Here is a 72089-nt window from a genome sequence, read left to right as displayed (position 1 = left end):
AGTGATGTAATTTAAGTATTTTTCTGGAGCAGTTGCTCATAAGAATTTTCTTCTTTCCTATAAGAAGAGTTTAGAATCAATCTGGCTTTCACCCTTACTCATCCATTGAGCCTGTGCCAAGTTTATCAGTCATCAGCCAAGGCATATTTTTTATGCCTGTCACATTCTAAGATGCTTTGTAGCCATGCTCTGTGTTCATTCCATCTGGATTTAGCAGGTTACTCTCCTTCTTTCTGTCAGTATATGTGTATATATAAAGGTCTGCAAGGACACATGACAGACTTTTCATAGGTAGTTTGAAATATGTATGTATGTGTATATGTGTGTACACATGTGTGTGTAGTCTGTGTACTCCTGCAGGTTAGAGAAAGGAAGTAAAGAGTGGTGGTGAACACTTCACTTTAGAACCAGGCTTCCAGGGGTTCAAATCCATGCTCTGTCCTCTTCCATCTGTGTGACCTTAGCAGTTATCTTTTCTGCTTTTCTCATCTAGGTAAATAAAAAGGAGGGATGGGGCAATAACAGTTTAACTTACATTTTAGATGTATGATTCAAGAGAAAGACCCAGGCATCTCAGATCAACTTCTGCTTTTTTTCCTAAGACTGTACACTTCCCCTTTTCATTCCTAAGACTGTAAACTGAAGCTCTTTTTATATGTCATTTCTGAGACTGTAAACTGAGACCCTTTTCATATGAAATTCCTAAGACTATAAACCGAAACCCTTTCATATGTACTTCTTGAGACTGTAAACCGGGACCCTTTTCATATGTTAAGCTATAAACCTAAGCTTTTACGTGTAACATCTAAAGTATAAGCCTATATAAAGAAGGAACCTTCCTTTGTTAGGCGAACTTGGCTGTTAGGCAACTATGCCACCTTGCTCCCAGCGGAATAAACTCCTTCCTCCTGTATTCAGTGTCCAAGAGATCCATTTCCCATGATTGATCGCTCCGGCTACATTTTTGGTGCGTTGGCCAGGAAGCAAGTCCCGGATAGCAGACAGTGGGAAAAAGTCTCTTAGGTGGTTTGCCTAGCCCTATGGAGCATCCCTGCAGGGGGACTCATGCTCGCTGGGGTGACACATCCTAAGAGCACTCCCAGGCAGGTATTTTCCTGGTTGAAAAGCCTCACCAAAGCGAAGCAGGGAGGCCTTGCAGTGTGCATCCACCCAGTGGCTGAACACCGAAAAGGAACGAGCATTTGGGGAAGTCTGGACAATTGAATTTGGTAAGATTGATCCCGGGAAAGTAGCCCACCCTGTTTAGGGTGGAAGCGTGGCCTGATCACCCGTGGGTGCCAGATTGGCACATAGTAAGGTAGCTCTCTGTAACCTTGGAAGATTTTGCTTATGGTTTTGAATTGGAAGGAGAGCAATCAGATGTGTGTCTGTGTGTGTTGATGTCTTTCTGTGTCATCGAGCAATTTGGTAAGATTGAACCCGGAAAAGTAGCCACCCCGTTTTGGGTGGAAGCATGGCCTGATCACCCATGGGTGCCAGATTGGCACGTTGGAAGGTAGCTAGTTCTCTGTAACCTTGGAAGCTTATGCTTATGGTTCTGAATTGGAAGGTGAGCAATTGGATGTGTGTCTGTGTGTGTGGATGTCTGTCTGTGTCATCGAGCAATTTGGTAAGATTAAACCCAGGAAAGTATCTCACCCCATTTTGGGTGGAAGTGTGGCCTGATCACCCACGGGTGCCAGATCGACACATTGAAAGGTTAGGTCTCTGTAACCTTGGAAGCTTATGCTTATGGTTTTGAATTGGAAGGAGAGCAATTGGATGTGTGTCTGTGTGTGTGGATGTGTTTCTGTGTCATGGAGCAATTTTTAAAAATTAGAGACAGCCACATAAGGCTAAGTGAAGAAGCCTCTGGGCGTTGTAAAAGGATTGAAGTGAATGTAAATTGGAAAGTGCTCTGTGCTGCATCTTGCGTGGCAGGAACTGCTGTGAGTGAGCTAACCCTCTCCTAAGTGTGGAAATTTTTTCTTTGAATTGTTAATATGGCTCACTCCCATAGCCATTCCACCCCTTTAGAAACCATGCTGAGAAATTTTAAGAAGGGATTTAGTGGGAATTATAAAGTAACTATGACACCAGAGAAATGAAGGGTTTTTATATAGGGAAGATTGGCCAGCATTTAGGGTAGGTTGGCCCCCAGAGGGGACCCTAGACAGGCCCCTTGTCTCCAAAGTAAGGCATGGGGTTATATACGGGGAGCAAGAACACCTTGATCAATTTCCATACATAGACTAGTGTTAGACCCTTCAAAGTGGCTAAGAGAGCTGGCAGTGACTGTTTCAGTAGCCAAGGGATAGACTGCTAGAAACCACCATTCCCCTTGCCGCTGAGAAATGTGGACTCCCAAGTCCAGGCAAATTCAGTGGCAGAAACAGGCAGGATTTGCATGCATTAATACTTCAGTTATTGGAAGTAGCTAACCAGGCATTTGTAAACCAAGAGGCGGCAAGCCAGAGGGAAAATCATAGGGAAAGAAAACATCAGGCTCAATGGAAGGCTGACTTAATAGCTGCTGCTATAAGAGGAATGCCCCCAAGAGCGTGGAAAAAGGGGGTTCCTGGAAAGCCCCACAGTCTGCCCACCTGTGCCTGCAATGCGATCAGTGTGCATTTTGTCAAGAAATAGGATATTGGGAAAAAATGCCCACAGTTAATGGGAGAACAGGGTGATTCTAAGCACGAGGATCCAGATAAAAAGTGAAGGGGCTCTGTTCAATCTAATGGAAGGGCCACTGGACTAAAAGAGAGGGGGGACAGACTCATATGCCCCCAAAGATCCCACAGTCTGGATGACAGCCCTGTAAACCCCCATGGGAAAAAGAACAGAACCAATATTGTTAGAGCTATTAAGGTGTTAAGAGGACAGACTTTCTTGTATTTAAAGGACTGCCCCTACACCCCTTCTTCTCTGAAAAAACTTGTGCAAATGGAGGGCCACTATCCCATTCAAAATGGAGATTTTCTGCAGCTAAAAATGCCTCGGGTAGGGGTCATCCAGGCTCTCATTGTCCCTTGGGAAGGAGGGTGGAGCCTTCCTAGACAGAAGCAGAAGACTGATATTATCACCCAGGCCCGTGCAGGGCTTGTGTGGCTTTGCACACAACTCATACACGCAGTTGGGATTATTGCCAGCAGAGGATAGTTCGTTCATTTAATTGGACTTAAAGAATACCTCCTTAGCATTGCTGCCCCCATATGCTGATAACCTTCTATTAGATCACCCCACGGCAGTCAGTTGTGAAAGCAAATGCCTTACTTCAGCACCTGGGGGACTGTGGGTATAAAGTGTCTAAAAGAAAAGCCCAGATTTGCCAAAAAGCAAATGCAATATCTAAGGCTCACCTGGATATTGGAAGGGGGAAAGCAGCCTAGAAGCAGAGAGGAAGCAAGCCGCTTGCAAAGTGGCAGAACCTGAGATTAAACAGCAAGCGAGAGAGCTCCTGGGAGTGGTGGGTTTTGTAAATTGTGGATTTCCAAACTTTGCAGTAGTAGCCAAACCCCTCTATGATGTGACAAAGCGGGGAGACAAGGAGCCCCTTGAATGGGGAATCCAGCAGTGTTAGGCTTATCAGGAACTGAAAACAAAACTAATGTCAGCTCCAGCTATGGGGCTGCCTGATTTAACAAAGCCCATCACATTATATGTGGCAGAAGGAGAAAAAGTGGCAGTTGGGGTCCTAGTCCAAACAGTAGGACCTTGGCCCAGGACTGTAGCTTACCTCTCCAAGCAGCTAGATGGAGTTTCCAAAGGATGGCCCCCATGCTTAAGGGCCCTGGAAGCAACTGCTCTGCTAGCACAAGAAGCAAATAAGCTAACTCTGGGACATAATATAAATATCAAGGCACCTCACACAGTAGTGACTCTAATGAATACCCGAGGGCACCACTGGTTATCAGATGTTAGGCTGACCAAATACCAGGGCCGGCTATGTGAAAATCCCCACATTGCCATTGAAGTCTGCAACACCTTAAATCCTGCCACTTTGCTCCCAATGTCAGTGGGTCCTGTTGAACACAACTGTTTTAAAGTCCTGGACACAGTCTCTTCCAGCAGTCCTGATCTTCGAGATCAGCCATGGACAGTAGTAGACTGGGAGTTGTATGTGGATGGGAGCAGCTTTGTCAATCCATGAGGGGACAGATGTGCAGGCTACACCATGGAAACTCTTCAAGGCTGAATCCCTGCCTCAGGGTACCTCAGCTCAGAAGGCTGAACTCATCCCTTTAACTCAAGTCCTAGAGCTGAGTAAAGATGAGGTTGTAAACATTTACTCTGACTCTCGATATGCCTTCCTGACTCTCCAAGTACATGAAGCACTGTACAAAGAGAGGACTGTTGACTTCAGGTGGAAAAGAAATGAAGTATCAGCATGAAGCTTTGCAGCTGCTAGAAGCAGTCTGGAGGCCCCTGAGGGTGGCATTGCTGAGGACATCAGTGGGCCCACACTTACGTCACCCTGGGCAATTCCTGAGTGGATTCAGCAGCTCGTAAGGCAGCATCTACCTCCTACTGAACGGCAGTTACAGCCCTGCTGATTCCCCAGATCCCTGATCTAACACCCACTTACTCTAAAAAGGAAAGAGACTTTCTCCAGACAGAAGGGGGGCAACTGATTAAGGAAGGATGGATCCAACACCCAGATGGAAGAATAGCAGTACCACAGCTGCTGGGGGCAGTAGGTGTACAAGCCGTACATGAGACCACGCATTTAGGTCAAGAGTCGCTTGAAAAGATGTTGGGATGATACTTTTACATCTCACACTTAGCAGCCTTGACCAAAACTGTGGCACAGTAATGCATTACATGTCAGCAACACAACACAAGGCAGGGTCCAACTATCCCCCTGGAATTCAAGCTATGGAGCAGCTCCGTTTGAAGATCTCCAGGTAGACTTTATTGAAATGTCCAACTGTGGAGGACATGAGTATTTGTTGGTCCTGGTGTGCACATACTCTGGATGGGACTGAAAGAGCCCATGAAGTCACTTGTGTGCTGCTTTGAGATCTTATCCCCAGGTTTGGACTAGCACTGCACATCGGAGCAGACGGTGGACCAGCATTTGTGGTAGATTTAGTCCAGAAAACAGCAACGGGCTTGGGTATCACCTGGAAACTGCACACAGCCTACCAATCTCAGAGTTCCAGAAAAGTGGGGGAAAAAAAAATAAACTGAACCAGCAAAAACAGCTTAGGGAAAGTGTGTCAGGGAACAGGCATTTCCCTTGGGGTTATTCAAAATTAAAGGCACCCCTTTTAGGAAAAACAGGATATTCCCCTATGAAATCTTATACCATAGGCCCCCTCTCCTACTTTGGGCACTCCTAGAAACTCCTCGGGAGTGGGGAGAGATTGAGTTAGGATGCTAGTTACCAGCTCTAAGGAGAATCACTTAGGATACCTCAACCTACTGTAAGCCTTTTTCTCCCCAGTTCACCCTTTCTCACTAGGTAATCATGTGTGGATAAAGGACGGGAGTACAGCCCCTCTAAAGCCACAATGGAAAGGACCTCAGACCTAATCTTGACCAATCCCACAGCGGTGAAGGTAAAGGGAATCCCAGCCTGAATCCACCACAGCTGTGTAAAAACCAGCAACAGCTGAGACTTAGACCAAGGCAAGGACTGCAGAATCACCTTAAAAGGACAACAAGCCTTGCTCCAGCCATGTCCCGGAAACTGGCTGGTCCATGCATGGCCGAAGCATGAGGAGATTTATCGTGGGACTTGTTCTTCTTAATATTTGGACTTGCAAAGTAGGAACATTAACTAATTTTGAAGAATACCCTCAGTATGTACACCAGGTAGGACATAAAAGTTACTGCCATTCTTTTGTCCTGCAGTTCTTATAAATATGCGGGGATGCAGAAGGGAACCTGTGTATAATGGTACTCAATATAAGGTGTGTGATCCATGAGATGGACAGGTGGCTGTGTCATAGGCATCATTAAGCCCTCTTTCTTCCTATTATCTGTTAAGATATGTGAGCTGTTAAAGCATCCAGTTTACTCTGCTAGGGAGAAGAGACACCTAAAACTAGGGAATTAGACAGGTGATGAGTGGCCACTGGAGATAATTATTGAGTACTATGGGCTGGCCACATGGGCTGAAGATGGCTCATGGGGATACTGGACCCGTATTTACATGCTCAACCTGATCATCTGGTTGCAAGCTATTTTGGAAATATTCACTAATGAAACAGGCAAAGCTCTGTCCCTCTTGGTCCGACAAGAAACTCAAATGAGAAATGCAATTTATCCAAACCGGCTTGCCCTAGATTAATTGCTAGCAGCTGAAGGGGGAGTCTGTGGAAAATTCAATCTAACCAACTGCCTTCTGCACATAGATGACAAGGGGCAAGCAGCAGAGGATATTGTGTGAGACATAACCAAACTGGCACACGTGCCTGTACAGGTGTGTCATGGATTTAACCCTGAGTCCTTATTTGGAGGTTGGTTCTCATCCTTGGGAGGATTCAAAACCCTCATCATAAGTAATCTAATAATAGTAGGTGTTTGTTTGCTGCTCCCTTGTCTACTCCCTCTGTTCCTTCAGATGATTAGGGGATTCATCACGACTGTAGTTAGCCAAAAAATGACATCATAAGTGTATTATATAAAATGTTTTTTTCAGAAAATCTGGAAAGTGAGAATGAAAGTGAGACCCCTCACTAATATTATAAAATGGTGAGGGTCTCAAAGTTGGGGATGAACAGGGAGACCCAGGCATCTCAGATCAACTTCCCCTTTTTTTCCTAAGACTGTAAACTTCCCCTTTTCATTCCTAAGACTGTAAACTGAAGCCCTTTTCATATGTAATTCCCAAGACTATAAACCAAGATCCTTTTCATATGTAATTCCTAAGACTGTAAACTGAAACCCTTTTCATATGTTAAGTTATAAACCTAAGATTCTTCCACGGGTAACATCTAAAGTATAAGCCTATATAAAGAAGAAACCTTACTTGGTTAGGCGAGCTTGGCTGTTAGGCAACCTTGCTTCCGGCCAAATAAACTCCTTCCTCCTGTATTCAGTGTCCCAGAGATCCATTTCCCATGGCCACTCCTGCTACATGATGACTAAATGATTTTTCATGAGTTAAAGCCCTTTGAAAAGGGTCACACGTGGTAAATGTAGTGTAATAAACTTATAAAACGTATATTTTGCTAATATAAATACCTGCCAATTATCTATACATTTGTTTTACAAAGGTTTTTTTGCAAAAGGTGGGGTTGCAAGAAAAAAAAAAGAAAAAAAATTTTTTCTGTTTATCTCTGAAGAGAGAAGTAAGATTATACAGCGAAGTGGTCAGGTGAGGTGGTTTATGCATATAATCCCAGCAGTTTGAGAGGCCAAGGCAGACAAGTCACCTGAGGTCAGGAGTTTGAGACCAGCCTGGCCAACATGGCAAAACCCCATATCTTCTAAAAATGCAAACATTATTCAGGTTTGGTGGCAGGTGCCTGTAATCACAGGTACTTGGGAGGCTGAGGCTGGAGAATCACTTTAGCCCAGGAGGTGGAGGTTACATTGAACCAAGATTAGGCCACTACACTCTAGCCTAGGCAACAAGAACAAAATTCTGTCTTAAAAAAATTATTATTAATAATGTTTTCAACTGTTATTTGTATATTTATCTCTTCTATTTTGTCAGTGTTCATCAATTTTGATATTTTTTGTTTGTTTGTTTGAAACAGTTTTATTCTTGTTGCCCAGGCTGGAGTGCAATGGTATGATCTTGTCTCACTGCAACCTCTACCTCCCCGGTTCACGAGATTCTCCTGCCTTGCCTTAGCCTTTCAAGTAGCTAGAATTACAGGTACCCACCACCACATCCAGTCAATTTTTGTTTTTTTAGTAGACATGGGATTTCTCCATGTTGGCCAAGCTGGTCTCCAGCTCCTTAGCTTGTGATCCACCCACCTCATCCTCCCAAAGGGCTGGGATTAGAGGTGTGAGCCACTGCACCCAGCCAGATCATTTGTTACCTGGTATGTAAATCCGTTTTTGACGTAATGTCTGTTTTGTCTGATGACCACCACTCTCTTTTGCCTTCTGTTTCCATGGAATACCTTTTTTTTTTTTTTTTTTGAGATGGAGTTTCGCGCTTGTTACCCAGGCTGGAGTGCAATAGCGCGATCTTGGCTCACCGCAACCTCTACCTCCTGGGTTCAGGCAATTCTCCTGTCTCAGCCTCCTGAGTAGCTGGGATTACAGATACATGCTACCATGCCCAGCTAATTTTTTGTAGTTTTAGTAGAGATAGGGTTTCACCATGTTGACCAGGATGGTCTCGATCTCTTGACCTCGTGATGCAACCGCCTCGGCCTCCCAAAGTGCTGGGATTACAGACTTGAGCTATCGTGCCCAGCCAGAATAACTTTTTCACTGATTCACTTTCAACCTGTTTCATTGTGTCTATGGATTCAAGGTGAATTTCCTTTAGACCCTACACATGAGAATCATTTTAGACTTAATTCTGCCAATCTGCCTTTGAAAAGAAAATTTAAGCCATTTACACTTAAAATAATAAATGATAACAGGGGATTTACTTTTGTCATTTAACTATTTGTTTTCTGAAGGATGCATAGCATTTTTGTTTCTCATTATTTCCATGCATAGCTGATGCTAAATAAAAGCTAAAATTGACTGACATTAATGGCAATTTATCCTCCAAGACTTTCCCTGGAATTTGCAAGCCTTAAAAAGACTGCAGAGGCCAGGCACGGAGGCTCATGCCTGTAATCCCAGCTCTTTGGGAGGCCAAAGCTGGAGGATCACAAGGTCAGGTGTTCAAGACCAGTCAGGTCAATATGGAGAAATTATGTTTCTACTGAAAATACAAACAAAAAGTAGCCGGGTATGGTGGTGCATGCCTATAATACCAGATACTCGGCACTCTGAGGCAGGAGAATTGCTTGAATCTGGTAAGTGGAGGTAGGAATGAGCCGAGATAGCGCCACTGCACTCAATTTGGGTGACAGAAAGAGACCGTGTCTCAGAAAAAAAATAAAAATACTCCGGAGTTCCAAAATGGTTTTATCAGTGACATTTTGTTAGTGCAACTGATGTCTAAGTAGGAAAAAAAGGTTCCTGGTTTTTCTACTTCTGTATCTTCCAAGAATTCTCCCCTGTTTCTTATTTCAATGTGTTCTTTCCTTCTTTTAAGCTGTATTCATGAGTTTTTATGGTGAAACCTCATCTCTACTAAAAATACAAAAATTAGCCAGGCATGATGACAGGTACCCAATATGTGTGTCACCCCAAAATTAATATCTTTTTGAAAATTTATATGTTTAAGCCCTAATTCTTAGGGCTTACATTCTTACATTCAAAAAAATGTTTTAATTTAATATTTTCTTAAATTCAAATTTTCATTACATTTTTGAGACAAAATTTCACTCTCGTTACCCAGGCTGGAGTGCAATGGCACCATCTTGGCTCACTGCAACCTCTGCCTTTTGGGTTCAGGCAATTCTCCTGCCTCAGCCTCCTGAGTAGCTGGGACTACAGGCACACACCACCATGCCCAGCTAATTTTTGTATTTTTAGTAGAGACGGGGTTTCACCTTGTTGACCAGGATGGTCTCAATCTCTTGACTTCGTGATCCGCCCGCCTCGGCCTCCCAAAGTGCTGGGATTACTGGCTTGAGCCACCGTGCCCAGCTCTTTACATTCTTAAATACAAAATTCATGTGTTTAAGCCCTAATCTGAGTTGAATGACTTCCCAAAGGTGCCACCATTATATTTTGCACAGTGAAAAATTATGAAGGTGCTGCCTTTGTGGAGGTCATTAGGTTTAGATGAGTTCATGAGGGTGGGGTCCCCATGATGGGATTAGTGGCCTTATCAGAAGAGGAAGAGAGACCTGAGCTCTTTCTGTGCACACAAGTAAGAGAGAAAAAGCATCAGAATAAAACCTACCTTGCTGGCACTTTGATCTTGAACTTCCCAGTGTCTGTAATATGGAGAAATAAATTTCTATTTTTTAGGCCACCCAATGATGGTGTCTTGATATGGTAGCCAAAACAATTTAAATCCTGATAAATCAGGTTTGCTGAATTTTGTAAGCTTTTACCCTGAATTATTGAAACTGAAGGTGGTCTTGAGGACCTTCTGAACTTGTAGTGGTGATTAGCAAGATTTTGTTTCAGCTGGGTGTTGTGGCTCAGGCCTATAATCCCAGCACTTTGGGAAGTTAAGGCAGGTGGATCACCTGAGGGCAGGAGTTCAGCATGACCAACATGGTGAGACCCTGTCTGTAATAAAAATACAAAAATTAGCCAGTCATGTTGGCAAGTGCCTGTAATTCCAGCTACTCAGAAGACTGAGGCAGGAGAATTGCTTGAACCGGAGAGGCAGAGGTTGCAATGAGCCAAGATCACACAACTTCCATCCAGCTAGGGCAACAGAGGGAGATTCTGTCTCAAAAAAAAAAAAAAGAGAGAGATTTTGATCTCTCTACAACACTAGTCTGAGACTGTGCAGAAGAGATTATACAGTTTGTATAATATTCTATGTGTAAATGTACAGTGAATTACTTCAATTGTTGGATTGTTAAAAGAATTTACAAGTTTTTTACTACTGCATGTAATACTATGGTGAAATGTGACACATATGCATTTTTAAATTACATTTGTCTTTTTTTTTTATTTAAATGAAGTTTTGCTCATGTTACCCAGGCTGGAGTGCAATGGTGCCATCTCGGCTCACTGCAACCTCCGCCTTCTGGGTTGAGGCAATTCTGCTGCATCAACCTCCTGAGTAGCTGAAATTACAGGCACGCACCACCATGCCCAGCTGATTTTTTGTATTTTTGTAGAGACGGGGTTTCATTATGTTTACCAGGATGGTCTCAATCTCTTGACCTCATGATCCACCTGCCTTGGCCTCCCAAAGTGCTGGGATTACAGGCATGAGACACCGCACGTGGCATAAATTACATTTTTCATAACAACACTTATCATGAGACCTACCCACTCAACTAGACTTCGAGTGTATAATATCCTATACTTGATCATAGGTACAATATCTTACAGCAGGTCTGTCGAGATTACTTATCTTGTCTATCTAAAATGGAATGCTCGTTGATTAGTAACTTTCCATTTCTACTACTCCCAACCCTTGGCAAACACCATTCCCCCCAGATGTTATGAATTTTACTCTTTTAGATACCCCATACAAGTGGAAACATACAGTATTTCTTTTTTCTGTGACTGGCTTTATTGCTTTTATTGTAATGACCTTAAGGTTCCTCATGTTCTCACATTACACAGTTTTCTTTTATTTTAAGGCTGAATCTGTCACATTTTCTTTATCCATTCATTTTCAATGGAAAATTAGATTGGTCATACATCTTAGGTACTGTGCCGTGTTGCAATAAACACGAGAGTCCTAATATCTCTTCAAGACAATAAATTTAATTCCTTTGAATAAATATTCAGAAGTGAGATTGCTGAATTATATGGTAATTGATAGCAGCTGCACCATTTTTCTTTCCCATTGAAAGTGTGCAAGGGTTAAAATGTTTCCATATTATCACCAACACTTGTTGTTTTATGTTTTTTATTTGATAGTAGCCATCCTGACAGGTGTGAGGTATTATCTCCCATTGTTTTGATTTGAAATTTCCTGATGATTAGTGATTTGTAGCTTCTTTCATATGCCTATCGGCAGTGTGTATATTTTCCTTTGGGCAAAATGTCTATTAAAGTATTTTGCCCATTTGTAAATGAGATTTTAGGTTGTTTTTTTTAAAACTACTGAGTTCTAGAAGTTTGTTAATATATTTTTGGATATTACACACTTTTTAAGACATATGGTTTGCAAGTATTTTCTTTGAATTCATAGATGGGATTTTCGCTTCACTTTTTTTCTTTGTTGGGTAGAAATAATTTAGTTTGAGGTAATCCCACTTGTTTATTTTTGTTTTCATTGCCTGTGTGTTTTTTGTTTTTGTTTTTGTTTTGAGACAGAGTTTTGCTGTTGTTACCCAGACTGGAGTGCAATGGCAGGATCTCGGCTCACCGCAACCTCTGCCTCCTGAGTTCAAGCAATTCTCCTGCCTCAGCCTCCCGAGTAGCTGGGACTACAGTTGCACACCACCATGCCCAGCTAATTTTTGTATTTTTAGTAGAGATGGGGTTTCACCTTGTTGACCAAGATGGTCTCGATTTTTTTACCTCGTGATTCACCCGCCTCGGCCTCCCAAAGTGCTGGGATTATAGATGTGAGCCACAGCGCCCGGCCCATTGCCTGTGTTTTTATCCTTAAAAATTATTGTTAAAACCAATATCATAAAGCCTTTTACCTATGTTTTCTCTGGGAGGAATTTTACAGTCTTGGGTTGTATATTTAAAGTGTTTAATCCATTTTGAGGAAATGTGTATGTGGTATAAGACAAGGGCTCAATTTCAAGCTTTGCCTGTGGATATCCTGTTTTCTCAACACCATTTATTGAAGACACAAACCTTTCCCAATTATGTAGTCTTCACACCGTTGTCAAAGACCAGTTGAATATATGTGCATGAACTTATTTCCTCTAGTCATACTAGCCTGTTGTATTGATCAACATGTCTGCCTGTATTCCAGTCCCATAATGTTTTGATTACTGTGGTTTTGTCATAAATGGTCATATCTGGAATTGTGATACCTCCAGCTTTGTTTTTCTGTTTCAAGACTGGCTTGGTTATTTATTGTTTTTGTGGTTAGTTCCATGTAAATTTTGAAGGTTTTTTTCTATTTTTGTAAAACTGTTATTAGGATTTTAATAGAAATTGCACTGAATCTGTAGATTACTTTGGGCAGTATGGACATTTTAACAAGAGTATTTCTTCCAATCCATCAAGATGGAATATCTTCCCACTTTTCTGTGTTCCTTGTGTAAATTTTTTAATCAATATTTGGTAGTTTCCATTTTACAAATGTTTCACCTCCTTAAGTTTATTTCTAAGTATTTTATTTGTTTTGATACTTATATAAATGGAATTGTTTTCCTAATTTTCTTTTCAGATAGTTGGTAGTATATAGAAATGCTACTCATTTTTGTATGTTGATATTTTGTCCTCAACATGATTGAATTTATTAGTTCTTATAGACTTCTTACAATATCATCAGAGTTCTTTAATATATAATATAATCTCCAAACAAGGACAATTTTTCTGCTTTCTTTCTGATCTGCCTGCCTTTTGCTACTTTTGTCTTGCTTAATTGCACTGATTAGATCTTCCAGTACTATACTGAACGGCAGTGGTGAGTGAGCATTCTTGTCTTCTTTGGAGTCTTAGATAAAAGTTTTCAATTTCCCATGAAAAGTGTGTTGAATTTTGTCAGATGATTCTTCATTAATTGAGATGATCTTTTTTTTTTTTATTATTTCTTACTCTATGAAAACAATGTATCACACGAGTTGTCCTATGTCGAATTACCTTGGGAGTAAATCCCACTTAATCATAGCAGATGGCCCTTTTAATACAGTGTTAGATTTGGTTCCATAGTAATCTGTTGAGGATTTTTGCATCTGTATGTTTCAGGAATATTGACCTGTAGTTTTTTTTGTTGTTTTGTTGTTTTGTTGTTGTTGTTTGTTTTTGTTTTTGTTTTTGATGCCTTTGTCTTGATTTGTTATAAGGGCAGCACTGGTTTCATGAAACCAGTTTGAATGTGTTGCCCTCTCTTCAATTTTTTTTTTTTTTGTGTGTGTGTGTGTGATGGAGTCTAGCTCTGTCTCACTGGCTGGAGTGCAAAGGCGCAATCTTTGCTCACTGCGACCTCCGCCTCCCGGGTTCAAGCAATTCTCGTGCCTCAGCCTCCAGAGTAGCTGAGACTACAGGCACCTGCCACCGCACCCAGCTAATTTTTTTATTTTTAGTAGAGAAGCATGTTACCATCCCGGCCAGACTGATCTGGAATTTCTGACCTCATGAACCACCCATCTCGGCCTCCCAAAGTGCGGGGAGTACAGGTGTGAGCCACTGTGCCTGACTTCTCTTCACTTTTTTTAAAGATTGAGAAGGTTTCTGCTGACAAGCAGTGATTAAAAAAAAAAGTTATGGGACTCCATAACAATGAAAAAATGCTAAAAAAAGAAAAAAAATAATAAAATTAAAAAAAGATTGAGAAAGTCTTCAATTAATGGACACAGAAAGGGGAGTACTAAACACTGGGGTCTATTGGGGGGAAAAGGGGAGGGCCAGTGGGAGGGGGAGGTGGGGAGGGATAGCCTGGGGAGAAATGCCAAATGTGGGTGAAGGGGAGAAGAAAAGCAAAGCACACTGCCATGTGTGTACCTACGCAACTGTCTTGCATGCTCTGCTCATGTACCCCAAAACCTATAATCCAATAAAAAATTAAAAAAAAAAAAATGTTAGGCAAAATTCATCAATCAAAACTTGCTTCTGCGTTTTTCTTTGCTGGGAGGTAATTTTGAGTACTGATTTCATTTCCATCCTAGTTTTAGATCTGTTCAGACCTTCTCTTTCTTTATGATTTTGTCTCAATAAGGTGTCTGTTTGTAGGACCTTACCTATATTCTCTTGCTTGTCCAGTTTGTTTGGAGTATAATTTTATTCGAGTTTTTTATAATCCATTTTATTTATAGTTTATAAGAAACTCGTATAAAACTATACGAGTAATCGAGGACATCAGCTGTAATACTGTCTACTATTTCTTATTATATTTATTTGCATGCTTTCTTTTTTTCTTTAGTCAAGCTGTTTTCATCAATTTTATCTTTTCAAAAAACCAAATTTTAGTTTTTTTCTCTATTCCTTTTCTATTTCCTATTTTATTTGTTTCTCCTGTAATCTGTTATTTTCTCCCTTCTGTTAACCTTGAACTTAGTTGCTCTTTTTTTCTAGTTCCTTACCATATGACGTTGCTTACTGAAAACCTTTGTGTTTTTTAGTCGTTTTTTTTTTTTTTTTTTAAGACCAGGTTTCACCATGTTGGCCAGGATGGTCTCAATCTCTTGACCTCTTGATCCACCCGCCTCTGCTTCCCAAAGTGTTGGGATTACAGTCGTGAGCCAGCGTGCCAGGCCTGTCGTTATTGTTTTTAATGTAGATGTTATCGCTGTCAACATCCCTGTTATAATGCAGGTCATCTGTGCGGAGCAATCCCAGGTCCCCGCGGAGAACTCAAAGGCAGCTTCTTGGCCACGGCGACTCTGACTGCGTTCCCATTTTCCTGGGTACTCGGAGGACTCCGTCCCGAGACCGTGGGGAGGTGTCCTCACCAGGTTCCCCCAATCCCAGCCGCGGTTGGCGCGGTCGCCTTTTGGAGTCTACCTGTGCTCCCTTCTCCCGGTCCCTCACTAGCCTCGCTGCGCTCCAGAAAGCTCTGCTCCCGATGGGGAGCGGAGCTCCTGTCTGCGTGGTGGGGAGGCAGCGCTGGGACAGGCGGCTCCTGGGGCGGACGGCCCCTCCCTTCCCCGGGAACAGATGCGTTTTCTCAGCCATCTGAGAAGACCGGACACACCCAACTTCCCAGTTCGCTCTTTGGGTCCCTACCTGGCCAGGGTCACCTTGAAACCCTGTAGGGAGTTTCCCTTTCAGCTGTCACCTAGGTGGTAACAGCTGCTGGATTTTGACCTTCAGCCCTAATCTTCTGGGATCTTCTAAATAATAAATCCAATCACTTGCTGGGCGCGGTAGCTCCCGCCTGTAATCACAGCATTTTGGGAGGCCGAGGCGGGGCGGGAAAAAAGGGGGGAAGATCACTTGAGATCAGGAGTGTGAGACCACCTTAACCAACACGGAGAAACCTCATCTCTGCTAAAAATATAAAAACGAACTGGGCGTGGTGACCAACGCCTGTAGTCCCAGGTACTCCCGAGGCTGAGGCAGGAGAATCCCTTGAACCCGGGAGACAGACATTGCGGTAAGCCGAGATCGAGCCATTGCAGTCAAGCCTGGGCGACAGAAACAGTCTATCTAAAAATTAATTAATTTAATTAATTCAATCGCCTTTTAAAAACTCGTTCCTCTGGTTATCCACTCAAACAATTTAAGTGCTCACTTAATCATTAGAATCCTACAGCACAGAGAAAATAGCCACAATATCTAAAACTGGGCATCTGGCCGGCCAGGGCAAAGAGACAGAAATGAAAAATGCTTCAGTGTGGAAGCGGTCTGTTCACGTGAGATTAGGCTTTTCTGTTAATCAAGAGCGCAAATGCCTCCCTCCAGAACTGAGCCCCTGAATAGTGCCTAGCACCATCTGCTGGAACATTTGGAAAAATCAAAATGGCAGAGTTAGGAAACCTCATGTTCATCAAAAATAATCTACTGACATCCAGTCTAGTGACCTCCAGTCCCCACGTGTCAAAGGTCAAAAACTGTGATGCTCCCAGCTGGTGGTATGGCGAGGAAGTGGTCCCTGTCCATTCCCTCTTTAAGCTGCAAATGAGAACACAGTTGTTCTACAGCTCTCCCTCCTCCTCAATCATGACGTTTTTAAAACCTTCCTTTATCAGCAGAAGTAGTTCACATTTTGTGGTCAACATTCAGACTAAATAGAAAATGTCATATTTGTGATAAAAACAATAATATTTTTGAAGGACCAGGAGCATATCCTTGCTTCTGGTGAACTTAATTTCCAGTATTTTTTAATCCTGTCAGTTTGCATTAAAAACTACCACATCCTGAGTACTTTATTAAAAACCCTGTATTTTGCGACTTACTCAAACATTTGGTTAAATCTAAAGAATTCTGTTTTGTAAAAAGACTTGTCTTCCATACACAAAAGTGAAGAGGAAGGCTTAGCAGGGCAGCTCAGCCAGGCCCACAGGGTTGCAATGTCCCTCCTCTGTGTTGCTACAACATCCTGTCTCTTTCAATTACTTCACAGAAAAATCACAGTGTAACCCTCTCTCATCAGGAAGCTTTTAAGAACAATCTTATACAATATATCATTCTGCTTTCTAAGAATTTTTACAGCCAGGCACAGTGGCTCATGCCTGTAATTCCAGCACTTTAAGAGGCTGAGGCAGAAGGACCCCTTGAGCCCAGCGATGGCTGTTCATTTCCTGTGCTGTTGAAGGACATACAATCAAAAGGGAATATCCAGAAATTTTTTTGGACAGAATTGGTTTTTTTTTTCCTTTCTTTCTTTTTTTTGAGACACAGATTCACTCTTGTCATCCATGCTAGACCTCCACCTCCCGGGTTCAAGCAATTCTCCTACATCAGCCTCCCGAATAGCTGTGACTGCAGATTCATGCCACCACACCCAGTTAAGTTTTTCGTATTTTTAGTAGAGACTTGTTTTCACCATGCTAGCCAAGAAGGTCTTGATCTCTTGAACTTGTGATCCACTGGCCGTGGCCTCCCAAAGTGCTTGGATTACAGGTGTGAGCTACTGCACTTCACCAGATTCAAATTCTTTCGACAGTTCCCCTCCTCCTTCTACAGCTCTTCCTCAGTCTGTTATTCAAATTGCTCTTTCTCTGACTGCCTCTTAAACGTGAGTGTTTTCCAGGGTTCTGTCCTTGACTATTTCAGTTTCTGCCAATGGTTCTCACTGTGTTTTCTGATACCACAAGGCTGCTATGCAACTGAACAGACTCTTAGAAATAAACTGTCTCATGGTTCTGTTGTAATTCTAAACTGTGTTTTCAGATAGAGTGTTGTTGAACCAGTGCGAATTACATCACTGTAAAAAAAATTAAATCACTGTAAAAAAATGAAAAAGAAAAAACACAGTGTTGGAGAGGATGAAGAAGCAGAATTCTATGGGAGAAGGGAGTTGTTTTTATTTTTTTTTTGAGACAGAGTTTTTTTTGTTTTTGTTTTTGTTTTAATTTTTTATTGGATTTTAGGTTTTGGGGTACATGAGTAGAGCATGTAAGACAGTTGCGTAGGAACACACATGGCAGTGTGCTTTTCTTTCCTTCTCCCCTTCACCCACATTTGGCATTTCTCCCCAGGCTATCCCTCCCCACCTCCCCCTCCCACTGGCCCTCCCCTTTTCCCCCCAATAGACCCCAGTGTTTAGTACTCCCCTCTCTGTGTCCATGTGTTCTCATTTTTCATCACCCACCTATGAGTGAGAATATGCGGTGTTTCATTTTCTGTTCTTGTGTCAGTTTGCTGAGGATGACGTTCTCCAGATTCATCCATGTCCCTACAAACAACACAAACTCATCATTTCTGATTGCTGCATAATATTCCATGGTGTATATGTGCCACATTTTTCCAATCCAGTCTATTATCAATGGGCATTTGGGTTGATTCCAGGTCTTTGCTATTGTAAACAGTGCTGCAATGAACATTCGTGTACATGTGTCCTTATAGTAGAACGATTTATAGTCTTTTGGATATATACCCAGTAATGGGATTGCTGGGTCAAATGGAATTTCTATTTCTAAGGCCTTGAGGAATCGCCACACTGTCTTCCACAATGGTTGAACTAATTTACACTCCCACTAACAGTGTAAAAGTGTTCCTTTTTCTCCACATCCTCTCCAGCATCTGTTGTCTCCAGATTTTTTAATGATCGCCATTCTAACTGGCGTGAGATGGTATCTCAATGTGGTTTTGATTTGCATCTCTCTGATGACCAGTGACGATGAGCATTTTTTCATATGATTGTTGGCCTCATATATGTCTTGTTTCGTAAAGTGTCTGTTCATATCATTGCCCACTTTTGAATGGGCTTGTTTGTTATTTTCCTGTAAATCTGTTTGAGTTCTTTGTAAATTCTGGATATCAGCCCTTTGTCAGATGGGTAAACTGCAAAAATTTTTTCCCGTTCTGTTGGTTGCCGATCCACTCTAGTGACTGTGGAGTTTGATTAGGTCCCATTTGTCTATTTTGGCTTTTGTTGCCAATGCTTTTGGTGTTTTGTTCATGAAGTCCTTGCCTACTCCTATGTCCTGGATAGTTTTGCCTAGATTTCCTTCTAGGGTTTTTATCGTGCCAGGTCTTATGTTTAAGTCTTTAATCCATCTGGAGTTAATTTTAGTGTAAGGTGTCAGGAAGGGGTCCAGTTTCTGCTTTCTGCACATGGCTAGCCAGTTTTCCCAACACCATTTGTTAAACAGGGAATCCTTTCCCCCTTGCTTGTTTTTGTCAGGTTTATCAAAGATTGTATAGTTGTAGATATGTTGTGATGCCTCCGGTGCCTCTGTTTTGTTCCATTGGTCTATATCTCTGTTTTGGTACCAGTACCATGCTGTTTTGATTACTGTAGCCTTGTAGTATAGTTTGAAATCCGGTAGTGTGATGCCCTTCGCTGTGTTCTTTTTGCTTAGAATTGACTTGGCTATGCGGGCTCTCTTTTGGTTCCATATGAAGTTCATGGTGGTTTTTTCCAGTTCTGTGAAGAAAGTCAATGGTAGCTTGATGGGGATAGCGTTGATTCTGTAAATTACTTTGGGCAGTATAGCCATTTTCACGATATTAATTCTTCCTAACCATGAACATGGAATGTTTCTCCATCTGTTTGTGTCCTCTCTGATTTCGTTGAGCAGTGGTTTGTAGTTCTCCCTTGAAGAGGTCCCTTACGTTCCTTGTGAGTTGTATTCCTAGGTATTTTATTCTTTTTGTAGCAATTGCGAATGGCAGTTCGTTCTTGATTTGGCTTTCTTTAAGTCTGTTATTGGTGTAGACGAATGCTTGTGATTTTTGCACATTGATTTTATATCCTGAGACTTTGCTGAAGTTGCTTATCAGTTTCAGGAGTTTTTGGGCTGAGGCGATGGGGTCTTCTAGGTATACTATCATGTCGTCTGCAAATAGAGACAATTTGGCTTCCACCTTTCCTATTTTAATACCCTTTATTTCTTTTTCTTGCCTGACTGCTCTGGCTAGAACTTCCAGAACTATATTGAATAGGAGTGGTGAAAGAGGGCATCCTTGTCTAGTGCCAGATTTCAAAGGGAATGCTTCCAGTTTTTGCCCATTCAGTATGATATTGGCTGTTGGTTTGTCATAAATAGCTTTTATTACTTTGAGATACGTTCCATCGATACCGAGTTTATTGAGGGTTTTTAGCATAAAGGGCTGTTGAATTTTGTCAAATGCCTTCTCTGCATCAATTGAGATAATCATGTGGTTTTTGTTTTTGGTTCTGTTTATGTGGTGAATTACGTTTATAGACTTGCGTATGTTGAACCAGCCTTGCATCCCCGGGATGAATCCTACTTGATCATGGTGAATAAGTTTTTTGATTTGCTGTTGCATTCAGCTTGCCAATATTTTATTGAAGATTTTTGCATCTATGTTCATCATGGATATTGGCCGGAAGTTTTCTTTTCTTGTTGGGTCTCTGCCGGGTTTTGGTATCAGGATGATGTTGGTCTCATAAAATGATTTGGGAAGGATTCCCTCTTTTTGGATTGTTTGAAATAGTTTTAGAAGGAATGGTACCAGCTCCTCTTTGTGTGTCTGGTAGAATTCGGCTGTGAACCCGTCTGGACCTGGGCTTTTTTTGTGTGGTAGGCTCTTAATTGCTGCCTCGACTTCTGCCTTTGTTATTGGTCTATTCATAGTTTCAGCTTCCTCCTGGTTTAGGCTTGGGAGGACACAGGAGTCCAGGAATTTATCCATTTCTTCCAGGTTTACTAGTTTATGTGCATAGAGTTGTTTGTAATATTCTCTGATGATGGTTTGAATTTCTGTGGAATCTGTGGTGATTTCCCCTTTATCATTTTTTATTGCATGTATTTGGTTGTTCTCTCTTTTCTTTTTAATCAATCTGGCTAGTGGTCTGTCTATTTTGTTGATCTTTTCAAAAAATCAGCTCTTGGATTTATTGATTTTTTGAAGGGTTTTTCGTATCTCAATCTCCTTCAGTTCAGCTCTGATCTTAGTTATTTCTTGTCTTCTGCTGGGTTTTGAGTTTTTTTGATCTTGCTCCTCTAGCTCTTTCAATTTTGACGATAGGGTGTCAATTTTGGATCTCTCCATTCTCCTCATATGGGCACTTATTGCTATATACTTTCCTCTAGAGACTGCTTTAAATGTGTCCCAGAGGTTCTGGCATGTTGTGTCTTCGTTCTCATTGGTTTGCTGTTGTTACCCAGACTGGAGTGCAATGGCACAATCTCGGCTCATTGTAACCTCTGCCTCCTGGGTTCAAGCAATTTTCCTGAATCAGCCTCCTGAATAGTTGGGACTACAGGTGCACACCACCATGCCCAGCTAATTTTTGTATTTTTAGTAGAGACAAAGTTTCACCTTGTTGACCAGGATGGTCTTGATCTCTTGACCTCGTGATCCACCCACCTCAGCCTCCCAAAGTGCTGGAGTTATAGGCGTAAGCCACCACACCCAGCTAGGAGAAGGGAGTTTCAAGAAAATGTGGGATTTGTGGAACCTGGACATGAGGATTTTTAACAGCCCTTCTGGAGATTTGACTATGTTGAGAATCCCTCAGAAGCTTCTTTCGTGGCCCATGGGTTTTCCTAACCATATGTGCTGATGAGTGATCCCAAGTCTCTTGCCATTTTGGTTTATCCTATGAGCTCATTCAATTGTACATTCAGTCAGTGTTTATTGAATACTCACTGTTTGTGAGCTATTGTACTAGCAGGTGAGGATACAAAGATAATGTGACATTCTCTACCACAAGGCAGCTGACAGTCTAAAGGGAAGAGGATTTAGTACAATTTTCTCTGTGTATCTGCAGGTTCCATATCCTTTGACTCAACGAACTGCAAATCAAAAATTATCAGGAAAAGAAACAAAAAAAAATACAATGATGAAATATAGAAACAAAAATACAGCTGGGCACAATGGCTCAGGTCTGTAATCCCAGCACTTTGGGAGGCTGAGTTGGGAGGATCACAAGGTCAAGAGTTCGAGATCAGCCTGGCCAACATGGTGAAACCCCATCTCTACTAACAATACACAAATTTGCTGGGCATGGTGACCGGCACCTGTAGTCTCAGCTACATGGGAGGCTGAGGCAGGAGAATTCCTTGAATCCAGGAGGTGGAGGTTGTAGTCAGCCGAGATCCCGCCATTGCACTCCAGCCTGGGTGACAGAGTAAGACTCCACCACAAAAATAAAAAATAAAAATAAAAACACAACACAACAACCATTTACACAGCATTTATCTTGTATTAGGTATTCTAAGTAATCTAGAGATGATACAAACTATACAGAAAGGGCAGGCATGGTGGCTCATGCCTGCCATCTCAGCACGTTGGGAGGCTGAGGCTGGCGGATCATCTAAGGTCAAGAGTCCAAGATCATCCTGGCCAACATGCTGAAACCTTGTCTCTACTAAAAATACCAAAATTCCTGTAATCCCAGCTACTCAAAAGTCTGAGGCAGAATTGCTTGAACCTGGGAGGCAGAGGTTACAGTGAGCTGGTATTGTGCCACTGCGCTCCAGCCTGGGCAACAGGGTGAGACTCCATAAAAAAAAAAAAAAATTATACAATCCGGGCGAGGTGGCTCAAGCCTATAATCCCAGCACTTTGGGAGGCCGAGGTGGGTGGATCACGAGGTCAAGAGATCGAGACCATCCTGGTCAACATGGTGAAACCCCGTCTCTACTAAAAATACAAAAAAAAGTAGCTGGGCGTGGTGGTGCATGCCTGTAACCCCAGCTACTCAGGAGGCTGAGGCAGGAGAATTGCCTGGACCTGGAGGTGGAGGTTGTGGTGAGCCGAGATTGTGCCATTGAATTGTAACAAGAGTGAAACTTCATCTCAAAAAACAAAACAAAACAAAAACTATACAGAAAGATGTGTATAGTTTATTTGCAAATATAGCATTTTTCTTACGTATAAAGGACTTGAGCACCACCCACCTGGTATCTTGAGAGTCCTGGGACCGATTCTTCTCGGATACCAAGGGTATCTGAGGCAGAATTCTATGGAGGAAGGGAGTTTCAAGAGAATGTAGAGTTTGTGGAACCTGGGGATGTAGATTTTCACAGCCTTTCTGGAGATTTGACTGTGTTGAGAATCCCTCAGAAGCCTCATCCATAATCAGTGGATTTACCTGTAGGCCTGTGAATCTATAATTTTGGCTTTCCTCTATATAAATCATAGTTCATTAAGGGGAGAGTAAAAATGATCTTTAATCAGCAACACACAACTGTATTTTATGTATTTGCAATGAACAGCAATCTCCCTTTCACTCCGGACCCTATTTATTCATCAAATCTTTTGTATAGAATTAGTATTTACAGTTGTTTGTATATAATTCCAGAAATATTTAAGGCACAAGTAAGAAAATGTGTGTGTGTGTGTGTGTTTAGAGAAATGGCAGCATACTGTGTGTACCACAGTGGTTTTTTAACCTAATGCTTTATTTTTGGGATTGTTGTATGTCAGTATACATGTATCTCATTCATTGTTTTTAAGAAGGAATTACCAAATTTAACTGAAAGCTTTAAAATCATCTCAATGATGTTTGTTTTACAATTAGTGGAGTTTCCATTCCTATAGATTCATTATTTTCGAGATTATCAGAGGCAACACACACTATAGACAACAAATATCTATTTTCTTAGGCCCTATTTCTATTTTGAAATGAAATTTATCAAAATAAAACTTATGTGCATACATATTAAAACATTAGTATTATACCTTAAAAAAAACTTAAATGGCAATAACCAAAATAGTGTATAAGAAAATAAGTCTCATTATAACATGCCAAGAGAGACTATAGATTTTCAAAATACCAAAAATGAGGAAGTATGATAGTCTGGGAAATGTACTCATTCTTTGTATTTACTCTCAAAAGAATTTTCAGAGTTATAACATGAATAGAATGTTATGAAGTATCAGGAAAGATATTGCTTCTATCTTGAACCTCACCATCTATGAAAGCACAATTTTAGTCTCTACAACCTGAAAAGGACATGCAGACCAATGCCTTTCTTAGGAAATAGAGACTAGAGAATAAATTAGTATAAAAAAAAAAAAAGAGGCATTAGCAATGTTGGATGTAGATTTCCAGAGACAGAATCAGGGTAAGATTGAAAAACAATAGATTACACCAAAGTGAATTATCAGTTACAATATATAGTCACAGTAGTTATGCTGTTATTGTATATTGTATATTGCTGTTAGAGTATGGGAAAATACTTTAAATATGTAGGATTGAAAGCATATTAAATATTTTCTGAACAACCTTTACTCATTTCATTAAATAAATATATTATTCCTTACCACAAAATGTGTGTGTGTGTGTGTGTGTTTCCTTGATAATTTAATATTTGCTTCTAGGTCTCATAATGCTTCAAATCCCCTCTCTTAAATATTTCCAATCAATATTATTGTTTTCACAGCAACTTCACTATGGAAACCAAAATTTTTTCAATTTATTATGCAGTTGTAAATGTCATAAGAGCTAATTTTACTTATTTCAAAAACAGGATATGGCCAGGTGTGGTGACTCATATTGTAATTTCAGCACTTTAGGAGGTCAAGAAGGGAGAATCACTTGTGCACAAGAGTTCCAGATATGCCTCGGCAATATAGTGAGACTCTGTCTCTATTATAAATAAATAAAATAAGATACATAGTGTATATGTAAAAGTGTTACCTTGTTCCAAAACTTTTCCTAATTTGAGTAATTTAATCAGTCATTGGCTTCTATGTAGATTTTTTTTATTCTATTTATTTTATTTAATTTATTTAAAGACAAAATTTCACTCTGTCACTTAGGCTGGAGTACAGTGGTGTTATCACAGCTCATTGCGACCTTGACTTTTCAAGTCAGGTGATTCTCATACATCAGCCTCTCAAGTAGCTAAAACTCAGGTACTTGCCATCACTCCCAGCTAATTTTTGTAATTTCTATAGAGATGGGGTTTTCCCCTGTTACCCAAGCTGGTCTCGAACCCCAGAACTCAAGAGATCCATCCACCTTGGCCTCCCAAAACTTTCTCTGTACATGTCTACTCCCATTTTGCACACCAATTTCAAATAGATGAATCAAGAGCGACTATTTTTGCATTTAGTGTCCTTAAAGTATTAGTGTATTTCTAAATCTTTGTTTTCATACTTGTCTTTATATAATTGATTCTTTTTTTTTTAAGATGGGGTTTCTCCATTATGGCCAGGCTGTTCTTGAACTCCTGACATCAGGTGATCCACCCACCTTGGTCTCCCAAAGTGCTAGAATTACAGGCATGAACCACTGTGCCTGGCTCTATAATTGATCCTATGACTAAAGTTATAAAAACTTTAAGCAAGCCAGTTTATTTTTTATTTTTCTTATTGTATCTTTTTTTAGATAGAGTGTCACGCTATTGCCAAGCACCAGGCTGTAATGCAGTGGTGTGATCTCGGCTAACTGCAACCTCCACAACCCGGATTCAAGCAATTCTCCTGCCTCAGCCTCCTGAATAGCTGGGACTGCAGGTGCATGCCACCATGCCTAGCTATTTTCTGTATTTTAGTGGAGATGGGGGTTTCACTATGTTGGCCAGGATGATCTCGATCTGTTGATTTGTGATCAGCCGGCCTCAGCCTTGCAAAATGCATGGATTACAGGTGTGAGCCACCATGCACAGCAAGCCAGTTTATTTTTAAATAATGTCACTTCATGATAATTTCTGCAATAGTTTTTTACTTTCATATGAGTTATCTAATTTTCTGGACACTATTAAGTGACATTATTTAACTTTTGGAATGTATTTAAAGTCGCAGTCACATAATTTTAAAATATTTAAATTTTGAGTTTGAATTTTTATTGATTTAAGAAAAATGTAGGTAGATATTTATTAATAGCTTTTGTCATTTGCAGCTTCCCAGAGGCGTTAACAAATAGCTTTGATGGGAACATCCATTTATCTATGTTCATTTCAAGGAAGATCCTTGACCACTAAGCATTCTTGATGAATAACACAATGAATTCCTAAATGCTGCTATTTTTTAAAAGTTGCTTAAAAGTCAGGTAGCCAAAAAATCATAAGTAATTTTTACCTGATGCACAAGAAATGACACTGGCAAAAATAAAGTATTTTCTATAAAATAACTGTTTAAAACACTGATGATGCCTTTTTTTGTTGTTGTTGTTGTTGAGACAGAGTTTCGCTCTTGTTACCCAGGCTGGAGTGCAGTGGTGCGATCTCGGCTCACCGCAACCTCCGCTTCCTGGATTCAGGCAATTCTCCTGCCTCAGACTCCTGAGTTGCTGGGATTACAGGCATGCGCCACCATGCCCAGCTAATTTTTTGTATTTTCAGTAGAGACGGGGTTTCACCGCGTTGACCAGATGGTCTCGATCTCTTGACCTCATGATCCACCCACCTCGGCCTCCCAAAGTGCTGGGATTACAGGCTTGAGCCACCGCGCCCAGCTTGATGATGCCCTTTCATTGATGATCTTTTACCATCTCCAGTGATTTCTTTCAACACAAATATCATTGCTTAATGGCATAGAATAAATTATTTTATTTGGATTTCTTTTCCTCACTATGTCAAAATCTCTTTATTATTTTGTAGGACTGCTTATCACCCCCCACTCGCCACTCACTGAGTACATATTTATCATTTGGTAAGAAACTTCAATATCTAAAGTATTCTCATTAGATGTTGGGTTTTTTTTGGTTTTTAATTTTAGTTTAAATTTTAGAAGCGTAAAATATTTTAACAGACTGTATCAAAATGTTCCATAAAATGTTTTCTCAATTTTCACAATTACATGTTTATTTTTAGGATATTTGGAAGAAAAGTTATATTGATAACTTTGTATGTGTGAGAGGCAGTGTCTAGCTCTGTTGCCTGGGCTGGGGTGCAGTGGCACAATCTCAGTTCACTGAAACCTCCACCTCCTGACTTCAGCCATCCTCCCACCTCAGACTTCTGAGTAGCTGGAGCTACAGGTGCGCACCACCAAACCCAGCTAAGTTTTGTATTTTTTGTAAAGATGGAGTTTTGCCATATTGCCCAGACTGGTCTTGAACTCCTGAGCTTGAGCAGTCTGCCAGCCTTGGTCTTAAACTGCTGGGATTATAAGTGTGAGCCACCATGACCAGCCTATATAGGTTATTTTACATTGTGAAAAAAATTTTAGGACACAATTTCAAATATTCAACTCTGTATTATCTATCTGGTTTTGGAGTCTGAAAACTGTGATCACCTTATTTTCTTAAATAATAGTGATGACAAATAATTGAGTACAAAGAAGATCATTAGAGATATTCTTGAAAGCATGACCGAGTTTGAATCCCAACTGTTCCATGTGCTATGTATGTGATACTGGGTTTATTATCTACAAAGTGAGTAGAAGAGTTCTCATTCTGCAATATGTAATGTGGATTAATTGGTCAGGTGCCTTCAGTGTGGCTGGCCTAATTCTAGTAGTTGCTCTTATTTTTCCACATTATGGGCAATAAGATCAAGCACTCATTGAATTAACATAACAACCCTGTGAAATAGCTGCTATTATCTCAAATATGCAAACAGGCAGCCATGCTGTGCTTTGTTCTTTTAAAAATAAATTTATTTTATTTTACTTGTTACAGATTCACAGGTCTCACTATGTTTTCCAGGCTGGTCTTGAACTCCCGGGCTCAAGCAATCCTCTAGTCTTCACCTCTCTAAGTGCTGGGGTTACAAGTGTCAGTCCCTGGGCCCCTTCTGGACTGGGAATTGTTTGATGGGTGGGGGTGGTTGCTGTTGTTTGCTTTCTTTTGTTTTGTTTGAGATGGAGTCTCTCTCTGTCACCAGGCTAAAGTGCAGTGGCAGATCTTGGCTCACTGCAACCTTCACCTCCCGGACTCTAGTGATTCTCCCTCCTCAGCCTCCCCAACAGCTGGGACTACAGGTGCACACCACCAACCCTGCTAATTGTTTATGTTTTGTAGAGACAGGGTTTTGCTCTTTTGTCGAGGCTGGTCTCAAACACCGGACGTCAAGCAATTCACCCACCTTGGCTTCCCAAACTGCTGGGATTAGAGGTGAAGGCCACCATGCCCTGCCTGGACTGAAAATTGTTAAGCAGCATATCCAAGACCCAGAGCCACGCTGCTCCTTCTTCATGTTCCCAGAGTGCCCTGTGTCCATCTATGTCTCTATCAAAGCACTTCTGGAGCTGAATTCCTCATGCATTTCACCTTTTAAATCCACATTGACAACACACCCATGTAAATAACCTAAAAGGGACAGAATGGCAATTTATCTAAAGAAATTCATATCAGTCTTATAATCAAGGTGAAAGAGACACAGTTTGAGACAGGAACGCTGCCATCAGTGTAAGTTTTGGTGTCAATAAACCTGTGGCTCAACTCAACCACTTTCTCAGTTGTCTATGAAAAACTTAGTTTGTTTTTCTAGGTTTCGATTGCCTTTTCTGTAAAATAAAGATAGTAATATGAAACTCACAGAGTTGTTGTATTAGGTGAGATAAAGGTCTATCAAACACTGGTCATAGTGGCTCATCCCTTAATCCAAATAATTTTGGAGGCTGAGGCAGGAAGATTTCTTAAGGCCAGTAAAAGACCAGCCTGGTAGTGTAACAAGACCATGGCTCTAAAAAAAAAAAAAAAAAAAAAAGCTAGATTTGGGGTCATGCTCCTGTAGTCCCAGCTACTTGAGATGCTGGGGTGAGAAGATCACTTGAGCCCAGGAGGTCGATGCTGCAAAGTGTGGATCACCACACTTGACTCCAGCCTGAGTAGCAGAGTAAAACCTTGTCTCTAAAATCAGAAACAAAAAAATGAAACAAAACAAGTCTATTGGGGTCCAAAGTGGCTCCCGCCGGAGGTTATGGCGCTCGCGAAGGCGAGGTCATCAGTTCAAGGCTAACCTGAGCAACCTCATAAAGTTCAAACTGATTGGCAAAAAAAAAAAAAAACAAGTCTATTGAACATGTATCTTGGTATAGTGATTGCTACATAACAGTTACTCTATAAATTCATAGATAATGTCCTACAATAAGCAAATAAAATTAATGGATGAGACTAAAATCTTCAGAGTAACAAGTGAGTGCAGGAATTATGTACTTTAGAAACCTGCCCACTAACTAAAAACTACTAATTTTTTGCTATGTCATCTATACTAAAACGAAGGCAGAGATTAGAAAATATGTTTCGTTGGCTCAATCTTGGCACTTTATTTTTGAAAAAATAAAAAAGAACAACAAAAAGAAAAGGTAAAATAAAAATAAAAAAAAAAAGAAAATCAGTTTTGTATTACCCGGATTATAGTCATGCTGTGGTGTAACCTTTCAACACACAGATTTTAGATAAGTCCTGTTCTTCATAATTTAAAAATCTTTTCCCAATGTGTGCCATAGAAGTAATGAAAAAAACAGTAAAAATTTCATGTAATATGGCATTGTGTAATGCAAAAAAGCAACAGTAACAAATTAACAGCCGAGTGTAGTGGTGTCCACATCTGTAGACCCAACTACTCAGGAGGCTTAGGTGGAAAGATCTCTTGAGAACCAGAGGTTGAAGCTTTAGTAAGCTGTGTTTCCATCATTGTACTCTAGCCTGAGTGACAAACCCTGTCTCAAAAAAAGAAAAAAAATAGAAGAAAAAGAAGAAGAAACAGAAGCAACAGCATTCGGCATTCATATACCTTGCCACTCACTTTTCACTTACCCCATCAGCTACCTCCCCAAAGTAAACTGTTGGACATGTGCTTTGTATTCATCTGGATTTCTTGTCCATAGTACCCTGCCATCTAGATTAAATTACTCCATCAAAAAATACATGAATTTACTTTTTGCTGTAATGTATCATGTTAAAGATTTTTTTTTTTTTTTCTGAGACGGGGTCTTGTTCTGTTACCCAGACTAGAATACAGTGGCAGGATTATAGCTCACAGCAACCTCAGACTGCTGGGTTCAAGTGAATCTGTGGCCTCAACCTTTCTAGCAGCTAGGAATACAAGCTTCTGTGACCACAGCTGGCTAAAATAAGAAAAATGAATTTGTAGGTCAGGCACAGTGGCTCACACCTGTAATTCCAGCACTTTGGGAGGCCAAAGGGGATGGATCATGAGGTCAGGAATTTGAGACCATCCTGGTCAACAACCTGTCTCTACTAAAAATAATACAAAATGTTAGCTGGGCATGGTGGTGGGCGCCTGGAATCACAACTACTGGAAAAGTTGAGGCAGGAATATTGGTTGAACCTGAGAGGCAGAGGTTGCAGTAAGCGGAGATCACGCCACTGCACCCCAGCCCAGACGACCATACAAGACTCCATCTCAAAAAATAAAAATAAAAAAAACAATATGTAGAGGTGAGGTTCTCTTTTTTTTGCCCAGGTTGATCATGGACACCTGGCCTTAACGAATCCTTTTGCCTCAGTATTTCAGAGTCCTGTAATTACATGTATGTAACATGACACCTAATCTGTTTCTTTGTTATTTTGCAGACTTATAGAGAAAATGTGTAAATTTTTTCACAAAAAAATGAAATGGAAAAATGCAAAAAAATGAAAGTCAACCTTAGGAAAACTTGTGGTGCCGCTCAGTAGAGGCTGACTCCTCATCTCACTGCACCGTATGGAACAGCCAACATGGAGAAGCTAGGATTTCTCAACTGCTGGTCTGTGAAATCCAGACTTTATGGAAAGTTTGTAATGACATTCGAAAGTTTTTCTCTTTTTAAAAGGTGGAAGACAATCATAGGTTTCTAGTTGTATTAAAAGCCAATTGGTGGATGAAATGAATATGTGGTCTCTTTCTCCTTCTCTAAAAACTAGAATGGGATTTTAGAACGATGCTCTGTGATGAGGGACCACCCAGTCAGTCTACTCAAGACATGGGCTGTCACCTAAACAACCACCTGAACTCCATTAACGGTGGAGTAATGGTTGTGGTTTCAATCACTAGTAATGACATAGGGGTTGGGTCCAGAAAAGGCCCCATATGGGAACAGGGCCTCAGAGAGAACCTTAGCTCCTTACTGGGATTCCCTAAAGTCTACCTACAGTTTTGCAAATAGTCCCTTTATTAAACTTTTCTTAGAAACATATTTTACTGTGCTTTTCTTTTTTTGTTTTTGTTTGTTTGTTTGTTTTTCTTTATTCTTTTTACTGTGCTTTTCTGTTTGGACCCTGGCTCAACTCAATGCAATGAATCACAGAAAGTTTTGTTGTTTCACCAATGTAGGGTTAAAGTGAGCATCTGCTTTAATATTTTGTAAATAATCAAGTGACCTCAGCAAGAGTCTAGCAGATGACGGTGCTGAGACAATATTGCTCCTGCAGTAGCATGTTAGCCTTATAAACTCTGATGACTACTTTTGAAAAAATGTTATTTATAATCTATTTTTTTTGTTAAAATCTGAGATTTATTCTTGTAGCCACAAGTTTCTTCTATTATGTTGATACTTGGCTTTGTCCTCAACTTCAACCAAATATTAACCATAAAATTCAACCAATTGGCATTTGACTGAAATGCAAATGACATATACACCCCATTTCATTTATATATAGAGATATACATGTAAATATATTTAGTATGTGTTATGTTCACTATGCTACGGTGAAAAAGCATAGATCAAGTTATTAACGGTGGTTGTTCTAGAGAGTAGAAATGAGATTCCCATCAGTATTGACCTCAACACAGTTCTCAATTTAAAAATATAACTTTATTTATTTATTTAGATGGGGTTTCACCATGTTGGTCAAGCTGGTCTTGAACTCTTGACTGATCTGCCCGCCATGGCCTCCAAAGTGCTTGGATTACAGGTGTGAGCCACTACGCCCAGCCCTTAAAAATATAACTTTAAACCAGTGTGCACTATTATAAGAGACATGAGCATTTGACAGAAATTATCATCTTTTTAAAGAGTGCATAAATGGGTATTTTACATCTTATTCCAGATTTGTTGTGAATTTTGAGATTTCAAACTGTGAGTCTTCCCATTTTGTTTTTCTTTTTCAACAGTATTTGTTTATTAAGGATTTAATGTCAATCCATGTATTCTTTAAGATAAGCTTCTCTATTTATGAAGAAAAAAATAAGCCAGTAGAGTGTTAGTAAGGATTGCACTGAACCTGTAGGTTTTGTGTACTGCTGTCACCTTGGCAATAGCTTCTAATGTATGAAGGCAGAATATATTTTTATGTAGTTAAGTCTGATACTTATTTTATCAGTGTTCTGTGGGTTTTCGACATGCCTCCTCTGTTAAATTTGTTTCTAAATATTTTATTACTGTTAGTGTTGTTGTAACTGAAATCGTTTTCTGAATTCCTTCTTAGGATTCTTTGTTGCTAGTATATAAAAAATACAAATGGCAGGGTGCAGTGGTGCGTGCCTGTAGTCCCAGCTACTCGGGAGGCTGAGGTGGGAGGATCGCTTGATCCCAGGAGTTCTGGGCTGTAGATCGGCGCTATGCCGATCGGGTGTCCACACTAAGTTCAACAGCAATATGGTGACCTTCTGGGAGCTCGGGACCAGTAGCTTGCCTAAGGACGGGTGAATTGAACCTGGTCGGAAACGGAGAACGTCAAAACTCCAGTGCTGATCAGTAGTGGGACTGCGCCTGTGAATAGCCACTGCACTCCAGCCTGGGCAACAGAGAGACCCCGTCTCTAAAAACAAATAAATTAATTAATTTAATAAATACAAATAATTCTTGAATGGATTCTTGCCTTCTAAAACTTTGCTGAATTTACTTATTAACTTGAAAGAGAGAGAGAGTGGTGTGTGTGATGTGTGTGTGTGGTTTTTTAGGATCACGGGAACACTCATCTGTCGACAGAGATGGTTTTATATATCCTTCCAATTTGGAATTTCTTTTATTTGTTTTTCTTGCCCAGTTTCTCTGTCAAAAAAATACCACTACATTGTTGAATAGTAGGGACAAAAACAGGCATTTTTGTTTTGTTGTTCTTCACCTTAGGAGAAAATCTTTAATTCTTTTTTTTAAATTTTATATTTTTATTTATTTATTATTTTTATTTTTATTTTTTGAGACAGAGTCTCGCTCTATCTCCAGGCTAGAGTGCAGCGGCTTGATCCCGGCTCACTGCAACTTCCGTTTTCTGCTTTCAAGCAATTCTCCTGCCTCAGCCTCAGGAGTAGCTGGGACCACAGGCACGCACCACCACGCCCAGTTAATTTTTGTGCTTTTAGTAGGGACGAGGTTTCACCATGTTGGCCATGATGGTGTCGATCTCCTGACCTCCCGATCAGTCCGTTTTGGCCTCCCAAAATGCTGGGATTCCAGGCGTGAGCCACTGTGCCCAGCAACGTTTATTTATTTTTTAAAGATGGGATGTCATTATTTTAGCTAGGCTGCTCTTGAACTCCTGACCTAAAGTGATCCACCCACCTTTGCCTCCCAAAGTGCTAGGATTACAGGCGCTAGGCACTGCGCCCGGCAAAAAATCTTTAATTCTTTGACCATTGAATATTATGTTAGCTGTGTTTCATGAATGGCCTTGTATTCCAGCTTCATTGAGTATCTTTTAATTTTTTGTTGATTTTATTTTTATTATTTAAGGAAAGTCAGGTGAACCAGTTGGATTAGAGAAGGTAGAAGAAATTGTATAACCGGTGGTGATCATTTAGTTGTAAACAATACTGCACTTGGCAAGCCTGTTGAGTGTTTTCACCATAAAATGATATTGGATTTTGTCAACTACTTTTTGTGTCCATTAGATGATCATGCTTTTTTCCTTCAATTTGCTAATGTGGTATTTTACAAAGAATTGTTTTTGTATGATGAACTATTCTTGCATTCCTGGAATAGATAACATTTTGTCCTTGTGTATAAGTTCCTTATGCTGTTGGGTTCATTTACTAGAATCTTACTGAGAATTTTCCCATTTATATCCATAAGGAATGTTAGTCTCCAGGTGTCTTTTTCTGCAGTTTATTGGTCTGGCTTTTGTATCAGGGTGATTTAGCCTCATAGAATGAGTGAAAAAGTGTTTTCTCCTCTTCTGTTTTGTAAGAATTTGAGATGAATTGGTTTCAATTCATTCAATGTCAGTTGTAATCCACTAGGAAATCAACCTGTTTCTGTTCTTTTTTCAATGGGATTTTTAAAAATTAGTGAGTAAAACTCTGTGCTTGTATATTAGTCATGGTTTTCCAGAGAAACAGAACCAAATATAGCATATGCATTTTACATATTATATATATATATTCATATATATGTGACATGGTAAAAAGCCCCATAAAACTGCATACCTCAACCATACCTCAGCTTTCTGCTGAAACTGCTCTCTCTAACCCAAATGTGAATAAGTAATTAAGGACTGTGATCCCCACCCTACCCAGACAATGTGTAGACGATGCTAATCTTAGCTTGTGTGAACCACTTAAGTAGCAATCAGAATGTCAAATAGTCCCTTGGCCCTGGGAATGTCCGGAAACCCTTCAACCCCATCCCCGCCCCTCACCCTCATCTCTGCCCAGAAGGTGATTTGCAGAATTCACTATCCCTCGGAATGTCTGAAGCCTTTCATCCCCATCCCCACTCCTCACCCCCACTCCCAAGGTGGTTTTACGGATATAAAAATGTCTTGTCACCCTTCTTTTTCTGCCACGGGTTGGAGAGATGTGAGTCCTTTGTGGTCACCGGTAATAAACTCTGCAGTTTGGCATACTTTCGTCTTGATGTTGACTTTCTATGCTCGGTGCAGTTAAACATATATATATACACACACACACACACACACACACACACACACACACACACATACGCACACAGAGAGAGAGAGAGAGAAAGAAATTAAGATAGAGTGAGTAAGATAGAGCAAGCGAGAGAGAGAGAGAGAGATTTTGTTTTTCTTGAGACAAGGTCTCGCTTTGTCACCTATGCTGGAGTGCAGTAGCACGATCTCAGCTCACCTCAACCTCTGCCTTGTGGGTTTAAGCAATTCCCCTCCATCAGCCTCCCTAGTATTTGAGATTACAGGTGCATGCCAACACACTCAGCTGATTTTTGTATGATGGTGACAGGTGGGGTATCACCATTTTGGCCAGGTTGGTCTCTAACTCCTGACCTCAAGTGATCCACCCACCTCAGCCACCCAAAGTGCTGGGAATACAGCCATGAGCAAGCTTTTCTGGCCAAGAGAGTGATTTTTTTCTTTTCTTTTTTTCTTTTTGTACCACTCCAGGGCTGAGAGAGTGGTTTCTTATAAGGAATTGGCTCACATGATTATGAAGGTTGATAAGTCCCTAGATCGTCCTCGTGAGTCAACAAGTTGAAAACCCAGGAGAACTGAGGGTGTGTTGCTCCTTTCAGTCTGAAGGCCTGAGAAGCCTGAGAGCTGTTTAGTTCTAGTTCAAAGACTAGCAGGCTTGAGATTCAGGAAGAGCCAAACTTTCAGAGTGCAAACTCAGGAAACAGTCAGTCATCCCGGTTGAAGGCAGTCAGGCAGGAATAGTTCTTTCTTATGCAAAGACAGGTTAATGTTTTGTTCCATTCAGGCTTTTGACTGATTGGATTAGGCCCACCCACAATAGGCAGTGCAATTTGCTTTATGTGGTCTGCCTATTTACATATTAATTTTATCCAAAATCACTCCAGCAGAAACACCCACAATACTTCTTGTCCAAATATCTGGGAATCCTGTGGCCCAGTCAAGGTGACACATAAAATTCACCTTCACATTTCTTATGTATCTATTAATGTTGTCTACTCTTCTTGAATCGGTTTTGTTAGTTTGCATAATTTTAGAATGGAATTTGTTGGCATACGATTGTTAGGAATTGTGTCCTATAACTCTTTTTATTTCTGTAAGATCAGTAGTAACATGCAACTTTTCTTTCTGATTTTACCAATTTGGGTCTTATCTATGTATTGTTATTGGGGGGATTGATTTTTATCTTTTTCCTTAGTTGACTTCAAGGTTTTCTGAATTTTGTTGATCTCAAAAACCATCTTCTGGTACCATTGATTCTCTTATTGCATTTCTATTCTGTATTTTATTTATCTCTGTTCTAATCTTCATCATTTCATTATTCTGCTTACTTTGATTAAATTTGCTCTTCTTTCTATAATTCCTCAAGGTTTAAAGTTAGGCTATTAATTTGAATTTTTTTAAAGGTACTGCCATAAACTTCTCTTAAAAGTTTTCACTGTATTCCATAAATTTAGGTGTGTTGTAGTTTTATTTTAATTTATAAGAATTTTTTTTTTGTTCTTTCTTTCTTTCTTTTTCTTTTATTTTTAAGATGGGTTTTCTCCATTATGGCCAGGCTGGTCTTGAACTCCTGACCTCAGGTGATCCACCCTCCTCGGCCTCCCAAAGTGCTAGGATTACAGGCATGAGCCACCGAGCCCAACCTTAAGAATGTATTTTTCTTTCTTTTTTTTTCTATTTTTGAGACGGAGTTTTGCTCTCGTTGCCCAAGCTGGAGTGCAATGGTGCAATAACGCAATCTTGGCTCACCGCAACCTCCACCTCCTGGGTTCAAGCAATTCTCCCTCATCAGCTTCCTGAGCATCGGGATTATAGGGCACGCACCACCATGCCCAGCTAATTTTTTGTATTTTTAGTAGAGGTGGGGTTTCATTATGTTGACGAGGATGGTCTATCTCTTGACCTTGTGATCAACCCGCCTCGGCCTCCCAAAGTGCTGGGATTAGAGGCTTGAGCCACTGTGCCCAGCCTAAGAATGTATTTTCTAATGCCCCTTGTGATTTCAACTTTGATCAACTTGTTGAATAAGAGTTCATTGTTTAAGCTGTCTGTATTTTAGAACATGCCAAAATTCCCTCTCTTACCGATTTTTATTTATCTTCTATTATGATCACAGAAGATGAAGTGCACTCATTTAATGCTTTAAAATTTACTGAAATTTGTTTGTATTCTAAGATGTGCTGTATCCTGAAGAATGCTCCATGTGCACTTGAACAGATTGAGTGTCTGACTGTTGCTGGTGAACTGTATGTGTATGTCTATTAGTTCTAGCTGCTTTCCTGTGTTGTTCATGTGTTCTGTTTTCTTGCTCTCCTAATTTTCTATCCATTCTTAAAAGTAGGGTAGTGAGATCTGAAACTATAATTTTTAAACTCTCTATTCTCATTTTAATTTTGTCAGTTTCTGCTTCATGTATTTTAGGGCTCTGTGATGACATACATATACACTTGTATTTTATGGTTAGATATTTTTATCAGTAGCATAATGCTCTTACTTGTCTCTTACAATTTTTGTCTTTTATTTGTGTTTACTGTATATACTTCAGAGGGCCTTTCCCCTTTACCCTATTCATATTTATAAGCTAACCCCTTCACTGTGCCAGGAAGTACTTGAGTGTTTTTTCCTGTAACCCTGAGGTTCAGAGTGACAAAGGCACAGACACCAGCAGCAGGAGATGCAGGCATTGTGTGTGGTCCTAGTGAGGCACCTGTATTTAGGAGTGTGGACCTCAGTAACTGAGATCTTCAAATACTGATGACACTTTAAAAAGAGAGTAGTCTCTGCATACAAGTAACCTCCCAATGGGCCCATATATGAAACAGGCATGATCATTCCCCTGAGTAATGTATAAGTACAGGGCTACTGTCTGTTTCAGACACACAGTCAATTGGTCACAGGTTTCTTGTGAACCTCTAGCAGTCTCATTGTATCTTAAAATCTAAACACAGAATTCATTCTGAAAAATAGAGATAGGTCTGGATTCAGACACATGACCCAGAGCCACAGTAAGAGGTACCAGAATGCATATTCCTGTCCTCAAATACCAGTAAGTATAACAGTTTCTGACGCAGGTTAGTTCACTCTCTAATAGATGCCCAAAACTCAGCAAATGTCTTACAATATCGCAGAGCTGGAAGTGCACGCTTATCATCGAGAGCAGAGCCAGTGAGCAAAGCATAAAAAGAAATTTCCTGATGGTCTTAACCGCCACCGTGACAACCCTGCTCACAATGCCAATAGTAGGGGCAAATGTCAACAGACAGTGTAGACCTCCACAGTCAACAATATGTGCTTCAGTATTGAGATTGCTGATGCCACGTACACCAAGGAATTACCAAATGGTGACTATTTATATAATGAAGTTTATGGGAAGAGGAGGGTACCTACAAAGTAGGTCCAGAAATAACTTCAACCAGCAGGGGAAGAAGACCAGGTTGAGGTTGTCATGGTGGTTTCAGAGCGAGGCTGACTGTGCTTCCCACACAGGGGCTCTTCTTCTTGCCCTTTCCTGGCATTTTTTATGGTGGGAAGCTGCTGAACAGTATCAGTCATGTGGTGTAATTAGGCGTTGCTCTTGAGGTTCCTGTCAGGGCAGTGGTGGAGGCAGAAGAGACAGGGGAAGTCGTCCCGTAGGTCTTCCCAGCACTGGTGGATGCAGAACGGACAGAAGCTGTGGTTATAGTCAGTGGCGACTGAGACTGTCAGGGAATCCAGGCAGATGGGGTAGCTGGCCTCTGCTCAGCAAGGGTGGTGGCAAAGGACATGCTGCAGGGAGGGTGTGCCTGGAAACACATCTTTCAGTAGATGTGATTCTCCAGGAATGACAGAAAGTGAGAAGCTGGTGCCTCCTCAGAGTTCTCCCTCTCGCAAGCAACCTGATGGCTTCCCAGGGTCTCAGAAAGTTGTCACCACACAAGCCTGTGTCTGCTTCCTTTTTCTCATCTCTAGAAGCAGCTCCAAAGGGAGGGATGGTCCAAAGGCACCTGGTGATTTCTTAGCATGGCATCCTCCTTTATTGAGATTCAAGCTAGGCTCTTCAGTCTTTTTTCTTAGGAAGAGTACTGACATTAAGAAGCCGTGAAATTAATGTCCACATAAAGTATTTCAGGTCATGGAACATTAACAGGACAGTAAACCAGTTTTCTTCAAAATTTAAAAAAAAAAAAAAGAAAAAACATAACAATATAGAGTTGACACTTAAACAATGTGGGGATTACAGTGACAAACCCCACTCTGTGTACAATCTTTGACTCCTCAAAAACTGGACCAACAGCAGCATACTGTTGATGGAAGGCTTCCTGATAACATAAAAAGCTGAGTAACATGCATCTCATGTTCTGTGAATTATGTACTGTATTCTCACAATATAGTAAGCTTAAGAAAGGCACACTTTATTAAGAAAATCACAATGGGGCCGGGCGCGGTGGCTGAAGCCTGTAATCCCAGCACTTTGGGAGGCCGAGGTGGGTGGATCACGAGGTCAAGAGATCGAGACCATCCTGGTCAACATGGTGAAACCCCGTCTCTACTAAAAATACAAAAAATTAGCTGGGCATGGTGGCGTGTGCCTGTAATCCCAGCTACTCGGGAGGCTGAGGCAGGAGAATTGCCTGAACCCAGGAGGTGGAGGTTTCGGTTAGCCGAGATCGCACCATTGCACTTCAGCCTGGGTAACAAGAGTGAAACTCCGACTCAAAAAAAAAAAAGAAAATCACAAGGAATAAAAAATAATCCACTCTTTATTAATTTAAGTAATCATCATAGAGGTGTTCATTCTCATTCTCTTCCCATTGAGCAAGTGGAGAGTAGGAGGAGAAGGAGGAGGAGGAGAAGGATGGGTTGTTCTTGCTGTCTTGGGGTTTGTAGAGGCAGAAGAAACTGCAAAATGTGAACTTGCATAGTTTAAACTCATGTTTTTCAAGAGACAACCATATATTAAAGCAATGAAGATAATGTATATCAATCAAAAGGTTTTACCTAATTTTTCTTTCTTTTTTCCTTCCTTTTTTTCTTCCTCCATTCTTTCCTTCCTCCTTCCCTTCCTGCCTTATTTTTTTTTTTTTCTATTTCTTTTTGTTGCTGTTGTTGTTTAGGGCAGGATCTCATTCTAGGGTGTTGCAGTCTAGACAGGAGTGCAATGGTGTGATCACAGCTCACTACAACCTTCACCCCCCAGGTTTAAGCCATCCTCTCACTTAAGCCTCCCTACTACTTGGGATTACAAATGTGTGACACCATGCCTGGCTGACTTGTGTGTTCTTTGTAGAAACAACTCTTTCCATGTTGCCCAGTCTGGTCTCAATATCCTGGGCTCAGCTAATTCAACTGCCTTGGGCTCCCAAAGTACTGGGATTACAGGCATAAATTATCACGCCCAGCTGCTTCTCTCTTAATCTCATTTTTAAACCTCATCTTTCACTTTCACTGCATTGTAAAGCTCTAAAATTCCTCCTGTCTTCTTTCTCTCTTCATTTTCACAATTGCCACAAATCTCTCCCCATTCTCTTGCCACTCCAACTCCATCTTCCTCCTTGTCCTGCTTCTTCAAAGGCCAGAGAAATCTCACAAATTGAGATGAAAGAAGTCTGTGGCAAGAGGAAGGCCCGGCATCACGGCTCAGTGTTCTAAAGTTATGTGGTCTCTGTCCTCAGACAAAGCTGTCCCGTCTGCCTCCCTCACATGAACTGCATCTTCCTCTTATGAGCCTTCATCATCCACTATCCACTCTGCAGCCAGTCCACTTCAACATGAATCTAAATGGCACCTCCTCCAATCTGCATCCCAAAAAACCCCAATTTCATCCTCACGGATTGTTGTGAGTCACCTTTGCAGGATCATCCCACAGGCTGACTGGTCCAGTGAGGTCACATCCCATTCACGGAAATTTCACCGAAGATTCCTGCCCCTTTACTGAGTCCAGGCTCACCTGCCCTCCAGGGACCCTCAGCATTGGTGAGCCAGCCCTACATTCCTGTGAGTCTCACCTCTCAGAAACTCTATCATGTTCTCACAGTGAATATCACAGTAAAATTTTTTGCACTTTTGCAGAGGCAAGAAGTACACTTTTTACTTTTTCTTTTATTTTTATAAGTTTTATTTTCAAAATAAGTTTTCCATTCACAGCAGGATTGGGTAGAAGGTACAGCGATGTCCCACATACGCCCTCCCTCTAAATAAGCACAGCCTCTACCACTATCGGCATCCTATCCAGAGTGGCACATTGGTTACAACTGATGAACCTCCATTGACACAACAGTATCACCTGAGTCCACAGTTTACACCAGGGTTCACTCTTGGTGGTGTACAGTCTATTGGTGATGACAAATGCATAATGACATGTATCTGCCACCATGGCACCACACAGAGTGGCTCCCAGAACTGAACAGATCTCTGTGCTCCACCTACTCATCCCTCCCTCTCCCCAACCCCTGGACACCACTGACTCTTTTACTGTCTTCATAGTTTCCCCTTTTACAGAATGTCATATGGTTGGAATCATACAATAGTAGCCTTTTTATACCGTGTTCCCACAAGAACGTCTTTGAATTCCTAGTCTGGAGCAATCAGCGCCTTGCTCTCAGCACATGCAGAAATGGGAGACCTTTAGAGAACTGTCTCCACAGTCACATCTTCTCTGCCACTGCTACCTGCCATTTGTAAGGTACATTGAGTTACAGGAAGAGATATAGACAAGAGAGAAATGTACACAAAATGTATCAGACTTCCGAGATTACAATTCCACAAACTCCAAATTTCAAATTCCAGAAACACTTTACAGTTAATCCCCACACCTGCTTCTTCCTACATCTCTTGATATTGAAACAACATAATTTTTTTTTAGACAAAGTCTTACTCTGTCACCTTTCCCCCAGGCTGCAGTGCAGTGGCGCAATCTGGGCTCACTGCAACCTCAAGCTCCTGGGTTCGAGTGATTCTTCTGCCTCCACCTTTCGAGTAGCTGGGATTACAGGCATGTGCCACCACACCCTGCTAATTTTTGTATTTTTAGTAGAGACAGCGTTTCACCACGGTGGCCTGGTTGGTCTCAAACTCCTAACCTCAGATAATTCACCTGCCTGTAATTCCCAAAGTTTTAGAATTACAGGCGTGAACTACTGCACCTGGCCAAAACAGCATAATTTTTGAAAACAAACAAACAAAAAAAAACTAAACCTATAAAAGTATTTTATAAAACGTGTGGGTGCTACATTCACTAACGGTTGTATAAAATTCACCCTTTGTTCATAGGACGGAAGAAAATGAAGCATTGTCACAGTTCATTCATCATAATCGGTCACTGGGCAGATTCTAAGAGGTTTTGAATCACACCCCATACAGAAATAAGGCTTTAGGGCTTCTGAAAATGTATCAGTGAAGGAATGGATGTGAGACCTGTCATTCAAATTGTAAAAGGAGAGCTCACCCAACTCATAGTCCAGATAAATGCCAATTCCTCTGGGTTTCTCCTTCAGGGGAAGGTAGACAGTGGCAGCACCTCGGGCCACATACTCACCCTTCCGCAGCAGGATCGCCCAGCACATGCTCTGTCCTGACAGGGGCCACTCTCCCTTCTTCCTGGGCAGGGAGTCCTTACACACCCCCACGGCCCACGTGGGCTTGTCATCCACTTGCACCTCCCAGTAATGCCGGCCACAGGCAAAGCCCTCAGAACCCAGGACCACGAGATGGCACAAAAATGTCTTTGGATTCCAGCGAACTCTCTGCCTTTTCTTAACAAATGTCACACATTTCTTATCCTCAGAGACACGCAGATGAGGATGTGCAGTTTTGGGATCCAGAGTAACGTCTTCTCTAAACTTCTGTAAGATTTTCTGAAAAGCCGAGTAGGGTGGGGGAAGCCTGAATTCTTCTTTCCGAGGCTGCACGGAGTGGACAGCTGGGGACTGCAGGCCGTGACACCTGGGCAGGACGCTCCTGACATCCATCAGCAGGTTCACGTCTGCCATCACACTCGTCTCTGCCACCTGCGTGAGTAGACTTTCCAGGGTAGAAATGTGTTCTGAAAATGCCCTCATGTTTGCATGGAGTTTCTCCTGAATATCCTCTTCTTCTTCATCTAACCTGGAGAGGGCTGCCTGGTGCTCACGGTCTACAAACTTTATCAAGAGAGTCAATTCTGAGGATAATTCCTGCCTTTGGCTTTCCATCTTCTCTCTCAGCTCCAGCAATTTTCTGCCCGGGGTGGCTCGCAGCTTCCTAACTTCAGCCACCTGCCTCTTCAGGGGCTGGATGTAACTGTGGAGCCTTTCCCTGTGATGAGAGGCAGCCTCCTCTATGGGCCTCATGTGGTGGCCCTGGTGGTCAGGGGGCTGAGTGCACAGGGGACACAGCACCACCAGGTCCTTCTCGCAGAAAACGCTCAGGGGCTGGTTGTGCTTCTCACACAGGGGCGTCTCTTCCTGCCTGGCTTCACTGACGCTGGCTTTCTGGAGTAGCTTGGCAATGTCCATCATCCGTCCCATCTGGGTGTTGTTCCTGAAGTGCCTCTCTGGGCATTGGTGACGACAGACAGGGCAAAGGAACAATTCCTGCAGATCCGTCCAGGACTGTTGGATGCAGGAACGACAGAAGTTGTGCCCACATTCGATGGTGATGGGATCACTCAGGACATCCAAACAGATGGAGCACTTGGCCTCTTCCTGGAGTCTTGCCAGGGCTGCTGACTCCGCCATTGGACTGTGGATGAAGGTCTGGACAGAGAAGCTGCTCTGCATTCAGATCTCCCTGACCTTTCTGTCCTGCAGGTGTCCCTGTCAGTTGAAGATTGTCCTTGACGTCCTCTGGGGCCACCAGCCTCAGCAGCTGAGAGCAGCTCTGTGGCAGGTCACAGAGTAGTGGGGCAAGTAGCTGTGAAAGAAAGAGAATTTGAAGCCAAGCTCAGCAATTGTCTTGGTCAGAAGATGACACGACTCTAAAGTGCCTGTGAGGTCCTGGGGACAAGAAGGAATTCCTTCATTTAGAAAAGGCTGACATTCTCCTGATACCTACAAAACCCATCCTGCTGCAGGAAGCCCACCTTGGAGCAGACCTTCCTTCCTCCTATACTCTGCTCACTCCCATGTTTGAGGCAACCAATGATTCTTCTTTCCACCCCAGCCCCCACATCCAAATCAACCACATGGGGCTCTATGGTTCTGTGGAAAGGGCAAGGTCTTTGAGGCCAAATGCCCTGTGTCTGAGTTTGATTCCAGAGTTACTCACATGCTCTGTGTGGGATCCGGGGAAACTCACTTAACCTACTGGACTCTAGGAGAATCAACTACTGAAAAATAAAAATGGAAACTTCAGTCATTGCAATTCTGTGAAAAACCTACAATAGCATCTGACACTTTTAGGGTTAAACCACAGATGTTTCTGACTGTGCTGGATTCATAATGACCCAATGTGTACTGGTCATCTGAGCTTCTCACCTGCTGCACATGCCGACTGTGCACATAGATGGCTGGAGGTTTAATGAGATTTGATTGTGAAGACCCTGCCAAGTAAGAAAACTGAGTTTTCCAATGATGCTCAGAATAAAATTGGAGATTGGGATTCCAGTGTGGAAAAAGCTGGGAAACACACACTTACAGACACACAACTCATCTTTGAAGTCATCTGGGAGCTACCATCTAGTAAAGGGTTTGTAGGAGCAAGATTTTGAGTAGGACTGGAGCTTACTGTTAGAAACAGGTACTGATTCTGAAATGGAAGATGAAAGGTTGAGAGGCTGACAGAGCTTTCAGTGGTCTTTCAAGTGTTGGGGAAAATTCAGAGCACTCTACAGAGGGTGTGTCATGGATACAACCCTGATGTGTAAATTAGGATCCGAGAACAGCTACCCACTAGAAGGAAGAATACATCAAAATGATGCCAGCCCTTAAAGAGTCTGACGATTCGATTATCACCATGGCCTTGGGGGCATAAGACATTCTGGGTTTGATGAATAGGGGCCAAAAGCTGACACTGCAAGTGTTAAAATGTAGAGAGTGTTGGTGATCAGTGGTGTCACAGAAAGGGTCATACATAGTTGCTGAGAACGTAAATTCTAGAAACCAATAGACAATTAGGAAAGCAAAGCAGATCATTTACATAATGCAGACACATCAGAGTGGAGAACAGTGGAAATGATTCTTTGTTTCTCACCTGACTGGCAAGGTTAAAGTGATTGAAGACACAGGGCAGGGAAGCAGGAAGGAGAGGAAGCCTGATGGGTTGAGAGCAGGGGCTGAGCTCGGCTTCCTGGGCCTAAATCTTAGCTCCTCTGTCTATGGCCTGGTGACACGTGACCAGCCAGGAAGGACTAATACAAGAGATTATCCTAGCAGCAGGAAGATACTCAGTGGTGTGTAATCATACCCCAGGCTGTCCACACTTGGAATTCCATTGTCATGGAGCACACCGTTGGTCATCCCCAATACCACCCTTCACAAACTACCGGCTTGTCCCTCAGGGCCCCTGCCCCTGCCCCTCACTGAACACACTGCCAGCCCCCACTGTGGCCACCTCTGATCCCCTGTCAGGCTCGAGGCTCTGCTCATGCCCCTCACCCACAGGCCTGCTGTTCCCATCTGAGGACAGTGTGCCGGCACCCAGGTCTCCTGTCCCCAGGTCTCTGCAGCTCCCACCTTCCCTCACATTCTCCCAACACCTTTGTACAAGCAGATCCCTAAGTGCTCTCCTGTTCTGTCTCCAGCAGTCAGCTCATGTGTTCCCTCCTTTTGACCAAGCATCTCCTGGCCTCCATGAGGACTCACCTCCCTGACACAGTGTCACAGAGCAGCAAGGACAGTACCATGAGCTCTCTTTCTAACCTTAAGACTGTTGTAAATCTGCCCTGATTTGAATATCTGCAGTCCCGGTAAATGTGAATCACACCCTAGTACTTTGGGAGGCTGATGCAGGTGGATCGCTTGAGGTCAGGAGTTTGAGACTAGCCTGGCCAACATGGTGAAACCCCAACTCTACTGAAAATACAAAAATTAGACAGATGTGGTGGCACACGCCTGTAATCCCAGCTACTCAGGGGGCTGAGAAACAGAATCGCTTGAACCCAGGAGGCAAAGTTTGCAGTGACCCGAATTTGCACCACTGCACTCTAGCCTGGGTGACAGAGCAGATTTCCATTTCAAAAAATAAAATCAAATAACTGGATCCTGAGTTTGCATTTCTTCTAGAAATGCTGGCTTCTGCCAGGCAGATCAGATGTCTAGGAGGCTAGGGGTTTCCCTATGCTCCAACTTCCTGCAGGCACAGGGTTCCACTTTCCACTTACCTGGAGTAGGTGACTCAGAAGCGTCTTGCGGACCGGTGTCTGAGAGTGTCCTGAGAACCACTTCCACACCAGACTGAGAGGTCGCCACTGAGACCAGGGCTTATTTATGCCAGCAAGAAGGCGGGGCTGAGGGTCCCGCCCACACAGGAGTGCGGCCCCAATCCCAAGTTGCCTGGGCGGGGCCAGGCTGTGAACAACAGGGTGTTTACAGGTCCTATGGGGTAGGAGGAGCCTCTCATGCATGATTCAATTACAACAGTGAGCCAGGCAACTTGTAAATAGATAACATAATTCACATCTTGTTAATCCTTGATTTTCTCAAAGCACGTTAATCCTATCTATGCAGATGAGGACACCAGAGCTCTGAAAGACTCCATAGTGCCTCTTCAAGTCTCGCCCAGCTGTGTGTGTTCTGGAGCCCACCAGTTTCACTCTCTCTTCTGATGCAATTTTTTTTCTTTCTTTCTTTCTTTCTTTCTTTCTTTCTTTCTTTCTTTCTTTCTTTCTTTCTTTCTTTCTTTCTTTCTTTCTTTCTTTCTTTCTCTTTCTTTCTTTTTTCTTTCTCTCTTTCTTCTTTTTCTTTCTTTCTTTTTCTTTCCTTCTCCCTCCCTCCCTCCCTCCTTTCCTTCCTTCCTTCCGTTCCTCTCTTTCTCTCTTTCTTTTCTTTTCTTTAAGATGGAAGTTTGCGCTTGTTGCCCAGCTTAGAGGGAAATGGTACAATCTTGGCTAACTGCAACCTCCACCTCCCAGGTTCAAGCTTTTCTCCTGCCACAGCCACCCAAGTAGCTGGGATTACAGGAATGTGGCACCATGACCAGCTAATGTTGTATGTTTTAGTAAAAACAGAGATTCTCCTTGTTGGTCAGGCTAGTCTGGAACTCCCAACTCACGTGATCTGCCCACCTCCAATTACAGGAGTGAGCCATTGCACCGACCAGCCCCAATGCAATTTCTAGCACTGCTGGAAAAGGGTGGACTTTACCCTTCGGTTTTGGAGGCCTGGATTGAGTACACCTCCTGCCCCCTGCCCCTCACAACAAGTTGAACCTATTTCAGTGGCTGTAGAATTTCCCATCATCAGGTTGAGGTTTATTAAGAACAACTCTGGGCCAGCCTGAACCCAGGAAGAAAAACTAAAAAGTCTGAAGCCAAGGAGAAGTTGTGCAGATGTTTGATGGTTCACGTTCCAGGAATCATTGTCTCCAAGGGATGACCTGGGCACAAGGAAGACTTGGGAGGAAAAGAGAACCCAGGACACCCACAGTGAAACAGGAAGCCCCAAGGCCAGGAGGCAGAAGGGCTCAATGGGGGGTCCTGGCTTCTGAGCACCTGTTGATGCCTTTGCCTGTTGAAACCCCACAGGGTAGGCCCAGCAGCCATTAGAATAAACCCCACTTTTTCCCATGCTTCAGCCCACCCCCACCCTGAGGCAGATCCCAGGTCCTACCTGAATGGATTTTCCACGAGACGGCCTCCACCCACCTGTACCTCATGGCCCCTGCAGTGATTTTCTCCACTTCACTCTACCTCATGCCTTTACACTCTCTACAAGTGATCTTTCCAAATTGCAATTTTAATCATGCTCCTTCATACACTGGAGCCACTTTTACAACCCTTGAAAAGAAGCACGCTCCTTATGATGTTCCCAAAGGGCCTGACAGTCTGGGCTCCACCTAATCTCCATCTCATCCTTCACCTCTAATCCACACTGAGCACAGGGAATTCCTTTGACACCTTTGCAAAGATGACTTTGTCCATCAGAATTTTCATGCTGTAACACATTGTTTACTCCGTGATTTCCAACCACTCTTTCTTCCGATGTCTGCCTAATCTTACTTTCTCTTGAAAGCATTTTCTGAGCTCTGAAATTCTGTGACACCTTATATTTATTTCTAACAGATTTTTCTTAAGTGAGTTTCAGTTCATAAGTGGTGGCATTTGCAATGATTTTTCAATCATTCATGCTCCTTTGTAAAAAAGAATATTTCATTGTATGCTGCAAATCTATCAAACAGATTATTCAGCAGGGCATGATGGCTCATGCCTGTAATACCAGAATTTTGGGAGGCCGAGGCAGGCAGACCACTTGGAACCAAGAGTTTGAGACCAGCCTGGCCAACATGGTGAAACCTGTATCTACCAAAAATATAAAAATCAGCCTGGTGTGGTGGTGGGCGTCTATATTCCCAAGTATTTGTGAGGCTGATGCAGGAGAATAACTAGAGCCTTCACAGAATTGGACTGTGCTTAATAAGTCCTTTGCAGCTTTGCTACTCGTGTGTGTCATAATCAATTCTTTATTTGCAACACCAAGATCCCTAGACTTTACAATATCAGCCAGTGACAACCTGAAATTCCTACATTTATATTTTATAAGAATAATCTGGTTTCTGTTTGCCTTTTGTTTTGTTTTCTGATACTGAGTCTCACTCTATTGCCCAGGCAGGAGTGCATTAAGTAGCACAATCTCCACCTCTCAGGCTCAAGTGATTCTCTTTTTCTTTTTCCTTTTTTTTTTTTAAAGGTCATCAGTTATTTAATTAGATTTTTAGGACATTTAAAGCACCTATTTGTGAGGATAAATTTCATTTGTCAGGGCAAACACAGATCGCAGGTAGCCCTGGAGCTGAGGAATAGCTTTGATTTTTGGTAAAACTTGTGAGTCCACAGTTTTCTGATCAATCTTGCGCTGCTCTGTAATCTCGTTTTTCTCTTTTTCTGTGTCGAAGATCTCACCTTCCTGGTGTCTGGGCTTCCACAGCTTCTTCTTCTTCTTGAAGTAAGCCTCAGTAAGATGTTTTGGGATTTTTACATTGCTGATATCAATTGGTTGAGGTGGCAATGACAAATTTCTGATGCGTTCTTCACATTGGAACTCGATTGAGGACCAGAAGTCCAGTCACAAGTAACAAGCCACTAGCCAGCTGCTTCAGGAAAACCACCCTCTTGCCCCTGTGGCATCCAGTGAGGATGATCAGAATTGTCCCGGGGGTAATGCTGGCTCGCAGTTTTCTCATGTGCTGACTAAAGGGTTTTTTCCCGTGGCTCAACAGCTTTCGAGGCGCATCTTCAGTAGGATAATACCTAGGCATTTTGCGAAGTTTAACCACTCGGGTACCACCAATTTTGTCACCACCAACTGGTTTTGTAATAGTTGCAAGAACCTTCTCATTCTTTTTCTTTTCAACCTTGGATTTAGCCGCTGAGTACTTCCTCTTGTACAAGGCTTTTCTGGAATACATGGCTGATCGGGAATACCGGCCAATTCCTCTGACAAGAACAGGATTGCGGCTGCAATGGGGCTTCCCCTTCTTGGGCTTTTTAGCCTTGAGGCTACCCTTCTTCAGTTTGCTATCTGCATCAGCCTTCTTGGCTTCAGGTTTCTTCTCTTTAGTATCTGGCTTCTCAACTTTTTCACCGGCCATCTTGCAAGATGGGAAAGAGCGCGATTCTCTTTTTCTTACTCACTCAACTTTATCTCTCAGAAGCGAATTGCTCTTCCTTGCCTTTTCCTTCTTGTGCCTTATCGTTGACTTTCTTTTCATCCCGTGTGTTCTGCTTTTGTTGTCATGCCTGTTCGGCTTAAATAGCTTACGTCCAATGGGGTCCCTTTCAGAACCAACTTCCTCTGCTATTCTCCTGCCTCAAGGTGGGCAGATTATGAGAATTGACTGAGTAACATGCGTTGAGTTTCACAACTTTGTAAATGTCCCCAACTTTTTCATGAAGCCTCTGTTTTGAACTCTCACTGTAGGTGGAAAATGGTTTGCAAATTATATGGAAGGTAAATTTTAATGAAAAAATAAACGGCCTCACTGGAGTCTATAAAGGGGGTCCCCTTTCGACCCCTATCTTCAAAAGCAAATGCTTCTGAATATATTTTTGTTCGTTTGTTTTGTTTGAGATGGAGTTTTACTCTTGTTGTCCAGGCTGGAGTAAAGTGGCATGATCTCAGCTCACTGCAACCTCCATCTCCCGGGTTCAAGCGATTTTCCTGCCTCAGCCTCTCAAGTAGCTGGGATTACAAGCATGTACCACCAAACCTGGCTAATTTTTGTACTTTAGTAGAGACAGGTTTTTGCCATGTTGACAAGGCTGGTCTTGAACTCCTGACATCAAGAGAACCTCCTGCCTCAACCTCCCAAAATGTTGGGATACAGGTATGAGCCACCACACTGGGCCACTTTTAAAGGTATTTTGGGCGGACTATGGAACATTCTGGAGACAGAAGGTTGCAGGTCTGCAGTTTCCTGAGACACTCACATGGCTGAGCCTGTCAGGTGGAAGCCCACATTGCTGAACTTGGTTTCTTCCTAAGTGCTGCCACAGCCAGAGAGCCAGGCCCTTCAGTCATGTCTGTAAATTTCTATGTGAGCAGAGTCAAGAGTCAGGGACTTAATAAACCACATCTCCTTATTTGCCTGGTGCTGCCTTCTGAGGTCCAGCTCTTCTACTTGACACCCCCAGCCCACATGACACATGTCTATGTCACCAATTCCTGGGGAGAAGTCCCTGAGGTCACAGATCTAGACAAGTGGTGGATGGAAGCAGCCAAACCTAAAGTACATGGAATCTTAGGGGGTTCGCCACACAGTGACTGTTCTTCCTCACAGAGTACAGTGAGTGAGAGGCAGGGTAAGAACCTTTCCTGGGAGTTGATGGTGCTGGGGGAGGCTCATTCAGTGCATGAAAATAATGAGATCTGTGCCCTGCACAGTACTACACATGCTGCTTCATCTGATGCACCCTCACAGCATTTATGGTTCCAATCCAGTGTTGAGAAAATTAAGCGCCAGTTTTTTTTTTTGTTTTTTTTTTTCTGAGACAGAGTTTCACACTTATTGCCCAGTCTGGAGTCTGGGCAATATTGCAATACTGCTTATTGCAATAGTGTGATCTCGGCTCACTGCAACCTCCACCTACCAGGTTCAAGTGATTCTCCTGTCTCAGCTTCCCAAATAGCTGGGATTACAGGCATTTCCAACCATGCCCAGTTAATTTTATATTTTTAGTAGAGATGGTGTTTCTCCATGTTCATCACGCTGGTCTTGATCTCAGGTGATTCATCCACCTCACCCTCCCAAAATATGGGATTACAGGCATGAGCCAACACACCCAGCCAGAGAGCCAGAGATATTAAGAGTTGGAGAGTGAGATTGCAACCCTCCCAAATTTTACTCAGTTCCCAAAATTGCAGCCATGGTGTATCCTGACTCCCATTCAGGCAATAAAGAGCTCTGTGGTGGGGTTCTCTGGGAGCACCTCTTTCCTGGAGCAGGAGACTGAGGTGACATGCTGAGCTCTACCCTCCTGCTTTGTTTCTAGAAATTTGTCTATTTCACCTAAGTGTTCCTTCCTTGACATACTATTGTTCTCTTAAAAAAACTTTCCTGGCCACATAGTGAAGCCCGGTCTCTACTAAAAATACAAAAATTAGCTGGGCGTGGTGGCAGGTGCCTGTAATTACAGCTACTTGAAAGGCTGAGGCAGGAGAATTACTTGAACTGGGAGGCAGAGGTTGCAGGGAGCCAAGATTGAGCCACTGCACTCCAGCCTGGGCAACAGAGTGAGACTCTGTCTCAAAAATAAAAAATAAAAAACTTTCTATTTCTGTTTCAATCTTTATTATTTCCTTCTTCTTTCTTCTAGCTTTGGGTTCAGTGTTCTTCTAGTTCTTGAAATTATAAAATTAGATTGTTAATTTGAGATCTTTCTCATTTTTTAATGTGGTTAACTGCATGAATTGTCCCCTTAACTTAGCTTTTGTGTTCCCACAATCTTTGTCTATTGTATCATCATTCATGTTTAATAGTCTACATTTGTAATTTTTCTAGGAATTTCTTATCCATTTATTGGTTGTTTATGTGGTTTTGATTTTCCATAAATTAGTGATTTTATCAGATTTCTTTCTTTTATTAATTGTAACTTTATTCCATAGTGTTCACAGAAAAATATACACCTTTGTATGCATATTTTGCATAATATGCATCTTCTGAAATCTAATGAACCTCAATTATTCCAGTGTATGTCTGTTCCAGAAAGTGTTCAAAGGCACTTGAAAAGAATGCGAATTGTGTCTTTGTATGTCCGCTACATCTAGTTGGTTTATTGTGTCGTCCAAGTCTTCTGTTTCTTACTCATCTATTTTTTTATTTGTTATTTTTAATGAGGTATTAAAGCCTCCCTTAAAGTAGAACCATTTCTCCCTTGTGTCAAATTTTGGTTTAGATATTTTAATGGTCTACTATTAAGTGTGTAAATGTTTATACTGTTATTTCTTCTTCCTGTTTTGAATCTTGTATTAGAGTATAATGTTCTTCTTTGTCTCTTAGAACCTTTTTCTGTTTCTTTTTTATTTTTTTAGACAGAGTCTCACTCTGTTACCCAGTCGGAAGTGCAGTGGCAGGATCTCAGCTCCCTGCAACCTCTGCCTCTTGGATTCAAGTAACTCTCCTTTCTCAACCTCCCAATTTGCTGGGGTTACAAGCACACACCACCAAGCTCAGCTGCTTTTATTTGTATTTTTTGTAAAGGTCGGGTTTCACCATGTTGGCCAGGTTGATCTCAAACTCCTGGCTTTAAGTAATCCACCTACCTTAGCCTCATAAACTGCTGAGATTACAGGTATGAGCCACAGTGACAGGCCTAGAACCTTTTCTGATTTAATATCTACTTTGACTGATATAAGTATGATGACCTCTGACTGGGTACAATGGCTTACACTTGTAATCCCAGCACTTTGGGAGGCTGAGGTGGGCAGATCATGAGGTCAGGAGTTCAAGACCAGCCTGGCCAATATGGTGAAACCCCGTCTCTACTAAAAATACAAAAATTGGCCAGATATGTTGGCAGGTGCTTGTAGTCCCAGCTACTTAGGAGGCTGAGGCAGAAGAATCCCTTGAACCCAGGAGTCAGAGGTTGCAGTGAGCCAAGATCATGGCACTGCACTCCAGCCTGGGCAACAGAGAAAGACTCTGTCTCAAAAAAAATAAGTATGATGACTCCTTTCTTTTGGTTACTGTTTGCATGGAATACCTTTTACATCTATTTACTTGTTTCTTTTTTGTTCTGGAAAATATGTATGTAACCTATAATCTGCTCAGGTTCAATCTGTTTGAGTCTTTGAATTTAAAGTGAACCTCCTGTAGAACATACATATGTGGATTATTTTAAAATTCATTATTTCAATCTGTATCTAAATAAACAACTTAATCAATTTACATTAAAATGACAAGTGATTGACTGGGAACAGTGGCTCAATACCTGTAATCCCAGCATGTTTGGAGAAGTAGTCGAGCCCATTGCTTAAGCTCAGGTGTTCAAGACCAGCCTGGACAACATGGCAAAACCCCATATCTACTAAAATTACAAAAATTAGCCAGGTGTGGTGATGCATGCTTGTAGTCCCAGCTACTTGGAGGCTGAGGCAGGAGAATTGCTTTAAACTGGGAAGCGGAGGTTGCAATGATCCGAGATCATATCACCACACTCCTGCCTGGGCAAAACAGCAAGACTGTATGGAAAAATACAAATACAAATAAAGAGAACTGTTAAAGAAGAACTTACTTTTGTCATTTTGCAATTTGTCTTCTACATGTCTTAGAGCATATTTGTCTCTCATATTTTCATGCGTATCTGATGCTAAGCTAAAAGCTAAAATTGACTGACATTAGTGACAACTGACCCTGCAAGACTTCCCCTGGAATTGCAAGCCTCCAGAATTGCAAAATAGTTTTACCAGATTTTGCTGCAATTACTCTCTAGTCAATTGTTGTTTCCTATTCATCTTCCCAGAATTCTTCCCTGTTGCTGATTCACTTTGTGTTCTTTCGTTCTATTAAACTGCGCTCATGAGTTGTTATGTACTGAATGCATGTGTTGCCCCCAAATTCATTAGTTTAAGCCCTAATTCTCAATGTTTACTACATTTGAAGGTGAGGCCTGAGGGAGGTAATTAGGTTAGATGCGTTCATGAGGGTGGCTTCCCTATAATGGGATTAGTGGCTTTATAAGAAGAGTTCTTTGCCAGGAAGGTGACTCATGCCTACAATTCCAGCACTTTGGGAGGCCGAGGTGGGCAGATAACGAGGTCAGGAGTTTGAGACCAGGCTGACCAAGATGGGGAAATCCCATCACTACTAAAAATACAAAAAAAAAAAAAAATTAGCCAGGTGTTCTGGCATACACCTCTAAACTCAGGAGGCTAAGGCAGAAGAATTGCTTGAACCCAGAAGGTGGAGGTTACAGTGGGTCAAGATTGCACCATTGCACTCCAACCTGGGCAACAGAGTGAGAATCCATTTAAAAAAAAAAAAGTCTCACTGTGCACAGAAGTAAGAGGGCATGTGAATACACAGTGATATGATGGTTGCCTACAAGCCAAGAGAAAAGGCCTCAGATTGAAACCTTTCTTGCTGGCCATTTGATCTCAGACTTCCCAGCTTCCACAACTATGAAGAGATCTATTTTATATTGTTGAAGCTGCCCACTCTATTGTATTTTATTATGGTAGCCCAAGCAGATGAAATCTTACATAGATCAGCATTGCTAAGTTTTGTGAACTCTTCTAGTGAATTATTAAACCTGAGGGTAGTCTCAAGGACCTCTTGAACTTGTAGTGGTGATTAGAAAGATTTTATTCCGAGCCAAGCACAGTGGCTGACACCTGTAATCCCAGAACTTTGGGAGGCCAAGGCGGGTGCATCACCTGAGATCAGGACAGGAGTTCGAGACTAGCCAGACCAACATGGTGAAACCCTGCCTCTACTAAAAATACAAAAAAATTAGCTGGGTGTGGTGGCATGTGCCTGTAATCCCTGCAACTCTGGACGCTGAGACAGAAGAATTGCTTGAACTCGGAGGCAGAGGTTGCAGTGAGCAGGTATCATTCCATTATACTCCAGCCCAGGTGACAGAGTGGGACTCCATCTCAAAAAAAAAAAAAAAAAAAGGAAGATTTCGTTCTCTATGACACTAGTTTGAGAGTATGAAGAGATTATACTGTTATTCTAAAAGTAGATGTACATTAAATAACTTCATTTTTAGTAATAAGTTTATAATTTTTAGTTATTGTAGATAACATTTTGGTGAAATAGATGGCACGTATGTATTTTTAAGAAACTTTTTTAGTGGTAAGAGCACTTATCATGAGATCTACCCACTCAAACATGTTTTAAGTGTGTATCACACCATTGTGGAGCACACATACAATGTCATGCAGCTCAACTGTCTTGTGTAACTAAAGTGGAATGCCAGATGATTAGTAACTTTCCATTTTCCCCAGCCCTTGGCAAACACCAGGCCTTTCAGGTTCTGTGAATCTGGCTATTTTAGATAGCTCATACAAGTGGAAACATGCAGGATTTTTCTGTGACAGCTTAGTTTTCCTTGCATAATGACCTAAAAGTTCATCCATGTTTTTATATATTGCACAATTTTCTTTTATTTTAAGGCTGAAAAGTGTTCCATTTTATGCATGAGTCACATTTTCTTTATCCAGTCATCTGTCAATGGAAATTGAGGTTGTTCATCCATCTTAGGTATTGTGACAAGTGTTGCAATAAACATGAGAGTCCTAATAGCTCTTCAAAATCCTAATTTTTAGGCCAGGCACATGACTCATGCCTGTAATTTCAGGCCAAGGTGGGTGGATCACCTGAGGTCAGGAGTTTAAGACCAGCCTGGCCAACCTTGTGAAATTTGGTCTCCACTAAAACACACACACACACACACACACACACACACACACACACACACAAATTATCTAAGCATGATGGTGTATAACTGTCATCCCAGCTACTCTGGAGGCTTAGAAATGAGAATCACTTGAACCTGGGAGGTGGAGTTTGCAGTGAGCTGGGGAACAGAGCGAGACTCCATGTTGAAAAAAAAAATCCTAATTTTAATTATTTTGAATAAATATTCAGAAATGAGATTGCTGCTCGGTGTAGCAGCTCTCGCCTGTAATTCCAGCTTTTTTGGAGGCTGAGGCTGGTGAATCACAAGGTCAGGAGATTGAGACAATCCTGGCTAACAAGGTGAAACCTGTCTCTACTAAAAATACAAAAAAATCCCAAAATAGCTGGGCATGGTGGCACATGCCTGTTGTCCTAGCTACTGAAGAGGCTGAGGCAGGAGGGTTGCTTGAATTCAGGAGACATAAGTTGCAGTGAGACAAGGTCACACCACTGCACTCTAGCCTGGGTAATATTGAAAGACTGTCTCAAAAAGAAAAAAGAATAAGATTGCTGGATTATATGGTAATTCCGTTTTTATTTTTTGAGAAATTTTCATAGTGTTTTTATAGCAACTGCATCATTTCACTGTCCCATTAAAAGTGTCCAAGGGTTACAGTTTCTCCACATTGTCACCAATAGTTGTTGTCTTTTGTTTTATATTTGTTTATCGCCATCCGGACAGGTGTGAGAGGATATCTCAGGGTTTTCATATGCATTTTCCTGATCATTAGTGATGTTTGGATTTTTGCATATGCATGTTGGCCATGTGAATATCTCCCTTAGGGAAAAATGTGTATTAAACTCTTTTGTTCATTTCTGAGTTTTATGTCTGGGTTTTTGTTTGTTTTTACAAGGTATAGAAGTATTTTACAAAAAAAATTATTTTAGGGATTACCCCCATTCTATGATGTATGGTTTGGAAATATTTTCTCTCAATCCATTGGCTGGTTTCTTGCTGTAATTTTTGCTTGACTGTGTACAGATGTTTTAGTTTGATAGAGTCCCACTTTCTTATTTTTGTTTTCTGTGTTTTTATTTTTGAAGTCCTTGTCAAGACCAGTATCAGGAAGCTTCTTATCTGTTTTCTCTCATAGAAATGTAAAGTCTTGGGTCTTAGGTGTAAGTGTTGAATCTATTTTGAGTGAGTTTTCCTTGTGGTATAAGATAAGGGCTCGATTTCACTCTTTCGAATGTAGACATCCAGTTTTCCCAGCACCATTTAATGAACTATTAACCTTTCACCATTATGTGTTCTTTATACCCTGGTGAAAAGGTGGGTGCATATATGTGCATGAACTTATTTCTAGGCTTACTATGCTGCTTCTACATGTCTGTCTTTATTCCAGTACCACCATGTTTTGTTTTGGGGTTTTGTAATATATTTTCACATCTGGAACTGTGATACTTCAAGTTTTGTTATTTTTCTCCAGATTTACTTGGTTATTTGTACTCTTCTGTGAATAGGTTAAATTTGAATAATATAATTAATATATATAACATTATATGATATACATAATTATATATAATATATTATATAATTATATAACAATTGTCTCATTCAATATTATATTATTTAAATTATATATTTTTTCTCTATTTACAAAAAATAATAATTTGAACTATTATTCAAATTATAAACTACTCAAAAAAGAGTATAAATAATAATGTAAACTTTTGAATATTTTTTTAATTTTGTAAAAATTTTATTGAAATTTTGATAGGGATTGCACTGAATCTGTAAATCACTTAGTGTGGTATGGACTTCTTAATAATAATAATTCTTCCAATCTATAAACATGGAATGTCTTTCCATTTTTTCTGTCTTAATTAAATTTTTAATCAATATTTTATAGTTTTTACTTTAGAAGTCTCTCACTTCCTTAATTAGGTTTATTCATAAATATTTTTATTATTTTTGTACTATTGTAAATGGGATTGTTTTTTTAATTTTCTTTTCTTTTCTTTTCTTTTTTTTTTGAGATGGAGTTTCGCTCTTGTTGCCCAGGCTGGAGTGCAATGGCTTGATCTCGGCTCACTGAAACCTCTGCCTCCTGGGTTCAAGCAATTCTTTTGCCTCAGCCTCCAGAGTAGGTGGGACTACAGGCATGTGCCACCATGCCCAGCTAATTTTTTGTATTTTTAGTAGAGATGGGGTTACACCATGTTGACCAGAATGGTCTCGATCTTGACCTCGTGATCCACCCACCTCAGCCTCCCAAAGTGCTGGGATTATAGGTGTGAGCCACCGCTCCTGGCCTGTTTCCTTAATTTTCTTTTCAGATAGTTGATTGTTGGTGTATAGAAATGCAACTGATTTTCATGTGTTGATTTTGTGTCAATATGACTGAACTGGAGATGGATCCAAGATGGCCGATTAGGAGCAGCCCAGGATTGCAGCTCCCAATGAAAGTGCAGAGGGTGAGTGGATGCTACATTTCCAGATAGATTTTTATTGCTCACAGACCAGGAGATTCCCAGGCAGAGGAGCCCCATGGGTCACCAGTATGGCTGTTTTAGCCAGCATGGCTCTTTTCACTGCTGTGGCTGTGTTGGCCAGTGCCCCAGCATGGTGTCTATCCATACAACATATACAGGTCTGGGCACTATTTTAGCTGGTGATTGGAGCTCCGGGAAGATAGAGTTGCCCATTCAACTGATAGAAATGAGAACTGAAACAGGGAGCCAGGCCAGGAGATTCCTGGTCAAAAAAGCACCAGGAATCTCAGCATGGCTGTTTCAGCCAGTGGAGTGGGTCACCACATGGGAAATCACACAGATCCCAGTGCCTTTTCAACAGGTGACTGGAACACCTGGGAGACAGAGTTGACTGTTCAACTAAAAACAAAACAAAACAAAACAAAAAAACAGGCTCTGAGGCAGAAAGCCAGGTGATCAGGCTTGGCTGGTCCCACTCCCACAAAAAAAGAACAATCTGAAATGCTCTGGATTGAGAGTTTCACAGCAAGCACAGCTGAATCCAGAACTGTCCAGCTCTGTGCGGGAGGGGTGTCTGCCATTACAGGCAATCCATCTCTGTGGAGGTAGTCCATCATTGCTGAGACAGCCCGCCATTACAGAGAAAGCCTGCCATGATAGAGGTGGGCTGCCATTGCTGAGGCAGTTCTAGCTATATCCATATAAACAGGACTGCAGGGAAGTTCATATGACAGCTGGGCAGAGCCTACAGCTGCTGGGCAAAGCTGCTGCAGGCAGATAGTAATTGGCTGCTCCCTCACTGTGCAGGGCAGTTCTGCTAAAGGCAGCAGCACAACAGAAACTTATAAATAAAGCACTGACTCCCTGGGACAGAGCACCTGGAAAATAAAAGGGGGGCAGTATATGAGTTCTGCTGCAGCAGACTTAAATGTACCTGCCCAGCAGCTCTGAATGAACAATGGAGTTCACAGATCAGAACTTGAGCTCCTATAAAGGACAGACTGTCTCCTCAAGAAGCTCCCTGACCCCCATATATCCAAAGAGTTACCTCATAAAGGAGAGCTCAGACTGACATCTGGTGGGTGTCTTTCAGGGACAAAGATAGCAGAAAAGAAACTGGCAGCAACCCTTACTGTTCTGTAGCTGCCGCAGGTGATCCCTAGGCAAGCAGAGTCTGGAGTGGATCTCAGCAGTCCTACAGCAGAGGGGTTTGACTGGTAGAAGGAAAACTAAGAAACAGAAATAACTTCTTCATCAACAAACTAGACATCCACTCAGAGACCCAATCTGAAAGTCAATGACTACAAAGACAACAAGTAGATAAATACACAAAAATGGGAAGAAACCAGCTCAAAAAAAAAATGAAAACACCTGAAACCAGAACACCTCTCCTCCTATAAGGGATCATAAGTCCTCACCAGCAAGGGAACAAGGCTGGATGGAGAATTGAGTGTGATGAATTGACAGAATCAGGCTTCAGAAGGTGGGTAATAAGAAAATTCTGTGAGCTAAAAGAACATATTCTAACTCAATGCAAAGAAACTAAGAACCTTCAAAAATGATTTGACAAAATGCTAACAAGAATAAACAACTTAGAGAGGAATACAAGTGAATTGATGGAGCTGAAAAACACAACACAAGAACTTTATGAAACATACACAAGTTTCAACAGACAAATTGACCAAGCAGAAGAAAGGATATCAGAGGTTGAACATCAACTCAATGAAATAATGAGAAGGCAAGATTAGAGAAAAAAGAGTAAAAGATGAACAAAGTCTCCGAGAAATATGGGACTATGTGAAAAGACCTAATCTACATTTCATAGGTGTACCTGAATGTGATGGAGAGAATGTATCTAAGCTGGAAAATACTCTTCAGGATACTAACTAGAAAAATGTTCCCAACCTAGCAAGGCAGGCCAACATTCAAGTCCAGGAAATACAGAGAACACAGCAAAGAAAATCCTCAAGAAGAGCGATCACAAAGCACATACTCACCAGATTCATCAAGGTTGAAATAAAAAATAAAATGCTAAGGGCAGCCAGAGAAAAAGGTCAGATTAACCACAAAGGAAAGCCCATCAGACTCACAGCGGATCTCTCGGCAGAAACCCTACAAGCCAGAAGAGAGTGGAGGCCAATATTCAATATCCTTAAAGAAAAAAACTTTCAACCCAGAATTTTATATCCAGCCAAACTGAGCTTCATAAGTGAAGGAAACATAAAATCCTTTATGAACAAGCAAGTACTCAGAGATTTCCTCACCACCAGGCCTGCTTTGCAAGAGCTCCTGAAAGAGGCACTAAACATAGAAAGGCATAAACAGTACCAGCCACTCCAAAAACATACCAAATGGTAAAGAGCATCAACACAATAAGAAACTGCATCAACTAATGGGCAAAACAGCCAGCTAGCATCAAAATGGCAGGATCAAATTTACACATAACAATATTAACCCTAAATGTAAATGGAATAAATGCCCCAATTAAAAGACACAGACTGGCAAATTGGATAAGAAGCCAAAACCCAATGGTGTGCTGTATCCAGGAAACCCATCTCACATGCAAGGACACACAAAGCCGCAAAATAAAGGGATGGAGGAAGATTTACCAAGCAAATGGAGAGCAAAAAAAGCAGGAGTCACAATTCTCATCTCAGATAAAATAGACTTTAAAGCAGCAAAGATCAAAAGAGACAAAGAATGACCTTACATAATGGTAAAAGAATCAATGCAACAAGAAGAGCTAATGAGCCTAAATATATACGCACCCAACACAAGAGCACCCAGATACATAAAGCAAGTTCTTAATGACTTATGAAGAGACTTAGACTCCTACACAATAACAGTGGGAGACTTGAACATTCCATTGTCAATATTAGACAGATCAACCAGACAGAAAATCAACAAGGATATCCAGGACTTGAACTCAGATCTGGAACAAGCAAACCTAATAGACATTTACAGAACTCTCCACCCCAAATCCACAGAATATACATTCTTCTCAGCACCACATCACTTCTACTCTTAATCTGACCATGTAATTGGAAGTAAATCACTCCTCAGCAAATGCAAAAGAACAAAAATTATAACAAACAGTCTCTCAGATCACAGTGCAATCAAGTTAGAACTCAGAATTCAGAAACTAACTCAGAACTGCACAGCTTCATGGAAACTGAACAACTGGCTCTTGAATGTTGACTAAATAAACAATGAAGTGAAGGCAGAAATAAAGATGTTCTTTGAAACCAACGAGAATGAAGACACAACATACCAGAAACTCTGGGACACATTTAAAGCAGTGTCTAGAGGAAAATATATAGCAATAAATGCCCATATGAGAAGCAAGGAAAGCTCTAAAATCAACACCCTATCATCAAAATTGAAACAGCTAGAGGAGGAAGAACAAAAATCTCAAAATCTAACAGAAGACAAAAAATAACTAAGATCAGAGCAGAACTGAAGGAGACAGAGACATAAAAAAACCCTTAAAAAAAATTAATAAATCCAGGAACTGTTTTTTTTGAGAAGATCAACAAAATAGACAGACCACTAGCCAGATTAATAAAAAAGAAAAGAGAGAATAATCAAATAGATGCAATAAAAAATGATAATGGGGATATCACCACAGATCCCACAGAAATACAAACCATCGTCAGAGATTATTACAAACAATGCTACACACATAAACTAGTAAACCTGGAAGAAATGGATAAATTCCTGGACACTTGCATCCACTCAAGGCTAAACCAGGAGAAGCCAAAACCCTGAATAGACCAATAATAAGATCTGAAGTTGAGGAAGCAATTAAAAGCCTACCACCCAAAAAAAGCCCAGGTCCAGATGGGTTCACAGCCAAATTCTACCAGACATACAAAGAGGAGCTGGTACAATTTCTTCTGAAACTATTCAAAATAATCCAAAAAGAGGGAATATTTCCCAAAACATTTTATGAGACTGACATCATCCTGATACCAAAACCTGGCAGAGACTCAGCAAGAGAAGAAAGCTTCAGGCTAACATCCATGATGAATATAGATGCAAAAATCTTCAATAAAATACTGACTAACTGATTGCAACAGCACATCAAAAAGCTTATCCACCATGATCAAGTAGGCTTCATCCTGGGGATGCAAGGTTGGTTCAACATATATAAGTCTATAAACGTAATTTACCACATAAACAGAACCAAAGACAAAAACCACATGATTATCTGAACTGATGCAGAGAAGGCCTTTGACAAAATTCAACAGCCCTTTATGCTAAAAACCCTCAATAAACTCGATATTGATGGAACATATCTAAAAATAACAGAAGCTATTTATGACAAATCAGCAGCCAATATCATACTGAATGGGCAAAAACTGGAAGCATTTCCTTTGAAATCTGGCACTAGACTAGGATGCCCTCTGTCATCACTCCTATTGAATATAGTATTGGAAGTTCTAGCCAGAGCAATCCAGCAAGAAAAAGAAATAAAGGGTATTGAAACAGGAAAGGAGGAAGTCAAATTGTCTCTATTTGCAGATGACATGATTGTATATTTAGAAACTGTTGCCTCAGCCCAAAATCTCCTTACACTGATAAGCAACTTCAGCAAAGTCTCAGGATACAAAATCGATATGCAAAAATCACAAGCATTCCTATACACCAATAACAGACTTAAAGAGAGCCAAATCAAGAATGAACTGCCATTCACAGTTGCTACAAAGAGAATAAAATTCCTGGAAATACAGGTAACAAAAAATGTAAATGACCTCTTCAAGGAGAACTACAAACCACTGCTCAACAAAATAAGAGAGGACACAAACAGATGGAGAAACATTCCTTGTTCATAATTAGGAAGATTCAATATCGTGAAAATGGCCATACTGCCCAAAGTAATTTACAGATTCAACGCTATCCCCATCAAACTACCAATGACCTTCTTCACAGAACTGGAAAAAAACCACCTTAAACTTCATGTGGAACCAAAAGAGAGCCCACATAGCCAAGCCAATACTAAGCAAAAAAAAAAAAAAAAGCAGGAGGCATCACCCTACTGGACTTCAAACTATACTACAAGGCTACAGTAATCAAAACAGCATGGCACTGGTACCAAAACAGAGATATAGACCAATGGAACAGAACAGAGGCTTCAGATGCAATGCCATGTATTTACAGCCATCTGATTTTCAACAAACCTAACAAAAATGAGCAATGGGGAAAGTATTCTTTGTTTAACAAATAGTGTTAGGAAAACTGGCTAGCCATGTGCAAAAAACAGAAACTGGACGCCTTCCTGAAACCTTACACTAAAATTAACTCTAGATGGATTAAAGACTTAAACATAAGTTCTAACACCATAAAAAACCCTAGAAGAAAATCTAGGCAAAACCATTCAGGACATAGGCTTAGGCAAGGGCTTCATGGACAAAACACCAAAAGCACTGGCAACTAAAGCCAAAATAGACAAATGGGACCTAATCAAACTCCACAGCTTCTGCTCAGCAAAACAAACAGTCATTAGAGTGAATCAGCAACCAACAGAATGGGAAAACATTTTTGCAATCTATCCATCTGACAAAGGGCTGATATCCAGAATCGACAAAGAACTAAAACAGATTTACAAGAAAAAAAAAAACAAACAAACAAGTCCATTCAAAAGTGGGCAAAGGACATGAACAGAAACTTTACAAAAGAAGACATACATGAGGCCAAAAAACATGAAAAAACGCTCATCATCACTGGTCATCAAAGCAATGCAAATCAAACCACATTGAGATACCACCTCACACCAATTAGAATGACGATCATTAAAAAATTTGGAGACAACAGATGCTGGAGAGGATGTGGAGAAATAGGAACAATTTTACACTACTGGTGGGAGTGTAAATTAGTTCAACCATTGTGGAAGACAGTGTGGTGATTCCTCAAGGACCTAGAAATAGAAATATCATTTGGCCCAGCAATCCCATTACTGGGTATATATCCAAAAAATTATAAATCATTCTATTATAAGGACACATGCACCCGAATGTTCATTGCAGCACTGTCTGCAATAGCAAAGACCTGGAACCAACCCAAATGCCCATCAATGATAGACTGGACAGGGAAAATGTGGCATATATACACCATGGAATACTATGCAGCCATCAAAAACAATGAGTTTGTGTCCTTTGTAGGGACGTCGATGAACCTGGAAACCATTCTCAGCAAACTGACACAAGAATAAAAAATGAAACACCATATGTTCTCACTCATAGGTGGGTGTTGATCAGTGAAAACACATGGACACAGGGAGGGGAGCATCACACACTGGGGTCAGTTGGGGGGAAATAAGGAGGGACAGCAGGGGGTGGGGAATTGGGGAGAGATAGCATGGGGAAAAATGCCAGATATAGGTGAAGGGGAGGAAGGCAACACATCACACTGCCATGTATGTACCTATGCAACTATCTTGCATGTTCTTTACATGTACCCCAGAACCTAAAATGCAATAAAAAAAAATCTAAAAAAAAAAATGACTGAACAAATTTATTAATTCTTTTAGCTTTTTACAAAGAGCTATTAAATTTTTTAAGTATATAATATATTATCTGCATACAGAAACAATTTTTCTGCTTTCTTTCTGATTTGGACGCCATGCCTTTTATTAGTTTTTTATTTTGTTTGTTTGTTTGTTTCATTTTGTTTTGCTTTGTTTGTTGTTTTGTTTGGAGATGCAGTTTCATTCTTATTGCCCAGGCTGGAGTTCAGAGGCAAGATCTCCTGTCATTGCAACCTCCCCCTCCTGGGTGCAAGAGATTCTCTTGCCTCAGCCTCCTGATTAGCTGGGACTACAGGGGCCTGTCACCATGCCTGGCTAATTTTAACATAGTTTTTAGTACAGATGAGCTTTTGACATATTGGCCAGGCTGGTCTCCAACTCCTGACCGCGAGTGATCCACCAGCCTCAGACAAGCAAAGTGCTGGGATTACAGGTGTAAGCCACCGTGCCTGGCCACTATTTGATTGTTTAATTACACTGCCTAGACTTTCCAGTACTATATGAACAACAGTGGTACAGGCACCCTTGTCTTCTTCCTGTTCTTAGAGGAAAGGTTTCAATTTCCTCTCACTGAATGTAATGTTAGCTATGGAACTTCAATAAATTACATTTATTATATTGTGGTATATTCTTTTTATGCCTAAGTTTTTAAGTGTTTTTATTATTAAAAATGTGCTGGACTGTGTCAGATGCTTTTTCTACATCAATTGAGATAATCATGTTCTTTATGCTATAGTATGTCAAAGAGGTGAATCATATTAATTAATTTTCATATGTTGAATTACCTCAGGGGTAAATCCTACATAATTGTGGCATGTGGTACCTTAAAGATGGTGTTAGATTTCGTTCCATAGTAATTTGTTGAGGGTTTTTGCCTCGGTACTTATGAGAGGTAGTGGCCTGTAGTTTCCTTTTCACTTGGGGGCCTTTGTCTTGCTTTGTTATAAACGCAGCACTGTCCTCATAAAAGGACCTTGGTTGTCTTTCCCTCTCTTCAATTTTTTGAAAGATTTTGAGAATGCCTGCAAGTAACTCTCCTTGAAATATTTGGCAGAATTCGCCAATGAAGACTTGTTCCTGGGCTTTTCTTCTGTGGGGAGGTTTGTGAATACTGATTCCATTTCCAACCTTGCTATAGGTCTCTTCAAACTTTCTATTTCTTTGTAATGTTGTGTCAGTGAGGAGTATGTTTGTAGCCACTTAGTTTGTCTCACTAAGGTGTATGTTTGCAGAAATTTATCTACTTCTCCCTTGTCTAGTTTGTTGGTGTATAATAGTTCATACTAGTTTCTTTTTCTTTTTTTTTTTGAGACGGAGTTTCACTCTTGTTACCCAGGCTGGAGTGCAATGGTGAGATCTCGGCTCACCACAACCTCCGCCTCCTGGGTTCAGGCAATTCTCCTGCCTCGGCCTCCTGAGTAGCTGCGATTACCGTCATGCGCCACCATGCCCAGCTAACCTTTTGTATTTTTAGTAGAGACGGGGTTTCACCGTGTTGACCAGGATGGTCTCGATTTCTTGACCTCGTGATCCACCCGTCTCGGCCTCCCAAAGTGCGGGGATTACAGGCTTGAGCCACCGCGCCTGGCCCATACTAGTTTCTTACAGTCTATTTTTTGTGCCATCGGTCATAATCTCTTTTCTTTCTTTATTTAGTTTTAGGTTTTTGTTGTTCCTTCCTTTTTGATTGTTTGGTTTTGGTTTTGAGACGGAGTCTCACTCTGTTGCCCAGGCTGGAGTGCAGTGGTACCATCTCTGCTCCCGCAACCTCCACCTCCCGAGTTCAAACGATTTTCCTGCTCAGCCTCCCAAGTAGCTGGTAGCTGAGATTACAGGAATGCACCATCACACCCCGGCTTTTCTTTTCTTTCTTCTCTTTCCTTTAATTTTTTTCCATTTTATTTTCAGTAGAGACTGGTTTTTGCCACGTTGGTCAGGCTGGTCTCAAACTCCTGACCTCAAGTGATCCGCCAGCCTCAGCCTCCCAAAATGCTGGGATTACAGGTGTGAGCCATCGCGCCCAGCCTCTTTTAATTCTGAATTTATTTATTTGCATTCTCTGTTTTCTTCGTTAGTCTAGCTGAGAGTTTGCCAACTTTATCTTTTCAGAAAAACCTACTCTTAGTAACTCTTTTTCTCTATTGCTTTTCTATTTTCTATTTTGTCACTTCTCTTATAAACTTTATTACTGTCTCTCCCTCCTGCTAACTTTGAGCTTACTGCTCTTCTAGTCCGGCAAGGAATAAACATGGTGTTCATGTAAGGTCTTTGTTGTGGTTTTTGCTGTAGGTGTTATCGTTGTAAACATCCCTCTTACAATGCAGGCTTCTGTGCAGGGAGCAATCCCCGGACTTCGCCTCCGTGAGCGGCTGTAAGGGAGCTTCTTTGCAAGGGCGACTCTCTCCAGGAAGCTTGGTGTCTGGGGGCTGCGTTCCTGTTTTCCAGGAGACTCTAAAGACCCCACTCAGAGACCATGAGGAGGCGCCCTCCCAGGTTTCCCAATCCCAGCTCGAGTCCATCCGCGCTCCCCCGCGCCCGGGCTCACTAGCCGCTGTGTTCTGGAGAGGCTCTGCTCCAGGTGGGGAGCGGCCCTCCTGTCCGCGGGGCGGGGGCTCTGCTCAGGGACTGAGGGCTCCTGGGACTGATCGCCCCTCCCTTCTCTGAGAGCGGACGCATTTTCTCTCTCATTTCTGAAGTCGCCACATAACCAATGTCCCAATCCCCACCTAGCCTGAGGCTTTCAAATCTTGTAGAGGGTTTCCTCAGCTGCCACCCAGGAAATAAGAGCTGCTGAATCTTGATCTTCAGCTCTGATCTTTGTCAAGATCTTGTTAATAAATCCATCACCCCCTGAAAGTTCGTTCCTGTAGTCATCCACTCAACCAATCAGAAGCGCTCACTTAATAAATGAGTCATTAGATCCTGGATCTCAGAGAAAACAGCCACAGCATGTAAACCCGGGCATCTGGCAGACCAAGGCAAAGAGGCAGAAATAAAGCAACGCAGCCTGCGCCCTGCTTCAGTGTGGAAGGGATCCATGTGGAAGCGCTCCATTCAGGTAACAGGATTAGGCTGTCGTGGTTTTTTTTTTTTTTTTTTTGTTTTTTGGAGACGGATTTTCACTTTGTCGCTCAGGCTGAAGCTCATCGGCCAGATCCCGGCTCACCGCAACCTCTGCCTCCTGGGTTCAACTGATTCTCCTGCCTCAGCTTCCCGTGTAGCTGAGATTACAGGCTCACACCACCACGGCCAGCTATTTTTTGTATGTTTAGTGCAGATGGGGTTTCACACCATGTTGCCCAGGCTGGTCTTAAACTCCTGACTTCAGGTGTTCCACCCGCTTTGGCTTTTCAAAGTGCTGGGATTTCAGGCACGAGACACAGTGCCTGGCCCTAGGCTTTTTTTTTTTTTTTAAAGACGGAGTTTCACCGTTTGGTCAGGCTGATCTTGAACTCCTGACCTCAGGTGATCCGCCCGCCTTGGCCCTAAAGTGCTTGAATTACAGGCGTGAGCCACCACGCCCACCTGGCTTTTCTTTTATTCAGGAATGCGAATACCTCCGTCCAGAGCTGAGCCACTGAATAGTGTATAGCACCATCTGCTGGAAAGCTTCCGAAAAACCAAAATGACATGCTTAGAAATCTTTACGTTGAACGGGGCGCGGTGGCTCATGCCTGTAATCCCAGCACGTTGGGAGGAAGAGGAGGGCGGATCACGAGGTCAGGAGTTCAAGTCTATCCTGACCAACATCGTGAAATCCCGTCTCTAGTATAAAAATAAAATAAAATAGTCGAGAGTGGTGGCAGATGCCTATAGTCCCAGCTACTCAGGAGGCTGAGGCATGGGAGGCGGAGGTTGCAGTGAGCCCATCACACCATTGCACTCGACACTGGCCAACAGAGCAAGACTGTGTCAAAAAAAAAAAAAAAAAAAAAGAAAGAAAGAAAGACAGACATTCTTACATTGATCAAAAATAAAATAGTGACATCCAGTCTAGCCACTTCTAGTTCCCACGTGTGAAGATCACAGAGCTGTGGTGTTCCCAGCTGTTGGTATGGCCTGGAAATGTTCTGTGCACATAAGGACATATGTGTATATCCAGTCCCCCTTTTAAACTGCAAATTAGAACACAACCGTAGTTCTAGTAACTCATATTCTCCCTCCTCCTCATGTTCATTTAAAAGGTGGTTTTAGAAATCTTCCTTTGTCAACACAAATATTTCACTTTTTGTGGTCAGTTTTGAGACTAAATAGAAAATACCATAAGGGGCCAGGCACGGTGGCTCATGCCTGTAATTCTAACACTTTGAAAGGCTGAGGCAGATGGATCACTTGAAGTCAGGAGTTTGAGACCTGCATCTCCAACATGGTGAAACTCTGTCTCTACTAAAAATACAAAAATTAGCTGGTGTGGTGGTGAGCGCCTGTAATCCCAGCTACTCAGGAGGCTGAGGCATGAGAATGACTTGAACTCAGGAGGCAGAGATTGCAGTGAGTCGAGATCATGCCACTGCACTCAGCCTGGTCAATAGAGCAGAAGTGTCTCAAAAAAAAAAAAAAAAAAAGAACGGAAGAAAAGAAAAGAAGGACCTTGTAAAAGGAAGGCTTAGAGTGACAAATGACAGCTCACCCAGGCCCACAGGGTCGCAACGTCACGTCTCTGTGATGCCACAACATCCTATCTCTTTCAAATACTCCCCTCAAAAATCCTCATTGAAGAGGAAATTATGATTTATAATATTTCCATGCTAGCTGTATTTGTCAAATTGAAAAATTAGAAACAAGCCATCTACAAGGAAAACAGACTGAGCTTGAGTTGAGCTGTGTGATCTCAGCTTTATTATTTGCTAGCTGGATGTCTTAGAAGTTACTTGATTTCTATTAAAATGAGTCTATTTTCTCTGTTGCAAAATTATCATAACACAAAAGTCACAGTGTTTAACTCGCTATTGAAAGTAAATGAGGACATACCGTAAAGGCTCAGGGAAATCACTGTGTAGCCAATGGGTCTCACGAAGCTCTTAAAAACAGTCATACAGGCCAGGCGCGGTGGCTGACACCTGTAATCCCAGAACTTTGGAAGGTTGAGGCTGGTGGATCAAAAGGTCAGGAGTTTGAGACCAGCCTGGCCAATACGGTGAAACCCCGTCTCTACTAAGACAATTCAGCTGATCTGGTGTTGGACACAGGTAGCCACAGCTACTTTGGGAGGCTGTGTCAGGAGAATTTCTTAAACCCGGGACACGGAGGTTGCAGTGAACTGAGATCATGCCATTACACTTTATCCTGGGTGAGAGAGAAAGACTATACCCTCCCCACCAGAAAAGAGAAAGAAAGAAAAACGAGGTTATTAAGTCTCAAAATCCAACCCTGACCTCAAACTGTCTGGGGTGCCCTCAGTTCCCCTGAGAGGATGTTTCTCTAGGTTCTTGGTCTATCTTCCTTTAGGAATGAGAGAGGAGACCACGGCACAGTGCACTCATAAAAGTAAATGCCGGATTCAAAAGTGATTGTAGTAAGTGATTTTATTTAAAGCAAAGAGAGAAAAAGGAGGAGAGAGAAAGAAACAGCTAGGACTCACACTGAGGGAGAGGAAGCAAAGCCTCTCTCACACTGAGTGAGAAGGGTTCCCAGGGGGAGAAAACCAGAGAAGGAAAGATCCTCTCACAGCCAGTGAGAGAATCCAGGAGGATGGAATCCAGGGGAGGAAAGACAGCTTCCACACTGAGTGGAAGGGAATAGAGAGGGAGAGATGGAGATTAGGAGAGGAAAAGCAGCTTCCACGACAGAGTGTTCGTGGAAGGGGACCCAAACATGGAGTCCAAAGGGGTGTGGAAGAAGGGGACTTTTAACCTGGGAGGAACCCCACCTTCTCTAAGACCCCTGGCCAATGAAAGGAGTTCCCTAGAACTTCCACTGGAGTGATTGACTTGTAGTTTCTTCCCACGCCGGCAAAATTAAAACACAAATCGTTAAATCACCCAGATGAAGATGGATGCGAGGGAAAGAAAATGTGGCACTGGGAAGTTCTTACCCTTAAAACTACGCCCCCTTGTGACCCTGGAAAGAGAACACATTCCCTCAAAACTACAGAAATCTACATCTACAATGCTTATTTTATGTTCCCTTCTTGTCTCTCTCTCTCTCTCTCTCTCTCTCTCTCTCTCTCTCTCTCTCTCTCTCTCTCCCCCCTCTCTCTCTCTCTCTCAGTCTCTCTCTCTCTTTCTTGAAACAGAATCTCATTCTGTCACCCAGGCTGGGTGCCGTGGAGTGATCATAGCTCACTATAGCTTCAAAGTCTTGTGCTTAAGTTATCCTCCTGCCTCAGCATTCCAAGTATCAAACTACAGGTGTGTGCCACGATGCTTGGCTAATTTTAAGATTTTTTTGTAGAGACAGGGTCTAACTTTGTTGCCAGGCTGGTCTTGATCTTCTGGGCTGAAGCAATCCTCCTACCTTGGCATCCCAAAGTCCTGGGAATACAGGCATGAGCCTGTGTGTGTGGCCCCAATCATTCAATAAAAGACACCTCTCTTGGGCATGGGTAATCTCCCTGCACATTAAGGTCTTTGATCCAGCAATTATACTCCCTTGCTTTCCCAGAATGTTCAATATGTCAATGCTGACCTATTGCATCATAAATAAAAGATAAAAGAGAGAAAGACAGAAACAGAGAAAGAAGAGAAGAAATAAAAAAGAAGAAAACAGAGTAAAAAGAGAAGGGAAGAATAAAAGGAAAGAAAGAAGGAAACAGGCAAAGAAAGATGGAAAGAAGGAAGGAAGGAAAGAGAAATAAAGAAAGTAAGGGAAAGAGAAAGGAGAGGAAAGAAAAAAAGAGGGAGAGAAAAAAGAAAAATAAAAAAAGAAAAGAGGGAGGAAGAGAAGACAAGAAAGACGAGTTCCAGGTTTGACCCCACAGTGCTCTCTAGTGACCAGCCCGTGTTCTCTTCATCTCTTCACAGACACATCTTTTGAAAAGGCAGCATATTATTTTTCCTCCCATCTATTTTCAACACATGGCTCCTCTTTTCATTCTGGGGAAGGTTCATTATGCCATCCTTCTTCTGAATCCAATGAACATATTTCAGTCCTCATCTCAGTTCTTTCGCTGTAGATCAAATGGAACACAAAACAATAATAATTTGACAAACAACACGTTACAACATGTACCTTTCTAGTCCCATCTGTTATCTCACTCTTTCCCCCTTGCCTGTCCCAGAGGGGATAAAAGTGAAGTCTGTGTTTGGACCAACCGGATTCAAGCTCTGGCCACACAGCTCACTCTCTGGTGATCATTGGTGAGTCATTTATTCTCTCTAAGCTTCCCTCCACTGCCAGATCTGTCAGATGAAACTTGTTACGGCACTTACCCTATCGTCACAATACTGTGCACATAGTAAGTGCTAAATAAATAGTAGTTAGCCTCATTATTACTTTAAAAGCAGTCCATTCTTTGCCTCTTAACTGTTCTTCAAGCTACCCTTTTACCTCAAATGTATATTTTTTCACTTTTTTGCTCATTATCATTCATCCTTTAGGAAACTTTTCCTGATTTTAAAACCACTA

At 41.6% G+C, this 72089-nt stretch overlaps 2 pseudogenes across 2 annotated transcripts; both read right to left on the bottom strand.

Moving 5' to 3' along the window:
* Window positions 1-38749: 38749 nt before the first annotated feature.
* Window positions 38750-45893, bottom strand: LOC144581914 (tripartite motif-containing protein 75 pseudogene; annotated as a pseudogene). Of its 2 annotated transcripts, XR_013533341.1 has the most exons (3): window positions 45825-45889; window positions 43772-43832; window positions 38750-43417 (listed from the first exon to the last, which is right to left on the bottom strand). The product of XR_013533341.1 is annotated as a tripartite motif-containing protein 75 pseudogene, transcript variant X1 (transcript). The 2 variants fall into 2 exon arrangements; XR_013533342.1 differs by lacking the exon at window positions 43772-43832 and having other exon boundaries at window positions 45825-45893.
* A 2464-nt stretch (window positions 45894-48357) lies between these two features.
* On the bottom strand, window positions 48358-49269 carry LOC108590523 (large ribosomal subunit protein eL6 pseudogene; annotated as a pseudogene).
* Window positions 49270-72089: the final 22820 nt, after the last annotated feature.

The sequence above is a fragment of the Callithrix jacchus genome, chromosome 3 (genome assembly GCF_049354715.1).
Source record: "Callithrix jacchus isolate 240 chromosome 3, calJac240_pri, whole genome shotgun sequence".
Taxonomy (NCBI): domain Eukaryota; kingdom Metazoa; phylum Chordata; class Mammalia; order Primates; family Cebidae; genus Callithrix; species Callithrix jacchus.
The sequence above is the reverse complement of the archived record's forward strand: the minus strand, read 5'-3'. Positions and strand labels throughout refer to the sequence as shown.